This window comes from Staurois parvus, unplaced genomic scaffold (assembly GCF_062004578.1).
Source record: "Staurois parvus isolate SC_StPar_1 unplaced genomic scaffold, SC_StPar_1.0 ptg000704l, whole genome shotgun sequence".
NCBI classification, from domain to species: domain Eukaryota; kingdom Metazoa; phylum Chordata; class Amphibia; order Anura; family Ranidae; genus Staurois; species Staurois parvus.
In genome coordinates, this window is record NW_028318500.1 from 2,516,438 (window position 1) to 2,577,385 (window position 60,948).

The 60,948-nt window shown below is 42.5% G+C and overlaps 1 protein-coding gene across 1 annotated transcript; it reads left to right on the forward strand.

Annotated features, from left to right (window-relative positions):
- The first annotated feature begins 11,726 nt into the window (after positions 1-11,726).
- On the forward strand, positions 11,727-58,757 carry MMP11 (matrix metallopeptidase 11). The gene is made up of 8 exons (XM_089653194.1): positions 11,727-11,979; positions 39,047-39,249; positions 39,976-40,119; positions 43,339-43,472; positions 43,578-43,822; positions 44,350-44,554; positions 51,807-52,067; positions 52,181-58,757. Exons 1-8 carry the CDS (start codon positions 11,884-11,886, stop codon positions 52,324-52,326), a joined length of 1,434 nt encoding a protein of 477 aa, XP_089509320.1. The 5' UTR covers positions 11,727-11,883; the 3' UTR covers positions 52,327-58,757.
- The last annotated feature ends 2,191 nt before the right edge of the window (positions 58,758-60,948 follow it).

The window sequence follows — 60,948 nt, forward strand, 5'->3', positions numbered from 1 at the left end:
AACTGACCACACTAGGCACCGTGTTTAGTTCTCTAGCTGTGCTGGGAACTCAGCCTACTCTCCTCCAATGATCAAACTTGTCCTGACATGCCCCCCCCCCTCCACAAGCATTCACTGGGAAGATCAGTATTCTGTTGTTTCTTCTCCCTGAGCACCTTATGCAGATGAGAACAGAGGGTATGTGATCACTTATAAAAAAGGGGAAAAGATATTTATAATGTCTTTTATATCTATTCACAAATCTGTTGCCTCTCGGTTCTTAAACTGAATGGGTTGTTTTACAAGGTTTACCATCACTTTAAAGACAATACTTTACAAGGGTAAACAGGAGATACTGTGCATGAAAGTACACACCTACGATGATGGAACTAGTTTGTATTGGCGGCCAAGGTCACTAAGACCACATAAATGGAATAAAACTGGCCATAAAAATGGAGAAAAGGGGGCGTCCACTAAGTGGAGTGCTACACTTGGTGGGTGATCCCTTTTCTCCCTTTTTGTTCCATTACAGAGGCTGCTTTCTACACTGGGGTGGCTGTACTATGTGAGCTTGTGGATAGTACTACAGGACTATTTGCTCTAGCTTGATTCTTCAGGAATTTTGTGGGCTTTGGTGTTACTTGCCCTATTAGCACCATTTATCTCTTGTTTCTTAAAGCTGGCCATAGACAGTTCATTTTCAAACAGATTTCTCTATCCAAATGGAGGAATCCCTCTCCAGCAGAGAAGTGTATTTTGAAAGTGAGACTCTCCAAAGTCAGAATACACTGGTCAGCAACTGTAGCCACTGATCGACAAAAGTTTTCAAGCTTGTCTGCTTGACAGAAGTCAATCTCACAGGGATGGCCACACACTGATTACAATTTCAATCTTCTTCACCACTTATCCTCGAATGATAAAAAAAAAAATCATATTACATAAATAATTAATGCATGTGATAAATAAAATATATGTATGTATGTATCTTTCTATATATACACACACATAAATCATCCATACCATTCTGACCACTGATAAGTAAAGTAAACAATATTGATTATCTTGTTACAAGGGCACCTGGAAGTGGGTGGGATATGTTAGGCAGCAAGTTGATGTTTAGATAGCAGAAAAATGGGCAAGCATATTAACTAGCTGCCGAATGATGGCTGCACTGCGGCCGGCCAGTTCTGGGAAGGCATCATAAGACGTCCTCCCAGAACGTGCTCTCCTGCGCGCCCCCGGGGTGAGCACCCGGTGATCTCCATGATCGCTGTGTCCTACGGACACAGCTGATCACGTGATGTGGTAAAAGGACAATCATAGTGGCCTTTTACTATGTGATCAGCCATGTCCAATGACACGCTGATCATAGAGCATGAGAAAAGTACTGGCAAGAACCAACAGTTGTCAGAGCAGGGATCAGCACCGATCATCAGGGCACTGATGATCAGTGCCCAGCAGTGCCACCAACCAGTTTCACCCACCTGCCAGCAGTGCCGCCCACCTGTGCCCATCAGTGCCACCCACCAGTGCCACCCACCAGTGCCCATCAGTGCAGCCCAGCAGTGCTGCCAGTCAGTGCCCAGCAGTTGCGCCAGTCAGTGCCCAGCAGTTGCGCCAGTCAATACCCAGCAGTGCCACCAGTCAGTGCCCAGCAGTGCCGCCTATGAGTGCCGACTATCAGTACACATCAGTGCCGATTATCAGTACTACCTATCTGTGCCACCTCATTAGTGCTGCCTATCAGTGCCGCCTATCAGTGCAACCTATCCGTGCCACCTCATTAGTGCTACCTATCAGTGCTGCCTATCAGTGCCCATCAGTGCTGCCTATCAGTACCGCCTATCAGTGCCCATCAGTGCTGCCTATCAGTGCAGCCTCATCAATGCACATCAGTAAAGGAGAAAAATTACCTGTTTGAAAAATTTTATAATAGAAACTAAACTTTTTTTTTTTTTTTATATCGCAAAAAGTAAAACACCCAGCAGCAAATAAATACCACCAAAAGAAAGCTCTATTTGTGAGAAAATAAATTGTAAATATTTCATATGGGTACAATGTTGCATGACCGCGCAATTGTCATTCAAATTGTGACAGCTCTGAAAGCTGAAAATTGGCCTGGTAAGGACCATTTATCTTGGTCTCATCACTTCAGAATACAGAGTCCCAGTAGTCTTCTTCTTTTTTAACATGGGCCTTGGCAAATTCTAGGTGGGCTGTTTTGTGCATGGGCTTTAGGAGAGGCTTCCTTCATGGACGACACTCATGCATGTCATTCTTCTGCGGTGTATGCTATATTGTGTCACGGCAAACAATCACTCCAGTTTGACTATTTCTTTAGCTAACTGCAATTAACTTGCATGGTGATTTTCTTCAATCCTTCTCAACAGGAGACACTCCTGTTGAGGTGTTAATTTCCGTGGACGACTTGGACGTCTCTGTGAAATGGTTGCAGTTCCATCTTTGTTAAATGTTTGTATCATTTTTGCTACAGTATTCTGACTGATAAGTAAAGCTTTGCTGATCTTCTTGTAGCCTTCACCTTTCTTATGTAAAGAAATTATTTTCTTTCTCAGGCCCTGTGACATTTCTCTTCCATGTGGTGACATTGCTGACAGCAAGAAATGGGAAGGGGTTTTCTTTGTTACGTAACGTCCTTTTATAATTAACTCTCTGCTGAACACCTGTTTAATGAATAATTAGACTCACCTGTAGTTGAATTCTTGGTAGTTAGGATTTTGTTGGGGTGAATTCATTTTTGCAACATAGTATTGAATTAATTTGTTAGGAAAAACACTTCTTTGTGTGTGCAAATGAACAAATCTTGTTTGCAATCAATGGCCGCATTTGTGGGAGTATTTTGTACTATAGTGTCCCATAGAAAATGTTGATTCTGAAAGGAAAGTAAAGGTTTTCTGACAAATTTGTTGGGGTGTAGTCTTTTATGCTGAGCATTGTGTGTATATATATATATATATATATATATATATATATATATATATATACATATACAGTATCTCACAGAAATGAGTACACCCCTCACATTTTTTAAAATCTTTTCATGTGACAACACTGAAGAAATTACACTTTGCTACAATGTAAAGTATTGAGTGTACAGCTTGTATAACAGTGTACATTTGCTGTCCCCTAAAAATAATTCAACACACAGCCATTAATATCTAAACTGCTGGCAACAAAAGTGAGTACACCCCTAAGTGAAAATGTCCAAATTGGGCCCAAAGTTTCAATATTTTGTGTGGCCACCATTATTCCAGCACTGCCTTAACCCTCTTGGGCATGGAGTTCACCGGAACTTCACAGGTTGCTACTAGAGTCCTCTTCCACTCCTCTATGATGACATCATGGAGCTGGTGGATGTTAGAGACCTTGCGCTCCTCCACCTTCCGTTTGAGAATGCAACACAGATGCTCAATAGGGTTTAGTGACATGCTTGGCCAGTCCATCACCTTTACCCTCAGCTTCTTTAGCAAGGCAGTGGTCATCTTGGAGGTGTGTTTGGGGTTGTTATCATGTCGGAATACTGCCCTGCAGCCCAGTCTCTGAAGGGAGAGGATCATGCTCTGTTTCAGTATGTCACAGTACATGTTGGCATTCATGGTTCCCTCAATTAACTATATCTCCCCAGTTCCGGCAGAACTCATGCAGCCCCAGACCATGACACTCCCACCACCATGCTTGACTGTAGGCAAGACACACAGGACATGGTTCCAGTAATCCATGTTCGTAGTCTGCTTGTCTTCAGCAAACTGTTTGCAGGCTTTCTTGTGCATCATCTTTAGAAGAGGCTTCCTTCTGGGATGACAGCCATGCAGAACAATTTGATGCAGTGTGTGGCGTATGGTTGAGCACTGACATGCTGAACCCCCCACCCCTTCAATCTCTGCAGCAATGAAACGCCAGGAAAATCTACTCCTGAACGCAAATTTGCTGCGTTAAAAAAAACGACTGTAAACTCAACTGCCTGTAAACGACTGTAAACAACTCTGTGTACATGGACACATAGGAAAACATTAGGGAGATATCAGGGGCTGCTGAAAAAAATGCAGAAAAGCTTCTAAACGTGAGTTTATCAGCTGCAGTGTACATGAGCCCTTAGGATAGTGAGAATAAGAAGCCATTTATTATCACATAGTTGTTTGGCTCCTTTTTAAATCATAATGATAACAGAAATCACTCAAATGGCCACGATCAAACGTTTACATACCCTGGAATGTTTGGCCTTGGTACAGACACAAAAGGAGACACACACAGGTTAAAATGGCAATTAAAGGTTAATTTCCCACATCTGTGGCTTTTTAATCACCTCAATAATGGGCACTTTCTCCCCCTTCCTGCCCAGGCATATTATTTGGTCTGTGTGAAAGTTATATAGTCTACAAGCTGTGGTACCTTTCATTGAAAATTGATCATCACATATGTACTGACTGCCTATCTCATTTCTTGAGGGCCTAATGTGCCAGGACAGTAAAAATATCCCCAAATGACCCCTTTTTGGGAAAGCAAACATTCCAAGGTATTTAGTAAGAGGTATGGTGAGTTTTTTAAAGTTGTAATTTTTTTCCACAATTCTTTGGAATACGAAGAAAGTAAATAATTTTTTTTTTTTCACAAAAACGTCATAGTAACAAGTTATATCTCACACAAAGGCAGAGGCATACTTGCAACTACACCCAAACACATTCTGCTACACCTCCTGAGTATGGAAATACCACATGTGAGACTTTTTACAGCCTGGCCACATAGAGAAGCCCAACATTCAGGGAGCACTTTTACGCATTATCCACTTTGAAATCAGGCCTCCTGATGAAACTTTTTGTTTACAAGTAAAAATCTGTATTTTTGCTAACAAATTACTTAGAAACCCCAAACATTATATGTATATTTTTAGCAGAGGCCCTAGAGAATAAAATGGTGGGTTTTGCTATTTTTGATGTCACACGGTATTTGTGCAGCATTTTTTTCGGGGGAGGAAAAAATACACTTTAATGAATTTTAGTGCACACAAACACAATATAACCACTTCCATACCGGGCACTTTTACCCCCTTCCTGCCCAGGCCAATTTTCAGGTTTCAGCACTCTCACACTTTGAATGACAATTGCGCGGTCATACAACATTGTACCCAAACTAAAATTTTATAATTTTCTTCACACAACTAGAGCTTTCTTTTGGTGGTATTTAATCACCGCTGGGGTTTTTATGTTTTGCTAAATTAACAAAAAAAGGCCGAACATTTTGTAAAAAAAAAACACGTTTTTCTTTTTCTGTTATAAAAGTTTGCAAATAAATAATTGCTCTTCATAAATTTAGGCCAAGATGTATTCTGCTACATTTCTTTGGTGAAAATAACCCAAAGTAGTATTTATTATTTAGTCTGTAGGAAAGTTATAGAGTTCACAAACTATGGGATAAATCTGAAAATTGATCAATCCTGAAGTACTGACAGCCAATCTAATTTCTTGAGGTCCACTATTTTTTTTTTTACATACTGTCACCAGTGCAGTACAGCGTCATCAATATAACTGGCATGGCGGTGATCAGGGACACTGACTGGTGACAGTTTGAAAATAAAAAATTGATAATTTAAAAAAAAAAATTTAAATTTTTTTAATTTTTAATTTGTTTATTACATTTTTTTTCTCTTTTTTTAAGATTTTTTTTTCATATTGCACTATGACCAAAGTAGTATAATGTTACCATAGTAACATTGTACTACGTTTGGGGAATTGATCAGTATTTTTTTTTTTTTTTTTACACAATTTGCTTATAGCAAAGAATTACTTTGCTATAAGCAAGCATTTACCTGAATAAAATCAATTTATTCAGGGTTTTTTTTTTTTGTGCTTAGCTGTGATTTGGCCATGGCTAACCACATGACACTGCTGAGCTGTGATTGGCCCAGCTTGTGCACGTGATCACTGTGACCTTTCACAGCTAGACACACTTGAATACAATGGATGGCATGAAAGGAAGCAGGGTCGGCAGACCAGACCTGACCAGACCTCTGATGACATATTGGAAGTCTCTATAATATATAAAGGCGCATAAAGGTTGCGCATCTGGTGAGTGCGTGATCTGTATCCTCACTGTCTCACCGCGTGCACAGTCTATGTTGTTTGGAAGTCCATGGATCGATTGGGATCTTGTTCACATTTTTCACGTTGGACTTATCTGTGGACACAGCAGTTTTTTCCTCACATTATATTAGCCACCGCATAGTGGCATATATATGAGTGCACAGCATCACTTTATGTTTTTTGCATGATTTTATACATATATATATATGTTCATTTATTTGTACTCTAGCGCTGCACCTTTTTGTATATGACAGAAAATATTGAATCCTTCCAATTCTAATCTGTCTGATTTGATAATATATAGCAATATTTCGGAAAAAACTACAACATTTTTCAAAACTAATCAGTTGAACATAATGAATAGGATGGAACAAAATTCTTCAATTAACAAATGCATCTAAAAGTAATTGAAAATTTCCGGCATGCACATGTCTAGTGGTGGTGGTGGAAACAGTTTTCAGTTTACCATGACGCCAGTTGATATTGTCCAATTGGCTGTCACAGTCCCCCCTCTCTGCTCCCTCTCTTCCCCCCTCCTTTGGATTCCTGCACCCCCCTTCCCCATTACATGCCCGTGCGCCTGCACGTAGCCCACATAAAGTGGTGTTCGGGGCGCCAAGGAGCTGCCTCCTGCTGGGAGTCCCCACACCTCACCTCGGCCAAGCTCTGAGGAATCTTCCACCCCACTGTGTCTGCATGTGGATTCCCCACATGCGGGCACAGCTTGACCCCAATGTTCCTGCACTCTGCACCCACCGAAGACAAAGGGCGCACTCCCTGTGCACAGGCGGAGTGAGGGGCGGAGCTTGTTGCCACGACAACCTGGGTGCATCCTGCTCCGGAGATAAAAGACTGGAGCAGGACCTGGGCAGGGGTATCTTCCCCTGCTCGCAACCCAGGGTGCTGTGAGAGGTCCTGTGCTGCAGCCAGACCCTACAGCCAAGCCGGACTAACCCAAGGCCTGCCTTCTGCTGTGTGCCCCTTGGAATTAACCGTTGCCTTCCAGAGCCTGCCTTCCTCTATGCGCCCCTGGACTTAACCATTGCCTGCCAGAGCCTGCCTTTCCACTGTGTGCCCCAGACTTAACCCATTGCGTGCCAGAGCCTGCCTTCTGCTCTGTGCTCTTTGACTTAACCGTTGCCTGCCAAATTCTTCCTTCTGCTGTGTGCCCCGGACTAAACCCATTGCCTGCCAGAGCCTGCCTTTTGCTGTCTGCCCTGGGCTTAAACATTGCCTCCCAGAGCTTGCCTTCTGCTGTGTGCCCTGGCCTGCAGCCAGACCCTACAGCCAAGCCAGACCTAACGCAAAGCCTGCCTTTGGCTGTGTGCCCCTTGGAATTAACCATTGCCTACCAGAGCCTGCCTTCTGCTGTGTGCCCCTAGACTTAACCATTGCCTGCCAGAGCCTGCCTTCTGCTGTGTGCCCTGGCCTTAACCATTACCTGCCAGAGCCTGCCTTCTGCTGTGTGCCCCGGCCTTAATTATTGCCTGCCAGAGCCTGCCTTCCGCTGTGTGCCCCGGACTTAACCATTGCCTGCCAGAGCCTGCCTTCTGCTGTGTGCCCTGGATTTAACCCATTGCCTGCCAGAGTCTGCCTTCTGCTGTGTGCCCCGGACTTAACCATTACCTGCCAAAGCCTGCCTTCTGCTGTGTGCCCCTAGACTTAACCATTGCCTGCCAGAGCCTGCCTTCTGCTGTGTGCCCCTGGACTTAACCATTGCCTTCCACAGCCTGCCTTCCGCTGTGTACCCCGGCCTTAATCATTGCCTGCCAGAGCCTGCTTCTGCTGTGTGCCCTGGACTTAACCATTGCCTGCCAGAGCCTGCCTTCTGCTGTGTGCCCCTGGACTTAACCATTGCCTGCCAGAGCCTGCCTTCTGCTGTGTGCCCCTGGACTTAACTATTGCCTGCCAGAGCCTGCCTTCCGCTGTGTGCCCCGGCCATAATCATTGCCTGCCAGAGCCTGTGTGAGATGGGGAAACACTGTTTGTGTGGAAGTAAATTAATGTTTTGACTGACATTCTGCGGTTTAGCCACAAGATGTCACTGTTTTTCTAACACAGCCTCAGACTGCATAGATATTTGTATATTCATGAAGAGGTGGGGTTTTGCACACAGAGTTGGAGAGAACAGGAAGGAGAGAGAGAAGCCATGTTTTGGAGCATGGTGAATAAGGGGCCATGTGAGCTGAGAATCTGATGAGATCCTGTCAGGGACCCCAGATCTTTCCGCGGCACACAGGTCTGCGCATGCACGGTATGCCGGGCTGCACTAGCGGGCGAGCATTAAGACCTGGGCACCTGCGGCTGTCGCGCATGCGCACTCGCGATCGCGGATGCACGCCTGGCACCAATAAGGGTGCAGGGCGCCCTATTTAAACAGGTCAGGTCTATGCTCTAGTTGCTGTATGGTCTTACCTGTATCCTGTGTTTCCTGTATTAGATTGCCTTGTTGCCGACCCTGCCTGACCTTGATTTGCTGACTGTCTCCTGCTCTGATCCCTGGCTTGTCTGACCATTCTCCTGTCTAATCCTGCACGATTTGATCTCCTGTTACTGAACCCGGCTTGTGACCAGTTTATCCTTCTGTCTACTGTTTTTGTACCGTTCTGCCTCCACTGCTACCGACTGGCCTGCCCGACTCCGCTCTCTCTACCTCCTTACATCAGGCTCTCACCTGCTATACACCTCCGGTAGTACTTCTACCACAGCTGGGTGCACCCAGGGGCCACGACCTGGTTTTGGCCTGCTCCAAGTCCATCCCCACCATCAGGGGCCCTGGTAAACAAGCAGGTCGGGGCTTAGATTCCGTGCCTTGGGGAATTCCAGTCTGTGGAACGCTAGAGGCTACCACCGGCAGGTCCTTAACACATCCAGGTGTGAAAGCGTCCCTTAGTAACCAGAGCTGCAGCTGAGTGAAGCTGATGAGATTGCTGCCAGGAAACTGATGAGATTGCCGCCAGGAATGCTGATGAGATTGCCGCCAGGAATGCTGATGAGATTGCTGCCAGGAATGCTGATGAGATTGCTGCTAGGAAGGCTGATGAGAGCAGAGGAACTAAGCAACATATACGGCGAGACATTTGTTCTGTTCAGAGTCACCAGCGGATGCAAAGCAGGCCCGGGTCGGTAAGATCGTGCACACACCTCATTTCAGTGTTGGCGCCTTGAGACTGAGTCCAGGCCTATAGTTAGTTAGTTAGGGTCTCTGTGTCAGGCCACAAGTGTTGTTACTGATTATTGGAAGGACTCCACAACTTAAAGTGACTTTTCACATTGGAGAGCTGATAAAATCCTACAAACTCAAGCCAAACTGTGGGTTTTGCTCAGAAGGAATACTCAGGCACGTGCTACAGGACCAGTTATGGGAGAGGGAATACTGTAGATTTGTGTAAGATTGTAAGCTGTTGTGCTGCACCACAGGCTAGCCCATACCGTACACCCATACACTGATTCCTGCTCTTTTAGGGTAATAACAGGTAAGGTGTGGAAGCTTATTTTTGCCCGCCAGTAGGTAAATTACTTCACTTTCTACCTTCATCCATCAGGAGGCGCCGTGCTGTGCAGCACAAGGGTCTCAGCCTTTGGGCTGGGTGTATGTAAATTTATTGTATGTTCCCAGCATTTGTGGTTGTGTTTATTTGCAACATCTAAGTAAAATTCTGTTGTGGCAAAAGCTGGTGTTGGGGTTGCTTTCCTCGTTCGTGACTTCACTGTATCCTGGGGAGCCCACCCCGGTACACGGCTTACACCTGCCTTCTGTTGTGTGCCCCTGGACTTAACCATTGCCTGCCAGAGCCTGCCTTCTGCTGTGCACCCCTGGACTTAACCATTGCCTGCCAGAGCCTTTCTTCTACTGTGTGCCCCGGACTTAACCATTGTCTGCCAGTCTGCCGCCCTGTTGTGTGCTCCTTGTCATGTGTCCCGCCCTGTGGTACGGACTTAACTTTTGTTTTACCAAAACCTTGCTATACTTATTGTGCGCCCTCCAATAACTCAATAAAAGCCTTGTGTGACCCATCGCTCTCCGCGTGTGTTCTGTCCCACCTACACCTCTGTCACACAGCTCATGTCATTTTCCTTGGTGGGTTGGACTAGAGACAGAAAATATTGAATCCTTCCAATTCGAATCCTAGTATGTGTATGTGTGAATGTGAGTTAGGGACTAGATTGTATGCCTTTTGAGGGTTAGGGACTGATGTGAATGTGCAACATATTTGTAAAGCGCTGTGTAAATTGACAGCGCTATATAAGTACCTGTAATAATAAATAATAATAAATGAAACTTTCTAGCATGCACTTGTCTAGTGGTGGTGGTGGAAATGGTTTTCAGTTTACCATGGATGTAACTGATTAAATATTTCTATTGTGGTCACTACAAAGGAGAGAGAGAGAGACAGACAGATAGAGAGATAAATACAGAGAGAGAGAGAGAGAGAAATACACACATAGCATGTTTCCTCTAGATAGATAGATAGATAGATAGATAGATAGATAGATAGATAGATAGATAGATAGATAGAAAGACAGAGAGAGAGAGAGAGACAGAGAGATAGATAGATATAGAGAGAAAGACAGACAGATAGAGAGAGAGACAGACAGGCAGGCAGGCAGATAGAGAGACAGACAGGCAGATAAAGACAGACAGACAGACAGACAGAGAGCGAGAGAGAGAGAGAGAGAGAGAGAAATACACACACATAGCATGTTTCCTCTAGATAGATAGACAGAGAGATAGATAAATAGAGAGAGAGAGAGCTAGAGAGAGAGATACAGAGAGAGAGAGAGAGAGAGAGAGAGATAGGCAGAGAGAGAGAGAGATAGGTAGAGAGAGAGAGAGATAGGCAGAGAGAGAGGGAGAGAGAGATAGGCAGATAGAGAGAGAGACAGAGATAGGCGGAGCGAGAGAGACAGATAGAGATAGGCAGATAGAGAGAGAGACAGATAGAGATAGGCAGATAGAGAGAGAGACAGATAGAGATAGGCAGAGAGAGAGACAGATAGAGATAGGCAGAGAGAGAGAGAGAGGTAGAGAGAGGGGGAGACATAGGCAGAGAGAGAGAGATAGGCAGATAGAGAGAGATAGGCAGAGAGAGAGAGACAGATAGAGCTAGGCAGAGAGAGAGAGACAGACGGGCATTTAGATATAGACAGACAGAGAGCGAGAGAGAGAAAGAGAGCCAGACAGACAGATAAAGATAGAAATACACACACATAGCATGTTTCCTCTTGTACCCAATTGTATTGTCTCCCTTCATCTTGTAAAGCTCTATGCAAACTGTTGTCGCTATATAAATCCTGTATAATAATAATGATATATGTGTGTTTGCCTGCCTGCTTTGCAGTGCTTTTTGTGTTTCTTTTCAATGTGAAGTTGCCAAGATAAATGAACACAATATAAACTTTCTGTAAAAAATTATTTTTTTGTTGACAGCACAATCACCCCTCCTTTCTTCCTTTCCAACTGTACCCCTCTCCTTAGTCAACCCCTCTCTCTCTCTCTTCTCTTCTCTCTCTCTCTCTGTCTCCTTCCCAAATATTTAGCACGTGATGCTGCTGCTCAGATGTGTCACTTCAGGCCATAAAAGTGAAGGGAGAGAACAAAAGGCACAGAGGAGTATAAATCCCCAGCAGGGATTCTCTACTCACTGACAGGCACCAGGCAGCTCCTCCACACATACACACAGGAAAGAGAGAAACTCTCAGGCAAAGAAAGAGAGAGAGAGAGAGACAAAGAAAGTAGAACAAAGAGTGTGCAGCCATAGACAGTAGTCACTACTACCTCCCTCATCCAACCTGTGCTCCGACAATGAGAATGCATCTCCTCATTATCCTGCCTGCCCTGTGCCTACTAGGAGTACAAACATCACCTTTACCTCAGGGGAACTCCCAACCCAGCATGCAGGTGAGTCACATACTGTCCTCCGCTTTGCATGTCTTATTATTTCCTAATTAGAAAGTTATTAGAAAGCTCATACAATCATGGCATGCTGCAAACTTGTACCACCTCATTCATTTTATATGCCGGCTAGCAGTGAGGATAACTTTTAGTTTGCAGGGATTTGGGAACGTGATGTGATTTTGTGCCATACTTTGACTGGACTAATCAGACTTCATTCAATGTCCTCAGACTGAGAGAAAAGTTCTAGCCAGGCGACTCTGGCCAAGTTGGTGTCATCTGGGGTGAAAACATGCACGCTGGGACATTTGGACTTGTGTCACCTCATTCTTCAATTAGGCTTTGACCTTTTTGTTTTTGTTGTTTTTTAAACTGCCAGTCAAAGAAGATAAATCTCCTTCCCGTAAACCACTGTAAACCCATACACACTGCAATTTGATTGTAAAATGGATCTGTAATGCCATCACGTTAAAGCCAGTTATAAACGCAGAAACAAAATTGTAATATATTACATCTTAAGCCGGTCCATACATTATACCATTTTCTGATTCAACCTTCAACTGTGTAGTGCTGTCTGATTGAATACAAATTGAAAGTGTTTAGGTCCGACCTCATATTATATGGTTTTGGTAAATCTAAAGGAAAATTGTACAAGAATATTGTATAATGTATGGCTAGTCTTATCAATTCATAGAGGTGTTGACTGCATTTGTTTTCTTTCTTAGGCTTTTTTTCCTTTATTTTCACCTGGTGATCCTGCCAGTAAATCTGTTATGTTTTAACTACCTTTAACGGAGCAAGATATCCATTAAAATGTCAGTTAGAGGGATGAGACAAACTATTTACCACTGACAGGGGTGCTTGCTATGATCAGCTGTTATTCATTTAGAGCCAGTTCACACTGACATGCTCTAAAATGTATGGAAAATGGATGTACATTTCCATCCATTTTAGTCATGCACTGACATCCATTCATGTGTGTATGTATATATATATATATTTTGTTATAATTCTTTATTCATGGAAACCTTCTTACAAAGGATGATATGAACATAAGTTTGTACTACAGAGGCATAAAATCGATACCTACATCATATTTTCAAATTTCAACACACATAAATGAGCATAGAGATTGCATCCAGGACTGTTGTCAGAAACCACGGGGCCCCATACAGCCAACTTGACAGGCTTACCCCTCCCCCCGAAAAAGCCACTGTTTACTATGCTTCAGTTATGAATCAACACAGTGAGTGATCAGTAGCAGTCACTCATTGGGGTTGATTTGCTAAAGCTGGAGAGTGCAGAATCGGGCTAATTTCTGCATAGAAACCAATCAGCTTCCAGGTTTTATTTCCAAAGCTTAATTGACCAAGCTGAGGTTAGTAGCTGATTGGCTACCATGCACAGCTGCACCAGGTTTTAGTAAATCTACCCCATTGTGTTCATTCTGGAAAGGAAGGGGCTGGTAAATGTGACATATCTAGCAGACCCTTCCCCCACTTTCCATCCTGAAGGATCCTATTTTGTGCTCACAACTGCCGGTGGAAAGGAGAGGAGGGAAGCCGGCAGCAATGCAGGTGTGCGGGGGCCTGGGCAGTAAGGGGAAATACTAGAACCGATCCCCTGTATGGCTCTCTCTGAAGCAGCTGAAAGCTATCAGGAGGGGGAGGAGAAGAAGCCAGCTTTCAGCTGCTGCAGGGAGAGCCATACAGGGGATCGGTTCCAGTAATTGCCCCCCATTGTGCCGATCACCCTCCCTGCCCCCATCCAATTCAGCCAGCTGCCTGGGCCCCCCTGCTGGCCTGTACCCCGTACAGGAGAACTGGTGTTACCCCCTTATCCACGGCCCTGATTGCATCACATAAGGTGAAAAGACAGGGTAAATTTTGACATCTGTTGACATACATTTTGAAGTCCATTGACATGCATTTTAGCACGTATTAAAGCATACTGAATTTTCATAGGATATCCTATGAAGGATATCCGCTTACATCCGTTGCATTGCGCTAAAATGCATACATGTTGCATTTTAGCGCAATCCTATGTTGTGAATAGGACTCATTGGAAATTATTGTTTTTAAGATGTCCTTCCATTGATCTAAAATGCAGATCAACGCATTTTTATGTCAATTGGCCCTTATGTAAAATCTTTATCCCAAAAGGAAACAAATGAAACTATTGCTATACCTGTTTAAAAAAGTTAGGCTTTAATTTGTTAGTCCTTCTAAATCTGTTAGTACATCTAACTCTACCCCCACCAGACTGACAACGCTGTCTAAAGGTGTCTCTGTTGCTCCTCCATCCGGATTGGAGACACCCTAAGACAGGAAGTGTGTTATGCACCAGATCCCCAGGTGAAAATTAAGGAGAAAAAGCCTAATAAAGGAAAACTAGTGCTGTCACTACATCAAATGATTGGTAAACTGCAATATAATAGATTTTTGTGATAGGGTTTAATACCACTTTAAGTAGACAATTATTTCAAATTAATCTGCCATAGAAGCAGACTGTAACACTTGTGTTATAAATGGACATTTATAAAATACTTTTATTGGATCTGCACAGTTTAACCGCTTGCATTCCTTGATTTGCATTTCCAGGTAGGGGGTGCCCTACCCGTGCCACTATTGGTGGCTGGGGATGTCAATCACCGGGTCCTGGCTGGCGATTCCTGGCTGGGACTCGGTGATCTTCGGCAAAGCTGACAGGGGAGAGACCTGTGTCTGTTTTCTTGCCAGAAAAGACATGCTGCTTTGTATCTCTGCACAGCAGAGAGATACAAAGCAGCATGTCTCCCAAGTAAAACAGCACACAATGTAAAACACACACCTCACACAGTTAACCCTTTGATTGCCCCAGATGTTAACCACTTCCTGCCCAGTGTCATTAGCACAGTGTCAGTGCTTTTTATTAGCATTGATCACTGTATTGGTGTCATTGGGGATGTCAGTGGCAGTTAATCAGTTCCCACCCAGTGTCAGAATACAGTCCCGCTATAAGTCGCTGATCGCTGTCATTACTAGTATGAAGAAATTAAAATCCCAGTATATATACCAGTATCTATACCACTATTTGTAGACGCTATAACTTTCACGTAAACCAATTAATTTACAATTATTGGGATTTTATTTAGCAAAGACATGTCACAGAATACATTTTGTCCTAAATTTCTGAAGAAATTTGATTTCTTAAATTGTTTTATTGGATATGTTTTAAAACCGCATAAACACTGCAGAGGTGATCAAATACCACTGAAAGAAAGCTCTATTTTTGGGGAAAAAAGGACATAAATTTCATTTATGTACAGCGTTGCATGACTGCACAATTGTCAGTTAAAGTAACGCAGCGCCGTATTGCAAAAAATGGTCTGGTCAGGAAGGGGGGTGAATCCTCTGGAGGGCAAGTGGTTAATTAATTTCATTAATTTAATTCATTCTGTCATCCAATAAAACTGGTCACTTTAAATAGCAGAATAGTTATTGGACAGGATATACTTTTCTAAATCATTAAACACATCTATTAACTTGTTATTATGCTGTCAGTCTTGAAGGTGAAAGTAATAAATGAAAGTTTGCGACTACCTGCAGACTCTTCTACCTTGGAGGAATGTGCTGCAGGCCTCTAGCCGTTCAGAGGTGATAATTTTCTGATTGGATGAGTGTGACAGCCACAGGATGACTCTGACAGACCCTGTTTGTATAAGGGATGTTGTGTTTCTGTGCTGTCAGCTGCCTGGGATTTGGAATCTGCAGGCTGGCGGTTTTTTTATACATCAGTGCTAAGCACAGTGTATGTACTGACGGCTTTTCACAGGCGTACATGTACAGAAACCAGCATTTCAATTTAAAACCCCTATGCAACCGTGGGGATTTAGGTCGGAACGCACTCATGTGAGTAATATGTTTGTGACATTGTATTCAGTTCCCTGTCAAAACAATGGCAGTTTTATAACTCTTCTTCCTTAAAAAGAAATATGCCGAGACAATAAAAAGAACTTGAGGATAGCCACTAATTAAAGATAGCCATTCAACTGATTCCATTCATTTTGTATGACTGGGTTTGATTTACTAAAGACAGTACACTTTGCAAGGGAATTATCTCTGGAGCTTATTGAATGAGGTGAAGCTTTGCTGATTTCCATCATCCAATCATGTGTAAGTAAAAAGTAAATAAAAATGCAGTTTTTTAAATTTTTCTAGCACAGGTCTTCCTGAGAAAGTGAAATTTCACCGTATTTACTAAGCACTGGGGAAAACTCCCTTGCAAACTTAACAGCCAACTCCATTGTCTCAGACTTACTTAGTTGATCCCAGAAGTGTGCGCCATGTTTCTGGTTAAAAAACTCTGGCAACATTGTCTTTAAGCTGCCTATAGATGAATCGAATCTTGGCTGGTTCAGCAGGGACCTGCTAAAATTCGATCCATGTATAGGCAGGCTGATTGTACCCAAGTTGATCCATCACTTACTTGGGCACAACCAGCATGTCAGATTTTAGGCATATGATTGCAGCGACTGCAGCCAATAGAGGTAATTATTGTGCTTACCTGGCAGGGACAGACCCTGGCACCCCCACCCACCGGGAGAACACAATATCTCTGCGGGAAGGATTCCCCCATCAACACTAACTGTGTTGATGGGGGAATTGAGCAATTTTCTATCCTGCAACCCATGGTTGTAGGAAAGAAAATTGCATAATCTAAGGCCTGCCATAGTGAATAGTGCACAACAAACCGTCAATAGAAGAATTAATTTTTAGGAAACAATGATATAGGTAAATCAACAAAACAAAAACAAAAAAATAAAAACAAGTCATCAGACAAATTAAAACAGAAAAAACATCAATTAGAAGTGCACTTCTGCTTTGCAGCACTAGGTCCCTGGTTCAGATCCCAACCATGACACCTAAATGGAGTTTGCTGGTCCTCCCTGTGTTTACATGAGCTTCCTCTAGGTACTTCAGTTTCCTCTCACTCTACAAAGACATACTGGTAGTAATTTGCTCCTGTCTACAGTGGCCCTAGTATGACTATGCATGCATGTGAGTTAGGGACCTTAAAGTGGAAGAAAAGTCTAAAGCTGGGTATATACTGATAGTTTTTTTGTTTTTTCATTCAAAATCCCACATCCAGGGAAGTGATGTGGAAGTGTGAATCTCCCCCGCCACCACTTATTCTGATTCCCTGCCTTTAGAATACACTGATCAGCGCTGCAGCCATTGGCTGCATGTGCTGATCATATGTTGGTTTTCCAGCAGGACCATTTAACAGGAGCCAGTTTCACAACTGTCTTCTGTTGAACAGAGAGGACTGCACACAGATTGCCTTTCAGCATGAACAGACCAAATTTTGATGTGTGTATCCGTTGATTAAGTCAAAAGCCTTGTACACACGATGAGAATGTCAGACAAAAAATACTGCATTCAGAGCAATTGTCCAAAAATATGATCGTTAGTACACAGCTTTCGAGAGCTGATCACAACTGTTTATGTGAAATTATCCAAAGGGCAAGCATGAAAAATTTTCTCGTAAGGTAACAGAGCTAACGAGTTTTCATTTCATCAGTAAAGTATTGATCAGTAAAAAATTGAGTGAAACAAAAGAATACATTCCAATACAATACATCACTTCCGAAGTTGTCTTATGAGAATTCTCGTAACTTTAACCACTTGTCCTCCAGAGGATTTACCTCCTTCCTGACCAGGCCATTTTTTGCGTTACAGCACTGCGTTAATTTAACTGACGATTGCGCGGTCATGCAACACTGCACCCAAATTAAATGTATGTCTTTTTTTTCACAACTTGAGCTTTCTTTCGGTGGTATTTGATTGCATATGCTTTTTTTATTTTTTGCGCTATAAAAAAAGACGACAATTTTGAGAAAAGAACAATATGTTTGACTTTTTGCTATTAAACACGTCCAGTAAAAAAATTTTAAAAAATCAAATTTCATCATAAATTTACACCAAAATGTATTCTGCTACATGTCTTTGCTAAAAAAAATCCCAATACATGTAAATTAATTGGTTTACGTGAAAGTTATAGCGTTTACAAATGGAGGTATATATACTGGGATTTTTTTTTCATTTTTACTAGTAATGGCGGCAATCAGCGATTTATAGCGGGACTACGGGACTGTGGCAGACATTCTGACACTGGGGGGAACTATAACCAATACAGTGATCAGTGCTAAAAAAAAAGCACTGACACTGTACTAATGGAAGTGGGTAGGAAGGGATTAACATGAGGGGCGATCAAGGATTAACTGTGTGCAGGGAGTGTTTTACTAGGGGGCGGGATGTGTGTGCTTCACTGTACTCACACTGCTGTGGATGGCTGTGCTGTGCACAGCCAACCACAGCAATGTGCCCGAGCTGTGCACAGCCAACCACAGCAATGTGCCCGAGCTGACAGGGAGGAGGACTGTTAGTACACAAAACAGTCCTCCTCCCCGACGGAGATTCTCAGACATTATCGGGCGCTGGCGGTGCCCCCTACCAGGAAATGCGAAATCACGTATATACGTGATTTTGCACACCCGTGCTGCCCTCTAGCAGTATTTCTGCTTCAGGGCGGCTGGGAAGCGGTTAAAGTGGTTCTAAAGGCTCAAGATTTTTTACCTTCAAGCATTTTAAAGCACAAAGGTAAAAAACCTTCTGTGTGCAGTGGCCTCCCCAGCCTCCCACCAATCCTTACCTGAGCCCCCCTCCAATCCAGCGATGTTCTTGACAGCCTCTGCTGTCTGGGGACTCTTCCTCCTCATTGGCTGAGACAGCAACGGGAGCCCATTGGCTCATGCTACTGTCAGTCACAGCCAGTGAGCCAATCAGGAGAGAGCGGGGACGGGGCTGAGCCGCGGCTCTATGTGTCTTATGGATTCATAGAGCAGCAGCTCGGAGACAAGCACGTAGAGGTGACCCTAGGGTGAGCAGCTTTCCCTGGGGGCACTGCTCGAGGAGAAGGAGACAGAAACACCAGAGGGGACCCTAAAATAAGAGGATTCGGGCTGCTCTGTGTAAAATCACTACACGGAGCAGGTAAGTATAGACATGTTTTTATTTCTAAAATAACAAACAAGCTTTAGTGTCAGTTTAATAACCTCGTTTTTGATATAAGACTAGAATTCGTCTGATATTCTCATTGTGTACGAGGCTTAAGTCTGGTCCTGTGATCCTGCAATTGCGGATCAGGCAGCAGTCAACAATGGCTGTGGTTTCCAGGAGCTGTGATGTCACCCATAGGCTTCCATGTCCCAGGCATTGTCAGCACTCCCTCCTCTCCCCTGCAGCAGCTGCTCACAGTGGAGTCAGAGCTGCGGGATCATGTGACTGGACCAGAATGGATTAAAAATAGGCAAGCATACAAATCTTTTTTTATACAGGCAAGGCAGGATAAGTAGGAGGAGAGGGGAGGCAACATTTTTAAGAATAGATAGTGTTAGGCTTTTCTTCCACTTTAAGGTGGCCATATGCACTTTAATAAATGATGGATTTCATAGAAACATAGAAGAGTGACAGCAGCAAAAAGAGCAAGTGGTCCATCAAGTCCGCCCCATTTTTGTTTCCCTTTTTTGTCTAGATATAGAGTATAGATCTGTTTTATTCTGATCAATCTCTCCAGATAGGAATAACTAATCTATAGACAACAATCCATGTGATCAATATGACACAAGGGGAAGTGGATTTAGGTTGCTTGTTGGAAGACACAATCATAAGTTATCAATCACATCCTTGATTTCACCATGCAATAGTCTAATCTGAATGATCAAAATGTGATCAAATTCATATACAGAGCATCTTAGTGCTACTGATCGATCCAACTCAATTGATAATTTTTGATTCTGGCCGATTGCATCAAATCTAAATTGAGTCTGAATTGATTGAATGGGAAGGGGTGCCTCTTCAACTGTTTGGCTATTCAATTGTTTTAACAGAAATGCACATCGATTGGATAATAATATTAAAGTGTGTATGGCCATCGTTAGATTGTAAGCTCCTTGAGGGCAGGGACAGATGTGAATGAACCATATATGCAAAGCATGGTGTAGATTGTCAGCACTCTCTAAATACCTGTAATAAATAAATTAAAAAAAAAAGAGTATGGTTCCATCACCAGAACCAAAAACCAGTGAAGCTGTCACCTTAGCATGCAGTGCTGCAGACACGTGTACTCAGCCCAGGATTTCTTTGCCAACACTGTGCTTGCCTCTACTGTATATCCTCATGTTATAGATCAGGGGTCTCCAAAGTTTATGAACAAAGGGCCAGTTTACTGTCCTTCAGACTTTAACCACTAGCCTACAGGGCACTTATACCCCCTTCCTGCCCAGGCCAATTTCCAGCTTTCAGCACTGTCACACTTTGACAATTGCGCGGTCATGAAACACTGTACCCATAAGAAATTTTTATCATTTTTTTGAGACAGATAGAGCTTTCTTTTGGTGGTATTTAATGACCTCTGGGATTTTTATTTTTTCTTAAACAAACCAAAAACCACTGAAAGTTTTGAAAAAAAAAGTTTTTTCTTAGTTTTTGTTATACAATTTTGTAAATAAATGATTTTTCTCCTTCACTGATGTGCGCTAATGAGACTGCAGTGATGGGCACTGATAGGCTGCACTGATGGACACTGATAGGTGGCACTGATGGGCACTGATGAGGAGGCACTGGTAGGTTGAACTGATGGGCATTGACAGGCATCACTGATGGGCACTGAAAGGCAGCACTGATACATGAGACTGATACATGACACTGATATATGGCACTGATAGGCGGCACTGATAGGCGGCACTGACTGGCACTGATAGGCAGCACTGACTGGCACTGATAAGCGGCACTGACTGGCACTGTTAGGTGGCACTGACTGGCACTGTTAGGCGGCACTGACTGGCACTGATAGGTGGCACTGATTGGCAGCACTGATAGGTGGCACTGATTGGCAGCACTGATAGGTGGCACTGATTGGCATTGATAGGTGGCACTGACTGGCACTGATGGGTGACATTGAAAGGCAGCTCAGATGGGCACTGATATATGGCATTGATGTGCACTGGTATGCACTGATATGTGGCATTGATGTGGCACTGATGGGCACTGGCACGTGGCACTGATGAGCACTGACAGGTGGCACTTCTGGGGCCACACTGATCATCAGGGCACACTGATCATCAGTCCCCTGATGATCAGTGTACATGTCCCCTCCGCGGAAAGCTGATTACCGGCTCTCCTCTCCTCTCGAGCTGTCAGCGTGACAGCTCGAGAGGAGAGAAATGCCGATAACCGGCATTTCCGTGTTTACATGTGATCAGCTGTGATTGGACACAGCTGATCACATGACCGAGCCGACATCTTCGGCTCTTTCCGTGATCCGCTGTGTCCAAGGGACACAGCGCACCGGCGATCGCCGCGCTGTGCGCTCCCTGAGCCGCGCATGCGCAGTGAGAATGACGTCCTCTCAGAACGAGAGAACCACCTTGCGTCCATCATTGTACTATAGGGCGGTTAAGGGGGCCGGACTGTGGCCATTGGGAGTAAAAAAGGTCCAACATCAGTGGGAAAAACAATGACACCATTCTTGGTGTCAGTGGGAGGAATTGTGCCCCATTGTTGGGGTCATTGGACCCCATTGTTGGTGTCTTTAAGAGAAACTGTGTCACACGTTGATGTCGTTGGGAGAAATTGTGCCTTATTGTTGGTGTCATTGGACCCCATAGTTGGTTTCATTGGTAGGAAATGAGCCCCATTGTTGGTGTTATTGGTCCCCATTGATGGTGTCAGTGAGGGGAATTATGGGCTATTGTTGGTATTAGAGGATGAAATAATGCCCCAAGGATAAAAGCAAGTAAAGGGCCCCCAGGCTGTAATTTGGAGAACACTGATATGGATCACCAATAGGTCTTTCTTTCCATTCCAGCAACAATCAACATGAAAGACAGCATAACCTATAGGAACCAATTAGAATTCATCTCTCATATATCTTTAGACAACTGAAATCTGATTGGTTGCTTTAGGTCACTGCCCTTTGCAGATCACTGTTATTAAATGAGTCTGCAAATGACAGTTGGTAGCAGCTACTGCAGCCACTGCGAGCCCTACCCAGATGGATTCTGTGTTTTTGTTCCAAGTTATTTCCGATCTTTTGAAATGTTTATCCTCTATATAAACAGTATCTGAAAACATCTCACAGACTGGATGTTAACTGCGGATGAAAACAGGGAGAGAATGTTGAAGGGAGGAAGGAAAATATGTTGAGAAGTAAATGTACTTATTAATAAATATTATGTTTTGTAAAATGTTATTACTTGTTATCATCTGTGGAACTCCGCTATACCTTTTGCCTTGACATGGTGGAGGAAGTGATACTTCAAGTTGAAATAATTCACAAAAAAACAACAATTCACTTTGTGCCTGATATCCTGTCATGATTTTTCAGTGAACTAATATGCTACATTTTGTACATTGTGTACATTTTACTAAAACTGGTGCACACAAAATCTGGTGCAGCTGTGCATAGTAACCAATCAGCTTCCAGGTTTCATTTTCAAAGGTTAATAGAACAAGCTGAAGTTAGAAGCTGATTGCTTACTATGCACAGCTGCATCAGTTCTTGTGAGCACCAGTTTTAGTAAATCTCCCCCTATGTCTCATTCATGCAGTGGCATCCTGAGGCAGGTGCGGGGGGGGGGGGGGGCGACACACCGGGTGACAGCTACCGCATGGGGTGACACCGGACCCGCGCCACGAAAAGGTAAGTTGTAATGTAAGCCAACGATCCGTGCAGGATGGATCCGATCCAACATCAGCTTTCTTTACAACTTACCTTTTTGTGGAGCTGGTCCAGTGTCAACCCGTTGCATGGCGACGATCCCCGCAGGATGGATTGGATCTGCGGATTGGGAACATAATGGATCGGAGTCCGATCCATTATGCTCAATCCACAGATCCGATCCATTCTGCGGGAATCGTCGGAGGGGTGTCACCAAGTGTTATCGCACCGGGTGACACAAACCCTAGGGATGCCTCTGCATTCATGTCAGTAGTTGCTAATGGCTAAGCCCCAGTTCACACTATGAATAGCCTATGAATTGCACAAAAACTACATGCATTCCTGTGCGATTCACAGCGGTGCAATTTGGGCTCAAATTGCACCGCATTGCACCAAAGTAATGCATGCGCCAATTTTAGAAACTCACTGTAACTGGATCACATGGTCGTTATGTACAACGCAATCCAGTGCAGGCAAACATACTGCATTTGGGCTGTCATTAACATTGCACTGACACTGGCTGCAGATTGCAAGGGCAGTGCGATTTGAATGCAGTGTGGGACACATGCATGGATCACAGGTTTCCAGCACCATGTTCTAGTGCAAACCTGAACAGGGGCGGACTGACAACTCATGGGGCCCACTGGGCAATAGGGGATCATGGGGCCCCTGTGTCCTTGCCCAATCTCAAAAAATCCTATGAAAAAGATACCAGGGGCATCTCATGGGGCCCCCTACTGACCCCGGGCCCTTGGGCAGTGCCCGAGTTTCCAAATGGTTAGTCCGCCCCTGAACCTGAGCTTACTGATTCACAGGACTGGTACAGGGCCTACTGACAATCTTCTATTGTAGACAATATATAATGGTGGTGATTAGACATGTGTGATTCATTTTGTTTTAATTAGTTTTTTGGATTCATTTTGTTTTAACTACAGAGACGAATGGCAACGAATCCAAACAAAGTTATAATGAATACAAATACTTTTGTTTCATTTGTTTTGTTTGGATGACGTCACCTAATGCGATAGTAGTTCGAGGCCATGGAGAAATTACTATTATTATACAGGATTTTTATAACAGTAAATTAATTACATTTTCAAATTAATTCGATGATTCGGATAACGAATCCGAATTTCATTACATTCATTAATTCTGATGCACATGACACCAGTTGATATTGTCTATTCAGCTCATGTCATTTGCCTCGGTGGGTTGGATTAGCGACAGAAAAGATTGAATCCATCCAAATCGAACCAGTCCGATTCGATAATATATTAAATATATAGCAATCCTGCGGAAAAACTGCAAAATTGTTCTAATCCACCCAGACTAACAAATATGCAAAATTAATGCCGAAAACATATCAGCTCAACATAATGAATACAATGAAACAAAATTCCTCAATTCACAAATGCTTCTAAAACTAAATGAAAATTTCCGACATGCAGATGTCTAGTGGTGGTGGTGGAAATGGTTTTCAGTTTACCATGGATTTAACTGATGAAATATTTCTACTAAGGCCACTACAAAGATAGATAGATAGATAGATAGACTCTGAACAATATCTTTTTTCTCCAAAAATAAATACACATCCACTGCCTGAAGTGTTACTAAACCCAGGACCCTGCATTCACTATATCTGGTCTCTCACAGTACACACAAAATTGAAATGTGGCTCTAGCCGCTGTCTCCCTCTTCATTGGGCAGATTGTTAACAGCTCCCACTGTTGTCAATCAAATATTGTGACACGGTAGTGGGGGGCGGGGCTGAGCCGCTCGCTTTGTGTCAATGGATGCAGACAGGGTGGCTCGGGAGCGATGCTGCACGGGTGCCCCCATTGAAAGTGGCTTTCTGTGGTAGCATCCACCAAAGAGGAGGGGCCAGGACAGGGTTTCCACCTCATCCCTTTAAAACCAAACACATATTAATTACACAGGTTCAGAGGCCAATTTAATGCAGATAAAGTACTAGGTGAGTTTTATGCACCACCTTAATCAGCCACAGAACCTGTATAATCAATATATGTTTGGGTTTAAAGGGATGAGGTGGCAACCCTAGGCCAGGAGCGCCGGTGGGGGACCGCAAGAGGAGAAGCATCAGGGCTGCTTTTAACAAAGGCATGGCACAGAGCAGGTAAGTATAGACATGTTTGTTATTTTAATTTAAAAAAAAACAAAGGTTTAATCTCACTTTAAGATTACAGACTTAAATACGCTCCCTTGCAGTGGGGATGTGCCTGCACCGCAAGTGTTAAGGGATAAGATCACCTTTAGAAAAAAATAATACATTTATTATTTTTGTCTGCAGGAGCTTGGAAACCATTGCACCAGCGAGGTGCCATGCAGGTCTCCTGCAGATCTGTCAGTATATCTGGGGATGTAGAAGCAAGCAGATATACTGACAGGAAGAATGAATGAACTGCCACAGCACTTTACAGTGCCGTCGTAGTGAATGAGTGACGCAGCCATGTGAGCGGAGCCCCCGCACGGCCTCAGTTTTTTTAAATTTGACAGCTAGCCCGGGGGGAGAAGATCCCCTGCTAGCTGTCAAAGCAGGGATTGGGGGGCTGGTCTGATTGTAACATGTTACGTGTTACACCTTGTATATGGGTGTAACATGTAACATGTTATGAAAGGTGAACTTATCCTTTCACTGTTCATTTCTATAAACGGAGCTTGGTTAAGCCCTTTTACACACCTGATCCTCCACTTCCACAGGCTCCTCCATGCTGTTAGACAAGCCCTGCAGCCTCTCCTTACTCATACTTTGGCATTCTAAGGTCATCTGGCGTCATCAAGACTGATGCAAGGACCATAGCCCTGCACTCGATGTGAGAACACATAGCATGGGGGTGTGCTGTCTGCTGGGGCCACAGAGGATCAGGTAAGCAAATATGCTTTTCCATCCTCTTGACATAAATATGCAGTTACTCTTGCAGTACAGGCTCATCTTCACTGCAAAGGAGAGTTTTCGGGTTTCCTGGAGTTGGGCTATAATGTTGCAAAAGGTAGTGTACACAGTATTGATATTTGCTTACCATTTGTCAAATCTGAGTTTTTTTGTTATACCATGCCATCGTAGGACAGGATAGGCCACAAGACAGGGGTGGCAAAAGGGAAGGCTGCTCAGTGAGCAGGTCATGAGGTCATGTCGGATGGATTAAAGCTAGGTTTACCTATGCAGAACAAACACATATCATCTCCTATACTTAAAGACAAATACATGTAGGCACCAGTTCTAAACAGACCTGATAAGCCATTTAGTTTGTAGTCCTGGGTCAGCAGGGTAAGGATTTTTGATTTAACATCTTCATTGACCCATACGCATTTTTGGTGTAGTACTAGAGAACCAACACACTTACTACAGGCCACTAGGGAATAGGATGTATAATTTACACTTTTTAGACTGTTTGATACTGAATAAATACTGATTATAAAATATGCTGGTATTTCAAAGAAGTACTGACTGCTAGGCAGTAAGTTTTTATGGTTTGTGTACATTGGTGTTATTTTCCTGCACTTGTCATACACTCATCGGCCACTCTATTAGGTTCTTCGTGGCATAAATTCAACAAGGTGTTGGAAACAGTCCTCAGAGATATTGGTCTATATTGACATGAGTTACTGTTGCCTTTCTGTTATCTCGAACCAGTCTGCCCATTCTCCTCTGACCTTTGACATCAACAAGGCATTTTCGTCCACACAACTGCCACTCACTGGATATTTTCTCTTTTTCGGACCATTCTCTGTAAAACCCAGAGATGGTTGTGCATGAAAATCCCAGTAGATCAGCAGTTTTTGAAATACTCAGACTAGCCTGTCTGGGTCAACAACCATGCCATGTTCAAAGTCACTAAAATCTCCTAGTTCCCCATTCTGATGCTCGGTTTGAACTTCAGCAAGTTGTTTTCTCCACATCTAGATGCCTAAATGCATTGAGTTGCTGCCATGTGATTGGCTGATTAGCAGTTTGTGTTACCAAGCAATTGAACAGGTGTACCTAATAAAGTGGCCAGAGAGTGTATGTCAAATGCAGGTCAGAAGATACCCATTGACTTTAACAGAGTAATTTAAATGGCAGTTCAGAGTCTGTTTTACGTGCTTTGCTTTGTGTTGCTTTTCTTTGGACGCAGCAGGTTCCATTGAGGTGTGTTTGAATTTCAAGCAAACCAGATCAAATATTTTTTCATTTCTTTCTGCCAGCAAGTGGCTTCCCTCAAGACACTATGGCAGTCTCCCTGGGCAGGAGAATGATCTGGTGTGCAGGCATAGGATTTGGTAATAATGTGGACTATGGCTAGTTGAATCAAACAGCAAGAGGTGAGCAGTAAAAGCAAACTTATATACATAAGTGCATTAAACATTTGCAAGTAGTAATGCTGATTTTTTAGTACAATAGTTTTTATCTGGGCTACAGATTAAAGCAGACCCATGTGTAGGTTAAAGTGAATCAGGCAACCATTTAAAACATTTATGTGTAAAAGTCCTGCCTTGCACCACAAGATGTATTCTATTACCCTAGGTTCACATATGTGCGGGTGGTGCCACTGTGGATCCGCATGGAAATCCGTGCAGCCGCATCACCCGAACAGAGAAATGTAGACCCGCGGGCGGGTGCCATTAGTTCTAATGGCATGCAGCCTGCACTAGAAAACGCAACCGTACTGGGAGCCGAGGTTCCCGTGCGGGCTGCGTTTTCAGAAGAAGTGCAGGGACTTCTTCCCTGCGTGTCATGGGGCACGGGAGTCCATTCAAATGAATGGGCTCTCGTGCCCATGTAAAACGCGGCCGCATATATGTGAACCGGGGGTTATTGAACCCTGCTTAAGACTATTAGAATTTCTTTATATGGTCCCCAGCTGTTGTAAAAAATTACAAAAACAGTTCTGACTGCAATACTCACCTTAAGCCTGGGTTCACACTTGTGCGGTGCAGCATATTGCATGTGATTCGCACAGGAACCACACCGCATTCTTGTGCAAACCACATGCAAATTCTGTGCGGAGTGATTTGAGCCATACATTTTGTTTGGCTCAAATCGCACTGCATACGCACCAAAAAGGTGCAGGACCCTTTTTTGGTCCGCACTAGAATTGGATCACATGGGTATTCACACCTATTTGATCCAATTCTGCACATCGCACCGTGTTTTGTGGACCGATTTTGGGGTGTTGTTAACTTAACTTACACACCTGAAGCAGTTCGCATGAACAGGGTGCGATTGTGATGTGGTGCGGAATTCACACAAAATCCGCTTCGAATTCTGCACCACATCAGTGTGAACTCAGGCTCAATCTGGAGCTGTCCTCTGCAGTATGTTTCCATCATAAGATATCCTCAGTTTTCTGGGATGAAAGATGTCCAGCGTCATTCAACCTAGAACTGTTTTTTTTCAACCGGGGTCCCCCACTCTTTCCGAAAAAAAAATTAAAAAGTTGGGGCTATACAAACATTTATACAAATACAGCTATACACAGTTTTTGGCCATAGGCATCATGAAGTAACCTTCATGATACCTATGGTAAATGAATAAAATAGCATGGGCTTGTTTGCTTTAATAATTTCATGTACTGTTTTGTAAATCTACCATAGCAAACGACCTACCTTCTATTCTATTAAAGGGTTAGCTTACCTTTCACAAAAAAATGAAAATGTGAATTAAAGTGTTTACTAAACCCAGGACCTTGCATTCACTATATCTGGTATCCCACAGTACATAGAACATACACAAAAATGACCCACATGTAATGTACAATAAAGTGTATGACTAAAAAGAGTTCCTTATGAGTACATGTGTGATGATATATTTGCTGCATTAAAGTCCCATAGGGGGTCATTTTTGTATATATTCATGCTGGAGATGTGCAGCTAGATACTCAATTTTTCCTTATGAACATGGAAATGCTAAATACCTTTTCTCATCAGCAGTTAGAGCAGTCTTGTGACTTCTATCAGTGTCCTGCAGAGCCCTGGTTAAAGCTTGTAGGAGGAGTTTTCATTCTTCCCTGATTGTCCTATGAGGCTGCAGGACCCCTGACCCAATGTCTAGACAGCACTGATTGGCTCTGTGCTGATCACATGTACTCTCCCAAGATAAAATTCCTAGCAATACACACCAAAGTGAGCATGTGCAGCTTGCCCCCAAGGCTCTGTGCTATCAGCAAATGGATTGGGGACTGTGGAAGAAGGGGAGAATCAGAGAAGACAGGATTAAACATCCTTTTTACACAATGTGGAGGATTAACCCCTTAGGTTCCACAGTGAGTATAACAAGCACACTTTACTACATATACAGACTTATTTTACTGTGGTGGGTTTAGTAACACTTTAACTCAGGACATCCTCTTTATTCCCTGATCTAACCTGAACTTAGCTCCTTCTGTAACATTGTTAATCTTCTGCTGCCCATGCAAGTTGATACAGCAGTTCGGCCATTTGGAAACCACAGTCTTCTGCAGAGGGCTCAGAGAGATTCTCATTGGTAGGCAATGTCACCCTGCCTGGCTCTGACCAATGACTATTCGCCATTATGAGCCTTATGATGCATTTTCCAAATGCTTGGTACACTGCCTGCTGGAGTCAACGGAAGATAATAGTTGAAGTAGCTGCAGGAGTAAAGGAGGAGGGGGACATGTTAGTTCACCTTTTCCTTTTTTGTGACAAAGTGAACAAATCCTTTTAATTAAAATCCTCTATTGTTAGTGTATCTGTTGCAGTTTTATGTATAGTATCACAGGGACAAAGAGAAAGGAAGTCTTCTCACTGATCACCTTTAAAATTTTATATGCCCTCCGCTCCTCACAGGACCTCCTACTCTCTAGCTCCCTGGTCTCCTCCTCCCACGCCCGATTGCAGGACTTCTCCTTGACTTCCCCCATCCTCTGGAACTCCCTACCCCAATCCATCAGACTGTCACCTACCCTCCTCACCTTCAGGCGCACCCTGAAAACCCTCCTCATCAGGGAAGCCTACCCCAACCTCACCTAACAACTAACCTCCTCCACTCCTCCCACCACTCTATCCCCCACAGCTGTCTCCTCCTGTACCACCTTCCCCTCCCTCCTAGATTGTAAGCTCGAAAGAGCAGGGCCCTCGAACCCCTCGTGTATTGTATTGTTACTGTCTTGTCTCATGTTCTGTCCCCCTTGCTACTGTACAGCGCTGAGCATACCCTTTGGCACTATATAAATACTGTATAATAATAATAATAATATGCACTGCAGACAATAGTTTCAATCAGAGTTTCTCAACCAGGGTTCCTCCAGAAGTTGGTTGGGGTTCCTTGAGCAATCAGCAATTTTTGCCTCTCAGGTAAGTCCCCACTGACACCATTGATGTTTTTAGCAATCTGTAAGGGGTAATTCTTCCCAGTGACCACAAGTGTAAGGAGTATTCTTACCTCTGACTATCACACTAATGTATCATGAATTGTAGATATAGTCATTTTTAGCAGGGGTTCCCTGAGACCTGAAAGTTATGTCAAGGGTTCCTCTGCGTTGAAAAGGTTGAGAGAGGCTGTTTAAATCATACAATACATTTACAAATATAGAAGCAAAAGTTGCTGTGGAATAGCCCCTGGTATTTATCCTGTCTCAGCTTTATATGGGAAAGGTTAACCAGCCCATGCTTGTCTCCAGGTGACTTTGAATTTGAGTCATTGGTGTCTTCAGAGACTGATAAGTGGTGATGTCACAGACAGAAGGTGAAATTAGTTTGGGCTTAGCATTTAATGGACTGGATCCTTAGGCAAGATTGATGTCTCCAGGTCACACAGTGCAAACACAGACTGTTTACCACAGACACACTGTAAACTGAAAAGAAAAGCAGAGAGTCGGGCATGACAAAACTGTTTACTCAGAAATGTGAGCCTTTTCTTAGTAACACTTTGCCTTTCAGGGAATCTGACTGCTGTTGATACAACTCATATTGAGTATGCCTACTAGCTGGCATATAGTGAAAAATACCAAACGGTGCTAGCTACAGGCGTGAGATGGTAGAGTACCAGGAAAACGTGCATGTTTATGGACTGAGCATGAATCGCCAGTGCCAGTGCTATGTCAGGGGGCAATATTATTATAAATAATAACAATGATTATCATAATCATCTCCTATCAATCTCTATGTTTCAGTAACAAATTATTTGCAGTTGTATATAAACAACTGTCCAGAAAAATAAAAGTTGGGCCTACATGTTTGAACGCCAGTCCATTCCTGCTGAATGAGAAGAAAAGGAAGCCATGGGTGGCCCTGTCGTCAAATTGAAAGAGCCTGGTAGAAAATTGTTGGCCGAACAGGGACTGCATACAACCAAATGCAATCACCATTCAAGTATTCACACAGCTGCAGGTGCTGTGTCTGTCTGATTACAGCCAGCAGGTGAGATTCCTCCATCCACACTGTTTAGCATTTCACCCCAAGGAGCATCCTGATGTTGCCTCAGGAAAGTACCAACAGCCATTGCACTGGTGTGTTTACACATGAAGATGTGGCTGCCTGTAGTCACTTCACCAGGATGCATACCTGCTACGATTTGTGCTAACCTGAACTCATCTCAGCAGTTTACTTTGGCTTACTTTTTTTTTAAATCCAAACTCTTTTTATTAGTATAAAAAAGCAAAAATAACAGTACAACGTACAGCAAATATAGCAAAAGTCAGGATAAAATGTCATCTCTTTGCATAGATTCAAGTACTATTGCGCAAATACAAGTGCAAACCAAGCAGAAGGCGAACTTTCATATACATATCAGCACCCTATCGGTGTCGGTATAAGTCCATTCCCTCAGCATACATAAGATGATCGCAAAATAGTATAAATAAAATAAAACAAAAAAAACAGTGTCTATTATAATTGTAAAAGCCTGTCCATAACTTGCTGTGGTGGAGCCAAACCTGAGATATCCAACCAGCCCTGCCAAACCAGATTAAATTTTGGATGGACGTTTTGATGGTGATAGGTAAATTGTTACCGCAACAGTAAGGAATTAAAATAATCTACCTATTGCTTCCTAGTCGGAGAAGTAGGTGACATCCAGTTTCTGGCAATCAATTTTCTAGCAAGATATAAAAGCCATGGAATCTTAATGCAAACTCGAGGTGGGTATAGTTCAGCATCCAATGCACCCAGTTGACACACCAGTGGATCTAGGAGTATAATAAATTTGGCAGCTAATGAATGAGTGTGCAAAACCTCAGTCCAGTATCTGGAAAGCTTCGGGCAGCTCCATAACATGTGAATAAAGTTCCCCCCCTGTATTTATTTATTTCAGGTACTTATATAGCACCATCAATTTACGCAGCACTTTACATATATATATATGTATTGTACATTCACATCAGTCCCTAACCCTCAAGGGGTGTACAATCTAAGGTCTCTAACTCCCATTCATACACATACTAGGGCCAATTTAGAAAGGAACCAGTTAACCTACCAGCATGTCTTTGGAGTGTGGGAGGAAACTGGAGTACCCGGAGGAAGCCCACGCAGGCACAGGGAGAATATGCAAACTCCAGGCAGGTGTTGCCGTGGCTGGGATTTGAACCAACGACCCTAGTGCTGCCAGACGAAAGGGCTAACCATTTAGCCACTGTGCTGCCCTAATATGGCCCATTTAGGGCATATAGGCGTATCTCTCTTGCCCCACCAAAACAGTTTATCAGAGGTCCTATAGACCCGGTAAAGTATGAACAATTGGGTAAGCTTACGTACTTTGGCTTGCTTACCTTTTGCTAACTCCAACTTGTTCTGACCTCTGCTTTACCTAATGTTCAGGAACAACTATGCCCACCAGCTGTCACTGACCATCCTGCTCCATGCCAAATGTGCTACTTCATGTCCACTTTCAGGTGTCCTTTGTCTTCCTATTCTTACCCTGCATCCTCTATCCAGAGGAAATGTCTGGGGTCACCTGACAACATCATGCATTATCTCTCTTTTAAGAGGCCATGGTGCTCTTCAATTCTGTTTCTAAGAACCCAAACTACCACATCCTGAACAAAACTTTTTATCTTATACAGTCATGGCCGAAATTGTTGGCACCCTTGATATTTTTCCTGAAAATCAAGTATTTCACACAAAAAAGGTATTGCATTAACACATGTTTTGCTATACACATGTTTATTCCCTTTGTATGTATTGGAACAAATATAAAACAGAGGCAGAAAAGCAAATATGACATAATGTCACACAAAACCCCAAAAATGGGCTGGACAAAAGTATTGGCACCCTTAACTTAATATTTGGTTGCACACCCTTTGGAAAACATAACTGAAATCAGTCGCTTCCTATAACCATCAATAAGCTTCTGACACCTCTCACCCGGAATTTTGGACCACTCTTCCTTTGCAAACAGCTCCAGGTCTCTCTTATTGGAAGGACACCTTTTCCCAACAGCAATTTTAAGATCTCTCCACAGGTGTTCAATGGGATTTAGATCTGGGCTCATTGCTGGCCACTTCAGAACTCTCCAGCGCTTCTTTGCCATCCATTTCTGAGTGCTTTTTGACGTATGTTTGGGGTCATTGTCCTGCTGGAAGACCCAGGATCTTGGACGCAAACCCAGCTTTCTGACACTGGGCCCTACAGTGCGACCCAAAATCCTTTGGTAATCCTCAGATTTCATGATGCCTTGCACACAGTCAAGGCACCCAGTGCCAGAGGCAGCAAAACAACCCCAAAACATCATTGAACCTCCACCATATTTTACCGTAGGTACTGTGTTTTGTTCTTTGTAGGCCTCATTCCGTTTTCGGTAAACAGTAGAATGATGTGCTTTACCGAAAAGCTCTATCTTGGTCTCATCTGTCCACAAGACGTTTTCCCAGAAGGCTTTTGGCTTACTCAAGTACATTTTGGCAAACTGTAGTCTTGCTTTTTTATGTCTCTGTGTCAGCAGTGGGGTCCTCCTGGGTCTCCTGCCATAGCGTTTCATTTCATTTAAATGTCGACGGATAGTTCGCGCTGACACTGATGCTCCCTGAGCCTGCAGGACAGCTTGAATGTCTTTGGAACATGTTTGGGGCTGCTTATCCACCATCCGGACTATTCTGCGTTGCAATCTTTCATCAATTTTCCTCATCCGTCCACGACCAGGGAGATTAGCTACAGTGCCATGGGTTGCAAACTTCTTGATAATGTTGCGCACTGTGGACAAAGGCAAATCTAGTTCTCTGGAGATGGACTTGTAACCTTGAGATTGTTGATATTTTGCCACAATTTTGGTTCTCAGGTCCTCAGACAGTTCTCGTCTCCTCTTTCTGTTGTCCATGCTTAGTGTGGCACAGACAGACACACAATGCAAAGGTTAAGTGAACGTCTCTCCTTTTTATCTGCTTTCAGGTGTGATTTCTATATTGCCCACACCTGTTACTTGCCCCAGGTGAGTTTACAGGAGCATCACATGCTTGTAACATTCTTATTTATCCGCAGTTGTGAAAGGGTGCCAATACTTTTGTCCAGCCCATTTTTGGAGGTTTGTGTGACATTATGTCGAATTTGCTTTCTTTCCTCCCTTTTTTTGTTTTGTCCCAATACACACAAAGGGAATAAACATGTGTATAGCAAAACATGTGTTAATGCAATACGTTTCGTGAGAAATACATGATTTCCTGGAGAAATATCAAGGGTGCCAACAATTTCGGCCATGACTGTATATACTATTCTGCGATGTTACCAGGCCAACAATTTGTAATCTTAGTTACTTCTCATCAGGTCCATTGCAGTGTGAATGTGTGCACAATAAAGACAGTTCAGTTCAGTTCAATAAGTGCATTCTTTAAATAATGACTACACAAAAAAGGTTGATTTACTAAAGGAATATAGGCTGTTCACATAGCAAAGCAAATTTTTACATTGCAAGATTATCACTTAGCTTAGTGAATGAGGTGAAGCTCTGACTTCAACCATCCAATTCTGTGCAAGCAAAACCATTCTATTTATATTTATAAGAAGAAAATAAGTGCAGACCTCACATCTAAGAATTGATAAGCTTTCAGTTTTAGCTTTGGACAGAGTTGAGAGCACCTACTAGGTTTGTATTGCTACCTCTGCCCATGTTAGGGGGATTCTCCCTCTCTATTTGTCCTGTTTACTGTTATCATCAAAAGTGAAAATAAAAGAAAATCCCACATTTTGTGTTTTCTGTAGAGCAGTAATAGAGGGGAGACATGGAGACACTAGTTCTGGTGAACTGAGGGGCCCCAATGGATTCCCTTAATTTTCAGGGTTTTCCTCTTATTTCCTCTTTTGGCTATGGGACAGGAAGTGAACATAAATCTCCCTAATGGGACACAGAAGGCAAAAAACAACTGTCAGTGGTTACAACTATCCCTTACCCTATCCGAAATGAAAAAAAGTTTTGCTTTTAAATGTCTGTTTTTGGGTTTATTACTACTGTAAGTAAAAGCACATGGGTCCTGCAAGTTGCGTATTTTTTCCTATTCGCCTCACATGCATAGTGTGCTAAACTCTGGAGGGATCATCATCAGTATATAAGGTAGAGCAGTGTGCGGGGTTATGTGGAATCCTGCTAAACAGGTGGCTCTTATATTTACATACAGTATAACATGATCCCCAGCAGCATGTTATACTTCAGCTGTGCTACTCTGTAGCTACAGTATCTTCTTATAAATGTGTATATATATATATAGTTCATGATTGTTTTTTTTTCTAGAGTTCAACACATGTTACAAGGTTTTCTAGCCTTTTTATTTTGTTTGTTGCCTGAAATTGCTTTATAAAGTGAGCCTCTACTTTGGCCATCCATAATACCTATATTTCCAGAGGCCAATAATTCCCCACACTCATTGACATAAAATGAAGGAGTGGAAGATGTACACACACCAGAGGTGTAACTAGAACCTTCAGGGCCCCAGTGCAGGAAACTAGGAAGGGCCCAGTAACTCCCGTCATGATAGGCTATTTCCATTGGTCCCGGGCCCTTCCCACTGATCCCAGGGCCCTTTACTCCCATTGCAGGGCCTTTTATAATGGTTCTGCAATGGGTCCCCTTCCTGCTGACATGAGCCCCCCATGGTGGTGGAACACCAGGGCCCGGTCGCAAGTGCAAACTTTGAGACTTTAGCAGCTCTGCCACTGCTGGGGCCTTTCTCTCACAGCTCACTCCCCTGTGTCACTTCCCCCTATCTACAGCAGCAGTGAGATCTGTACTCCTGTAAATCTATCTCACTATCAAGGATCTGTGCCACCAATGAAATGCTTTATCTCACCTTATAAGACCACATGGGTGACTGTGGGGGACAGTAAAAACAGGTGGTTGAGCCATGGTTTTAACACCAACTGAGCACCTGTACTCTACAATACAACCAGAGGGGGCTCTTCACATGTTGTGACCATAATGCTTTGCATCACAGCCACAGCATATTTATTGTGGCTCGCCCATTAAGGCAAATGGACTGCATTTCAAGAAAAAAAACAGGCATTCAGTAGGCAGCAATGTTACCTCCTGAACATCTGACAGCACCTGCTTACCCGTACTCTGAAAAGCAATCCACTGAAAATAATTTTTCAGAGAATGGGCTAGTATGGATTTAGCATTACATAGAGTGCCTATTGCATGCCATGCCTTCTGCAAATCTATCAAAGCAGTATGGGTGGAATCCACAGAATGGCTGGAATACAGTTCTGACCCTTAAGAATGAATGGGGCTACGGTGTGCTAAGAATAACTGGCGAGGACATTTTCAGGAGAAAGGTTGTGTGGTGGGGCTCCACAGCTGAGATCAAGGGAACCAGGCACTCTGCTATCAGGAGGTGGAGGGGACCATTTAAGGATAAATCACTAATCGTCCTTTGAGCATATGTAAAGTTGACGGCATGATATCATTAGTTCTAAAATGCTGTTTAGATTCACAAACCACTGCAAGGGTTTAACTGACTAGATATAATTGAATTGACTGTGTATGTAAGCCCTTGCACTAGATGTTAGAAAATCTAAAAATAAAATACATATAAATTGTACAATCTGACCATAATGAGTGTGACCATCCTAACACTAGACAGTCTTATCTAACCATTTCTCTGCCAAAATCATTTTTGCGTTTATTGCACAGGTTTAAAAATAATTTTAGGCCTGAAGGTTAGTTAAAACCCCAAAACGTTATATATTTTCTAAAAGCAAAAAGTACACTAGTTAATTTTAGAGCACACCAATGCAAAATATTACCCAATTTTAACTAAATATAAAAGATTAGGTTGCACAGAGTAAATGGGTACCCAACATTGCAAGCTTTAAAATTGTGCATGCCCAAGAAACAACAAAAATTTTGGTATTCTAAATTCTCCATAGGCGAGACTTTAAAAACCTCTACAGGTCATCTGTTAACCATGAATTATTGTCCTAAAATTATTGCTCTCACTCTGGCATACATAGCAATATGTAACACATGTAGCGTAATCAATATTTTTGTTCCTAGGGCCCCTTGACATGTGTGTTTGCACTCATATGCACATATACACGGGGGGTACTCAATTTTTTTTTTCAATGAACCGTAATGGACGGGTATTGTCATACCGTTTAACCATCTGTCCTGCTCTAGGACTTTAAATATGACCTGATCCCAAGTTGAACTTACATACCTCAACAAAAACAAGGGGACTCTTCCTGCCCCCTTCAGGAGGAGGTTAAAAAATATAAACAGGGAGGACAAAAAGGGGTAAAAGAAAAAAAAACCAGGAGTTGGGATGTGACATTAGAATCAAAGGGGGAAGAGGGATAGGAGGGATGGGAAGACTCCGCTCCATCTACTCCCATCCCCCCTGGGTGAGGGGAACTGAGGATCATTGCACACTATCATGCCTTGGGCTCTACTGTTCTAATCAAAGAAAACAGCAGTATACTAAAATGTGTAAGTATAAGCCATCCATGGCGACCAGGTATCTCTTAATTTATCCTCTCTTACAGCGCCAGCAAAGCTTAAAGACTTGAGAGTAGAATTTTTTAAGTAACACCGGGACCCTATACCCCTATACCATCTAAATAAGAACTTGTAGCCCTGAAAACAGTTGTCAATGGAAAGTTTATAAGCAAGTGAGATGATCCTAATCATTTGCTGTTTCGAAAAGGAGAAAAATCTGACTCCCACTTATAAGTTTAAGGGGGATAAAATCTTCCAGAGGCGCGTTCAACTGTTTATAGTTTTGGGATTTTTTGGGTGCTTGGGTGTAACTTTGATTTTTTAAAACTTTTTTTCCATTAAGCTTATTTTTTGAGAAAGGGGAGCAAAAGTCCCCTATGTGATATAATTTTGCTATGACAGGCTCTCTTTAATGAGACATTAAGGGGTTTATTTACTAAAGCTGTAGAATCCAAAATCAGACTCCCTTCTGCATAGAAACCAATCAGCTTCCAGGTTTCATTGCCAAAGCTTCATTGAACAAGCTGAGGTTAGAAGCTGATTGGTTTCTATGCAGAAGGGAGTCTGATTATGGACTCTCCAGCTTTAGTAAATAAACCCCTAAGGGTCTATTGGACCCCTAATGTCTCACCTGCTTTCGATAGAAGCTAAAGGAGCATAGTTCGCATTTCATTAGCATCTTCTCAGCACATATTTTTCTCAGCACAGGTTTCCTTGAAGTGTATCTAAACCTAAGAACAAAAAACATCATGTATATTGCAGTTTACCACTCCTCAGGTGTGTAGGACTGCAATAATGGAGGAGAAGTGTTGTCACCCTAGACAGCTTGTCTTGATTTGAATTACTAATCCTTCCCTCCATAAAATAGGTAGGAGGTGTTCTGTAGGCCACAGAGTTGACCTGGGTAGGGCTAATAATATTGCTTGAGGTCTCTGTTCAGCAGAGGCACTGAGTTAACAGTTCAAGACCTTAGGAGCTCTCAGGATTTATGACAGATCAACAGGTATTTTTTTTCTCAATCTTCTAACAGATATAACAAAATGCTTTTAATGGTATATTTAATGGACCAAAAGTAAGCAAATAAGAGAAGTTCATTGTTTACATATATTTTACGTAACTTCTCAGTCATTGACCTAAGACAAGTATGCAAACTCTGACTTCACTCTGATTTCTATATTTATTCTAGGTCAGTGTCTGAGAAAATACTGAAGTCAGAGACAGCCAGGTCACTAGCATTTTCAGAAGAAGTCTTAAAATTCTTTCAGTACAGGTTTCCTTTGACAAAATGAACACATACATTTATTTAACATTTCAGAATACTGATTCACTCAACTTTGATATGTATGGGAGGCTGCCCATGCATGTCGGTCCTAATTAAGGGAAACAAAGATGGATCTTTACACATCTCTGAAGGAATAACTTAATCTATTTTATATTTAGGACCAGAAGCGCTTCTCAGTAAAACCATGGCCATGGACACAAAACACTCATACAAAGGGATTTCTCCGACCTCACAATTCATGGAATCCCCCTCGCTGTGGAGTTCCTGATATTCCTGCCCCCCCAGATTCCTCTGGACGTAACAGACAAAAACGCTTTGTGCTCTCTGGTGGACGCTGGGAAAAGACCAACCTAACCTACAGGTAAAGCTATTTATTTTGTACCTTACCTGAATGGTTTATATCCAGTTAACATGGCAGAAATGAACAATGTCTCAGTTATTTTCGATGGTTAGCAAGGCCTCATGTACTCAAAAATAACTGTCCAGTTTAGTTCAAGTTGACCAAGTAACCCTGCTGAACAACAACATCTTTAGATAAAGATTGGTCAAACAACCAACATATAATATAAATTGTATACAAAGCCAATATATATATATATGTATATATATATATATATATATACACACACACAATATATATAGGCTATATATATATATATATATATATATATATATATATATATAATTTTTTTTTTTTTCTACTAAAACTGGAGAGTGGAATATCTGGTACAGCTGTGTATGGTAGCCAATCAGCTTCTAAGTTTAGCTTGTTCAATTAAGCTTTGACAATAATACCTGGAAGCTGATTGGTTTCTGTGCAGAGATACACAGGATCTTGCACTCGCCATCTTTAGTAAATCAACCCCAATGTGAAATATTTAGAACCTTTTGCTGTCCCTGGCCCTGCTGGGGAAATGCAAGTATTGGTACTGGTGACAATTGTCTAAGAGGGAAAATCCCTCACTTTTGGAATGATCTTTTTTTAATTACTGCTGTCTCCCTGGGACAGAAAGTGAAGAGAAATCTCTCTGACAGTACATAGATTGGTCATCACCCATGCATGATAACACTGCTTCCAATGTTTCAGGATTATCCGCTTCCCATGGCAGCTCAGTAAAGTGAAGGTGCGAAGGACTCTGGCGGAAGCACTGAGAGTGTGGAGTGAGGTGACTCCCCTGACATTCACTGAGGTGTATGAAGGACGGGCTGACATTGTTATTGATTTTACACGGTGAGTCCAAATATTATCTACCATCACATACATGGGTGTATATGCATATGAATGTATATCATGTAAGAATATGTATACTAGATGATTAACTAATGTAGATTTATAGATTATTAGGATTACTAAAAGAACCACAAATATTGAATGATCAATAATTGGGTGATATTTGGGAAAGTATTAAAGACTATATAAGCCTTCCTACCTGCACCTTGTGTTTTTCACCTGCATACGATGTCCATTGATGTGTATTGTTGGCACTGCACAAAGTAACACTTCTGTCTGTAGTGTGAGAGCTGACATTTCCGGTGAAGAAACGACATATCCCACAATCTCTGGGTTTATCAATCTAGTGTTCTGCAGGTGAGAGCTAAACAGTAATTAGACATAGACACAAGCATGTAGAACAATTAAGACCGGATTCACACTGTTGCACTGCGGTCTGGCCACATCCTGGATGTATCTGCAGTATTCATGCTTTTTGCCTGTGGTTTTAGCCGTGGTCCCTTAGCATTCTATTAGGTTGCAGATGCAGCATGCAGGACTTTTGTGCGCTTTTAGAACATGCATGAAAAATGCGCAACCCTTATAGTAGCCTGTGGCTAAAACCACAAGTAAAATACATGAAAACGGCGGATATACCTGTGCTGCGGACAAATTGCTGCTCACCAGTGCCTCATAGAGAGCTCATTCATGCAGTGTTTCATCACATTAGCACTTCCACATTTGTAATCCAACAGAGGGGAAGTGGCAACTCCACTCTAAGTGGTTGTAAGGGCTAAGAGTTTTTTTACCTTAATGTATTCTCTGCATTAAGGTAAAAACCAAACCTTACAATAGCAGTGCCCCCCAGCCCCCCTCCCTAACACATACCTGAGTCCTGCATCGATCCAGCACTGTGACCAGATTCAGTTCTTTTCCCCCATCTCTGTGCTCTCACAAGCTTGGCTGAGAGCAGCAGTAGTCATTGGCTCCTGCTGCTGTCAGTCAAATCATGGGAGGAGGGAGTGGGAAGTGGGCTGAGCCGTGCTGTGTGTGTCTTTAGACGCAAACGGCCTGGCTCAGGATCAAGCCTGCATGTGCTCTGCTGCTTGCGATGGAGGCACACAGTGAAGAGGAGGAGCCAAGAGCGCCAGCGGGGGACCCCAGCAGAGGAGGTTCGGGCCACTCCAATACACAAAGTGGGTAAGCATGAAATGTTTGGTATTTACAAAAAAACACAAAAATACATATTTGTCACACATACCTAGAAGATGTGTTATTTGTCAAAAGATTTGTAAAATAATGCATATACTCCTGTGATCCAGCCACCTTACTGTACATCACAATATCATAGGGCAGGTGATATACTTTTCAGAGTCTTCGCAGGATGATTTCCTCTCTTTTCATAATGGGACGGAAAGCGATGGGATATTTCTTCAGTGAGGAAACAGATTGCAAGTTATTGAAGTTTTTTTAGGTTGTTATTACTGTCTTTGCCTTCCTGTTCCAGTAATTCACAGGCATGGGAATTTGTGTGTACTCTCCCTATGAGGGTCACTGACAGCCAGGGGCGGACTGACAACTCATGGGGCCCCCGGGCAATAGGGGATAATGGGGCCCCTGTGTCCTTGCCCAAACTCAAAAAAGCCTATGAAAAAGGTACCAGGGGCATCTCATGGGGCCCCCTACTGACCCCGGGCCCTTGGGCAGTGCCCGAGTTTCCAAATGGTCAGTACGCCCCTGCTGACAGCAATATAACTTGATAACTCAGATCTACCCAAAGCTTAGAAAAAGGATTTCGCTGGAGTTGGGCATTTATTTCTGTCATTCTGTTTATTTCTGTCTCATTCATTCCTTCATTCCTCCTGATATATTTCTATGGCTCTTTGTTAAAGCAGATCTAAAGTTTATCTGAGCACTACAAACCGAAAATAATTATTCATTTTTAATATACATAGCAAACTCATCTATCCATCCATGTCTCAATGCTTTATTTTGTGTTGAGAAACCACATTGAAAAACACCCCCTAGCATTTCTGGCCTTAGCTGTCTTGAGCAAGGGCAGATGATTTACGTAGCATTTACTTCCTGGAATCCATCCATCCTTAGCCCAGGCATGCAGACAGGAGGGTGAGCTTAGCTGAGAAAGCCCCTCCTCTCCTCTTGATGAAAGAAAACAAAATGCCCATGAGGAAACCTGGGATGTATGACATCATTTCAACCTAGGCCAGAAACCAAAAAGCAACTGAATAAATGTAAAAAAATTTAAACCAAGGAAATATGTTATATATTCCTATCTATTTTCTAATGCTAGCAGCACAAAGATTAAAAATAGTAAATGTTGATTGGTTTAGTTTAGTGTAGTCTCACCTTTAGATGCCCAATCCTCATATTTATTTAGAATTTTATCTTAGCACAATTTATATGTGATCACTTGGTATTTCCCATAATTCATTGGTATAATTTATTGGTTTTACAAGTGCTGCATGTCAATATTTTATATGTGTTTTGGAGATTATTTGGTGGCCTTTTAGTGCATTAGCAGCTGTTTTAAGTGCTCGCTAATTTCTATACGTTTATAGTCTGCATAAGGGACTTCACATTTGATTTGGTGTCTGTGTTACATTTTGTGTCTGTGTTGTGTTACATTTTGAGTCAAAATAAATTTAGGCTTTAGACTTTATTAATTTCTAGTTTGTATATTTAGTGCTGACATAGTGTGCAGTGCTCTGCGGAGGACATGGATCCATGCACATCACACCCTTTCCCCCAAAGGAGCTCAAATGAAATGTCCCATCACACTATTAAGCTGGCCATACATTATACAATTTTCCTTTAGATTTACCAAAACCATCTCAGATGAGGTCAAACCTAAACACTTTCAATTTGTATCCAATCAAGCAGGCCCTTGTACTACATAGTTAAATGTAAATCTAAAGGAAATTGAATAATAAAATTGTATAATGTATGGCCAGCCTTTGACTCACTAGTGGCAGTTTTGAAGGACAAATAATAATGATAAAATACGGTGTTTTGGTTCCTGTGCTTGTTGTACTTGTCAATTATGGGTTACTAATTATTACTAAGTGCTACTGATACTAGTGTAAATACAAGAGAACGTACATCCAGAGACAAGTGGAAACAGATCCTGAGATCAGAGCAGAGATATACTCTGAGCCAGCAGCGGCACCAGGAGGATCATAACAGTAATATTGACATAATCTGCCATACAATACTTTACAGGTACTGGCATGGAGACAACCTGCCTTTCGATGGTCCCGGGGGCATCCTTGCACATGCTTTCTTTCCAAAGACACACAGAGAGGGGGATGTACATTTTGACTATGATGAAGCTTGGACCATTGGAAACAGTATAGGTGGGTTATAGCTCTAAATTAGACAAGAATGGCGGCCATAATTCTTGCTGCATACTGAAATCTTGTACTTGAACTAGCAAATGTCTCTCTCCATATGTATTGCAGGCACAGATCTTCTGCAAGTAGCTGCTCATGAGTTTGGACATGTGCTGGGCTTGCAACATTCCTCAGTCTCCAAGTCACTGATGTCTCCATTTTACTCTTTCCGTTACCCACTCAGTCTTAGTGCAGACGATAAGCAAGGCATTCAGTACTTGTATGGAGCACCACATCCCCCAACCACAGCTCCAACTCCAAAGCCAGAAGACAATCAGCCAGAACCTGAGAGCAATGAGATCCCTTATTCAGAGGTTAGAAGATTCTTACTATCTACATCTATGCATTTACCACACTGTTCTCTTTGGATTAGCAATACTAGAAAAACTGTGAGGTATAAAGCATACATATTAACAATCAAAATATCTTTTTGATAAAGGTGCAAGCTCACAGATTTGCCTTTTAACACTTATAATCAGAAAATGCAATGAGATAATCATTGGCGATTTGTGAAATAATGTATATAATTATCATGGTATAACAAAGGCTGTAGGGGAACCCAAAAACAAGGAATAGGTGCTTACAGTCCCACAAAATTTATACAATCATTTGTGTATTTATCAGACTAGCAGACTGCATCAATGCAACACAAAAAGAAAAAACATTTTTAAAATAATAATAAATAATACAAATATATATATATATTTTTTTTAATAATAAATATAAAATAAGTCATTCTGGAATCACAAACATGATTTTTTTTTTTTAGATGTGATTGTAGTAAATAACAGCTTCATTTCTGTGTATTACTGACAGCAATGTTGAATTATGTTGCTTGCAGCCTGATGCCTGTTCCACAGATTTTGATGCTGTATCCACAATCCGAGGGGAGCTGTTTTTCTTCAAATCTGGCTATGTATGGCGCCTGAGAGGCGGTAAACTACAAAGTGGATATCCAGCATTGGCTTCCCGACACTGGAAAGGAATCCCGGACTCAGTGGATTCTGCTTTGGAAGACTCAGCTGGGAACATCTGGTTCTTTTATGGTAAGCAGAATACACTGGGACTGTAAAGTCTAGTACACACTTTGAGAAAATCAGATGAATGATCATCTGATTTTCCTTGAAAGTCTGTGTATCATGATGTAACCAACAATAGTATTAACTTGTATGAAAATTCTCAACAAAGGCAAATGTAGGCAAACAAAGCTGCATGCTAGTGTAGAAGAATAGGAAGGAAGCATTCTTTGCTTCTGACCAATGTGTTTTTTTTCTATTTGACTATATCCATATGATTACTGTACACAATACATGAAAATTGGAAGTTGTGTTCAAATAAGATAAACATTTTCTAGCCTGCACCCTCAGTTTTGTCATTCGAAAAGTTGGAATTGACTGTTGAAAACACTATACTGATAATCGACTGATTGTTCCTCATATGGAAATTATACCAATTATATCATCTTGGTAATAATAACAAAATAATTCCAATGACCATGTGGAACCTCTGAACATTATTATTATGTTAGGGTTATTCAGGTAACCCTCAATTTATAACAGGGATCAATGAAAAACTACTACAAGTACAGAAATAATGTACTGATTTTCTCAAAATAACCATATTGTCAGGTAATTAGGTAAATAATGTCCTGTTTGGCTCTGGGTCTTGCTTCACGAAGAACAGCTGAAGGCTCCAAAACCCTGTTCCAGTGCACTAAGGAGCTACTTCAGAGAAGCACTTGTAGCATGTGTCTTTTGCAGCAGTCCATTTAAAGTGATTTTAAACCCTCACCTTGTAAAACAAACCATTCAGTTTAAAATATAAATAAAAGGCAAATCATTTGTGTATAGATATTAAAAAGCATTATAACCACCTTTTTTACATTTTTTTTTATAGGTGATCACATACTCTCTGTTCTCAGCTGCATTAGAGCTGTGCTGTGGGAGGAGAAACAGCAGACCACTGATCTTCCAGTGAAAGGCTGTGCAGGGGGAAGAAGGGTGTCAGGGCAAGTCTGAACATTGGGAGAGAGCAGGCTGAGTTCCCAGCATAGCTTGAGACCTGACCACGCTGTACCCTTATGCCTAGTGTGGTCAGCTGTTATAGGAAAGCCAAAGGACTGGCAGGATCACCAGGTATTTCACACAAAGAAAGAAATACACAGAGAACAGGATACTTTTTCATGCAAGTAAATGGTACAGTAGGAACATATCAGGAATATTAAATGTTGGGCTACTTGTTAACACTACCAAGGCAAAGATGTTGGCGTTGGTGCAGTCAGCTTCAAGCTCCATGGATTTCCAGCTAACCAAAGAGATAATAAGCAGCCAGAGGTCCGTTACTTCAGCACTCACATAATTACATAACTTTCATTGAAGAAAGCACAATTGGCTGTAGAACAATATATCATTTAACTGAAAATATTACAATCCGAATGTGTACAGTTCGAGGCATGTTATGTTTATGAGAATGAGGAGGCTAATATTACACAGCCATAAATAGAGATGTATTCTGCCTTTTGTTCCTGCGTTCAGCAAATTGGATATTGGTGGGATGATACAAGTTAGGACGGGTCTTGGGATCTGTGCACATTCTTAGCCCATGGTTGTGGCTGCACACAGAAGCCTCAGCGTGTCATATAAACCCTAAGGCACAGCAGATTTTCTAGCTTCTGCCAGCTCCTGACATATCGAACTCTCCCTACTTCACTGCCCAATGACACAACAAACCCTAGGGCACAATATTTCACCAGGTGAAAATAAAGATCAGGGCACAAGCAGAATGCAGACGCAGGGTGTACAAGGCGCAAAAGGGAAATACACTTTGAAAATAGTTTGAAACTGGATTGTGTGTACTGTTTATAATATGTGCATTAGAAACCTTCACATGAACTGCAGCCTGTTTAAAATAATAAGGCCTCATGCATTTTAAAAACGTCAGAAGCGTTGGTTGTATAAACTCGCGTTAAAAACGCGCTTTTTCACATTAGCGTTTAGCTGCGGTAGCTTTTTTTTAGCATTTTCTACACACACACACAAAAAATGGGCTCAAAAAACGCTCATAAATGCCGGTTTGCCACGTTTTACCATGTTTACCAACATTAGAGCATTTTTACAGCTAAAAAACTCTTTTTTTTCAAGCCAGAAAACCCCCCCCTGCTAAAAAAAACTGTGATTTAGGCTAGGTTCACATTTGTGTGGGTGCTGCGGATTCGCCCAAATATATGTGCAGCCGCAGCACCAGCACAGAGGAATGCGGACCCGCGGGCGGGTGCCATTAATTCTAATGGCACGCCGTCCGCACTGGAAATCGCAACTGTACTGGGAACCGAGGTTCCCGTGCGGGCTGCGTTTTCAAAAGAAGTGCAGGGACTTCTTCCCTGCATGTCCCGGGGCACGGGAGTCCATACAAATGAATGGGCTGTCGTGCCCACGCAAAACATGTCCAGCAGGAACGTGAAGATGTAAACCTAGCCTAAAGCCTATGTTTGCATGGATCCATAGGATAACATGCTGGGGGGTTTACTGACTGTAGAAAAAAATGCCAGAAACCAAAAACAGCAGCTGGAAAATTCCAAAGTGTCCATGAGGCCTAAAAGATACTACATAGAAAACTACTAGGTCCTATGTAGAAGGTACAGAGAATTAGTAATTTACAGTAAGGACAGTCTGTTTAGTATCATTACTCCAATGGGGCCTGTCATGTATTATGTTACTGCAGGTATCATGTTACGAGGGAATCCATGTTGGTTAATATTACTTATATGTTTAAGTACAATATTAACACCCACGCCAAATGGGAAACCCAAAAGAAATTTGACTCTAATTGTTACCCTGTAATCCTAAATACAAAAATGAGCAGCGTGCCACCTATTACTGACAGACTGCTAAACGTACAATATTTATTTATTATAGGTTCCTCTAAAGTGCCGTCAATTTACGCAGCGCTTTACATTTATATATTGTACATTCACATCAGTGCCTAACCCTCAAAGAGCTTACAGTCTAAGGTCCCTAACTCACATTCATACATACATATACTAGGGCCAATTTACCTACCAGCATGTCTTTGGGACGTGGGAGGAAACCCACACAGGCACAGGGAGAACATGAAAACTCAAGGCAGGTGGTGCCATGGTTGGGATTCAAACCAATGACCCTCATGCTGCCAGGTGGAAGTGCTAACCAGGGGCGGACTGACCATTTGAAAACTCGGGCACTGCCCGAGGGCCCGGGGTCAGTAGGGGGCCCCATGAAATGCCCCTGGTACCTTTTTCATAGGCTTTTTTGAGTTTGGGCAAGGACACAGGGGCCCCATGATCCCCTATTGCCCGGGGGCCCCATGAGGTTTCAGTCCTCCACTGATGCTAACCATTTAGCCGCTGTGCTGCCCACAATATATCACAAAGTGCAAATAATCAATACGTATGTGCAAATACAACAAAGTGCATGAACTGCACTTGTGGTTCACCAATGCCAGAAGTCTGCCAATCAAATTGGTATTGCTGAATCTTGGCTTCATTCTTCACATGACTGGGCCATTAATATCCCTGGCTATGTTCTCTTTCAGAGAGACAGGGTAAAAAGGTAAGGTGGTGAAGTGATCTCAGAGCGAGTGTGAAAGAGGACCTAGTTGATGGAGAGTGTGATGGGGCTGGAGCATTATGGGTGGAACTGGAACTGCACATGGGGGTGCGTACTACAAAGGTAAACATTGGAGTTGGTTATAGGAGGTGGAGACTCAGATCCTTGCACAGATCAAAAGGGCTGCAAGGGCTGGGACAGTGATAATAATGGGGGATTTTAACTACCTGGAAATTGACTGGAGTAATGCTACTGCAGGAACAGGTAAAGATCAAAAATGTATTGCATCATCAATGCCAATATTCCCTCCCAGTCTAAGTCTTGGAGAGCAGCTCTTAGCCTTGGAAAATTAGCTCTCTTAAAGTTGAGCGTTTTTATTTTTCCCGTATGTGCTTGATGTTTACAACTAACAATAAATTAAATCATGTTATGGTCACTGCTACCCAGATGTTATTTTATGTAGACATTCGTAATAAGCTCTACATGGTTTGAGATTACCAGGTCCAGAAGAGCATCATTCCTAGTTGGGGCCTCTATGAACTACACCATAAAATTGTTTAGTTTCCCATGTTGATGGGGACAAGGGCTTCTGGGCTGTGGTTGTGGGGGTCTGCGAGCAGGGGGGCTTATCAGAATCTGGAAGCACAGTTTAACAAGGGGACCCCCAAAATCCCCCCCCGTGTGAGTGAGTATGGGTTACATAGTACCCCTATTGGTTCACCCAAAAAGTGTAAAAAAGCAACTAAAAACACAACAGCTTTTGACAAGCTCTTTATTAAAAAACAAAACATAAGTGTGCACCGAAGTAGATCCATCGTCAATCATGATGAATGCCAGCTGCCGACTTGACCAGGGGCATGCTGAGAGGATGATGTCACAAGGGGGAGGAGTCACCCCCTTGGTTATTTAACCACTAGCCTACAGGGCACTAATACCCCCCTCCTGCCCAGGCCAATTTCCATCTTTCAGCACTGCTGCACTTTGAATGACAATTGCGCGGTCATGCAACACTGTACCCATATGAAATTTTTATCATTTTTTTGTGACAGAGCTTTATTTTGGTGGTATTTAATCACCTCTGGGTTTTTTATTTTTTCTTAAACAAACCAAAAACCACTGACAATTTTGAAAAAAAATGTTTTTTCTTAGTTTTTGTTATAATTTTGTAAATAAGTGATTTTTCTCCTTCACTGATGTGCGCTAATGAGGCTGCAGTGATGGGCACTGATAGGCTGCACTGATGGACACTAATAGGTGGCACTGATGAGGAGGCACTGGTAGGTGGCACTGATGGGCATTGACAGGCATCACTGATGGGCACTGAAAGGCAGCACTCATATATGGCACTGATAGGTGGCACTGATAAGCGGCTCTGACTGGCACTGATAGGCGGCACTGATGCACACTGATAGGCGGCACTGACTGGCACTGATTGGCACTGATTGGCACTGAGTGGCAGCACTGATAGGTGGCCCTGACTGGCATTGATGGGTGACACTGAAAGGCAGCTCAGATGGGCACTGATATGTGGCATTGATGTGCACTGGTAGGCACTGAAATGTGTCATTGCATGGATGAGCACTGACAGCTGGCACTGATGGACACTGACAGGTGGCACTGCTGGGGCTACACTGATCCTCAGGGCACACTGATCATCAGTGTCCTGATGATCAGTGTACATGTCCCCTCTGAGGAATGCCGATTTCCAGCTCTCCTCTCGAGCTGTCAGAGTGACAGCTCATGAGGAGAGAAATGCCGATAACTGGCATTTCCCTATTTACATGCGATCAGCTGTGATTGGACACAGCTGATCACATGACCAATCCGACATCTTCGGTTCTTTCTGTTGATCGGTGATCCGCTGTGTCCGAGGGACACGGCGCACTGCCGATCACCGCGCTGCGTGCTCCTGGAGCTGCACATGCGCGGTTAGAATGGGAGGACGTCATATGATGTCCTCCCAGAACGAGAGAACCGCCTTGCGCCCGTCATTGAACTATATGGTGGGCGGGAGGCGGTTAAGAGCTGGCACATGGCAGGAGCCTTCATCGAGTGCAGAGCTCTTATTTTTCAGGGTTGGTGGCCAGCGTTCATGATTGATGTTGGATCCACTTCGGGGGACATTTATTTTTTGTGGTTTTTGTTCATATGACTTTTTAAAGGGGGCTTCCAGATTTCGATAAGCCCCTTGCCCATAGACCCCCACAGCCCAGGGTTGTGGGGAAGAGACCCTTGTGCCCACCAACATGGGGTCAAGGTGCTTTGGGGGGGAAGCCCCCCCTGCTCTAATGCACCCTCCCCCATGTTGATCATGTTGAGGGCATGTGGCCTGGTATGGTTCAGGGGGGGTTGCTTATCCCCCCCCCCCCCTTTCCTGGCCTGTTGGGCTGCATTTTGAGATTTTGTGGGGAGATTCCGTGCCATTTTTTTTTTATTTGGGCGTGAGATTCCCCTTAATATGCATACCAGACCTGATGGATGACTCATCAGTTGCTAAGGACGTGGCGGCCACCTTCCTGACCCTCTCCTTAACAACCAGCTATTCTTCACACAAAATTCGTATAAGTCGATAAATTTATGACCAATTCAAATTCGAATCGTTCTGAAAATTTGGAATTTGTTAGAAAATAAATAAACTAAACAAAGCAAATTTCTACTAAATGCGTTGCTATTGTTAATCGGAAATTCGGATACATCCAAATCTTTGAATAACCGAAAATTCCTCTGAATTTAGATTCAGAACAAAACGAATTGCACATATCTATTAATAAATGATCTTCATTTGCTGGTGAGTGAGTCACTTTATGCACTATTTTAGCACTTGTTTATGACACTGTCCAGCCCTTTATGCACTTTGTTGCATTTGCACATATTTATTGATTATTTGCACTCTATGGATTATTTGCACTTTGTGATACATTGTATGTATTTTCATTTTGTTTATTTGCACATTGGCATTTTTCCATAATGTGTTTAGCAGTGTGTTGGCAATAGGTGGGCTGCTGCTCTTTTCTGTATTTATGGTTTACTTACTATTAATTATACATATCTGCATATTTTAATGTATAGGAGGAATATTCAGATCACTGTCACTTCTAGCAGGGATCATCAGAAAACCTCCAAATGTGTGAAGGTCCCCGTATTCCCTTTAGTGGTGCAGATGGTTTTGCGATCTAAGGCTCCATGCACACTGGGCGTTTTAATAACGCTGGTAACGTTAGCTGTGTAAAGTCACGTTAAAAACGTGAGTTATTTAGCGTTTTTGTATTAGCGTTTTTTTTCGCTTTTGAGTTTTTTAGTGTTTTTTAGAGTTTTTTTTTATTAAAAAAAAATTTTTCTTTAGCCAAAAAAAGGAAAACGCTGGTTTATCGTGTTTTGACCTGTTAGAGCATTTACACAGCTAAAAAACTCTAGAAACCCACTAGTCCTGGGTTTTTTTCCAGCCATAAAAATGTCCCTGCCAGAAAACGTTGATTACAGTCTGTGTGCATGGACACATAGGATAACATGCTGAGGAGTTTACTGGCTATAGAAAAAAATGTCAAAAGCCAATAACATCTGTAGAAATGTCCAGTGTGCATGAGGACTGTATGCTGTATGCTATCCTTGCATTCCTTGTGACCATAGTATTCTCACCAATTTAGATACCACATCTGTGGAAATTTTATTTTCTATGACCTTTGTGTTTTTGTTTTTTTTTTAATCATTATTATAGGACCACGATTTTGGATTTTTGATACAAAGCTTCAGGTCACAGGCCCCTTCCAGATATCAGATCTTGGATTATCTGTAAGCAGCATTCAAGCTGCCTTTTTATGGGGCACTGACAAGAACAAGAAAACATACCTATTCAGAGGAACAGGGTACTGGCGTTTAAATACTGACACCCGGCATGTGGAGAGTTGGCATTCACGCAGTATGAGTGATTGGAGAGGAGTACCTCCAGGAATAAATGGTGCTTTCCAGGATGAACATGGTAAGATTGCTAAAAAGCTTTTAGGTATAAAATGTTTGAATTACATTACAACATGATTAGTAGTCAGGATAAAATTGTTTCTCCTAAAAATTGATGACTTTTTGGTGTTCCAGGTTTTGCCTACTTTTTACGCGGCAGATACTACTGGAAGTTTGACCCAGTACAGGTGAGAGTCATGGAGGGTTATCCACGTTTGGTCAGCCAGGATTTCTTCAGCTGTCCTTCTTCAATGTCTTCTTCAGTCAATTCTTTACGATGAAGCTCAATACTAATAACATTTGAGTAACTTCAATGGAACACTAACTTTCCTCTAGGTTCACCTATTCTGGCAGGGCTCTGAGGGCCCTCATGGCCCAGATTTTACTGACAAGAGGAGACCAGACTTTTCTTTAATGTATTGTTACCTAACAATCGTCTTACACAGCAGAAAGGTTTTCACACTTCAGGTACTCTATAAAGTTTACTAAAGGGACATTACTACGCTATGTCATGTCATTTTATATATTGGCATGGCAGACGAAAAACTGACATAGTATGTCAATGAATGAAGTAGCTTGCAGTTGTTTGTGGTATTACACAGTCAACTTTTTTCTACGGTGTTCAGATGTACACAAGGTCACAGAAATGGCATCTAGATCTACATAAAGGGTCACTGCCCTTACAAAATGTTTTTACAGCGTTACGGCTCCCTTCAATGGACAAATCAAACAAAGCTTGCAACTGAAAAATCATGAACTGACCATTCAGTCATTCATTGCAGTGGAATGCGTATATTCCTGGAACCAATGAAGATGTTAAACCAACTTAACGCAGTGCCAAAAAAAGACTTTTAATTTAATATTAGTGTATGTATAAAGCCATTATCTCTATCAGTGCTGGCCACTGACCTGACGAGGTTTATGGTTCAGTATTGCTAATACATGTTACTGTCTGGAAACAGCAAATTCTGCCCTTACTAATTACAATTTTGTACCACTGTAAAACTAGATTTGACAAATGACTTCTTAAATATGTTGAACTATGGCTGGATACCTTCACATGGTGCTTACAAGTTAATGTCTGTGCAATCTATATAATTATTCTTCTGCAAATCAAACCCAACTTAGTGGAAGAAAAGGACGGAAGCTGCGTGGAAAACATGCCAACCAAAATGTGTGAAGAAATGTGTGTTGCCAGTACACTAGCTAGCAGAGATGACCAAACTGACCTGCCAAGTTTAAGATTTGACCTGGACCAGTTTGCATGAAACATTAAGAAGATCTAATCTTCAACTGGATGGCATTTAAAGCAGTGTGTCTGATTTAGTGATCTTTATTGTAGCCTGAATGGCTTTAGTTTTGTAGCCTGGATGGCTTTAGTTTTCATAAAATTCTTTTGCCTTTTTATATCTTTTTTGCCACTCAGCACTGCTGATCTCCTTCAGCTAATTTATGTGTACATGTACTCGCCTTATCATCATATGATTGCTCTGGACCGGTTTCCTGATAGTGACATGGGAAGACCAAGTTTGCACAATGTGTGTTGGTGTGGCACTGCAGGGGTGACAATGCAGTTGCAGTTGTCACACTATAAAAGGAAGTGCCTGAATAATGACCTTTTTTGGCAGGATCACAAGTATTATTTTAATGAAAGCTTCATATTTAAAACAGATTGAAAACAACCTTTGCATAGCAAATTTTTATGACATTTTAGAGATTAATTTTATCAGCCTAAAATCCACATTTTTCAACACCTGTAATTAACATTTCTTTAAAGTGGTTGTAAAGGTAAAGTTTTTTTTAAGTTAATGCATTCTATGCATTAAAGTGGTTGTAAAGGTAAAGGGTTTTTTTACATTAATGCATTCTGTGCATTAAAGTGGTTGTAAAGGTAAAAGGTTTTTTATACCTTAATGCATTCTGTGCATTAAAGTGGTTGTAAAGGCAAAAGTTATTTTTTACCTTAATGCATTCTATGAATTAAAGTGGTTATAAACCCTTACCTATATCCAATTAAGTGACTAGCCGCAAGTGATATAAATGAAACAAATCCACCTACATAAGTTGTATCTGTTTATTTGCTGCCATTTGCCCTGTACATCCTTGTAAAAAGGCTTTTTCACAGACTTACAAAGCAGGGAGCAGGAGCTGCAGGTACACACTGTACAAAAGCTGTGAGAGGTGATTGGAGGGAAAGGATAAACTCCCCTTCACACAGTACACAGGAACAAAGCTACGGCTGTCAATCACAGTCAGTGCCCTGTTCCTGCCACCTTTTTAGCTCTCAGTGTCAGGAAAACTTGGCAGAAGCGACTCATGCTGATAACAGGGGAACTAGACAGCAGATAGAAATGACACTAATACTCTGGAGAGAGGCAAGTAAAAACTATAGAAATGTGTGCTTTGTTACAATTTCATGTCTGAGGTTTACAACTACTTTAAGATAAAAAAACCTTTCAAGTGCAGTTCCCCCACAACCTTCCCTAAATACTCACCAGAGCCTGGTCTTGGTCCAGTTTGCAGCAGCTCTTCTCCCTTCTCCTCATTCTCATAGGCTTGGCTGAAAGCAGCAGGAGCCATTAGTTCCTGCTGCTGTCAGTCAAAACCTGTGCACAGAGAGCGGGGGGCGGGGCTGAGCCAGGCTGTGTGTCTGCCTGCATGAGTGCCCCCATAGGAAGCAGCTTGTAATGGGGGCACTCGGCATGGGGGAGGAGCCAAGGGACCAAAAAAAGAGGAGGATTGGGGCTGCTCTGTACAAAACCATTACACAGAGAAAGTAAGCATAAAATACTTCTTATTTTAATTTAAAAAAATGTATCTTTTATATCTCTTTAGGAAATTAGCATAAAATTCTGCCTCTAAATAACCTCTTGGCACATCAGATTTGGGCTCCCCTCAGGTTCTTGCTCAGCACGTATTCCTCAGAAAGTGGCATGGAAATTATGCCCCTTTCACACGAGCGGACTGATGGGGTCTGCCTGTCCGTTTTTCAGGCGGACCCGATCGGTCTATCCATAGACTTCTATGGACTGGCGGGTGTCAGCAAACAATAGTCTGCTGACGGCCGCCGGCATCCGATCTGATCCTGTAAGCCAAAAGCAGACGGATCCGTTCCCCATCCATCTAGCAGATCAGATGATAATCGGGTGGAAACGGACAGGCAGTCCGTTTCCATCCGACTGTCCCATTCGAAATCAGTAGGCGGTGTCTGTGTCTGCTCTGCAGCAGCAGTGTGGACAGAGACCCGTCATTCACCTGCTCAGGGGGGATCAGTAGAGAAACCCCCCACTGAGCAGGTGGATCACGCTGACGGATCTACCTGGCCTGAAAGGGGACTTAGGAACCTATTTCTAACATACCTGCATTAAAATGGGAGCAGACAAGTTACTACTCTCAACCAACAAACTAGTAAAGGTCTTCATTTGCTCTCCAATTTGATCATGACAAGCTATATTAAAGGTTAAAACGAGACTTATGGCAGTGCAAACAAAAAAAATCATTGTGTGTTTGAAAAAGCATAGAAAAAAATTCTGGGTCTTCTATGGTTTTCTTACGTCATCCAAATATTTGGGGGAAATATATCTCAAAAATGTGAACTGAAAAGATCAACCAATAAAATAGGATAGAAGGGAAACTGAATTATATGTAGGAAGCACATGTAATCCCCTTGGTCCAGCTACCAGACTGTCTCCCCCAAATAGGTGGATTAGTGGATATTTTTTTAATACAATATGAGGCTGGTACAGAACTGACAGAGCCAGAGACCACATAAGACTAATGTTTTGGGATATTTTTAAATATATTGATGAAAAAGGAGATTGGATTTGTATTTGTTTTACAACATAGTTCAGTTATGATTCTGGATAGTAATAAATCTATTTTACCATGAACTGCTGAAATATCCTTTAGCCCCCGGTCACATCAAAACCGAATCTGAAATCGTGCGACTTACAGTGAAGTCGCACAATTTCAAAATCAGGTGACCTGCCGATTTCAGTTGCCTATGCAAATCGCAACAAAAGTAGTGCTTGTACTACATTAAAAATCGGTGCGGCTCTGACCAAGTCGGACCAGCACCGATATGACCGCTCCAATAGCGGACAATAGGGTGCGACTTGGCATACAATTTGCAAGGTGCATGGCATGCAAATTGCATGTGACCGGGGTGTTAGTGCCCAGTCATACAGGTGCGATTTCAGGTGCAATTTGCAAATTGAAATCGCACCTGATATTGCATCTAATGAATGTGAATGTCAGCATCTTAACATGTGCGATTTGCTGCAGCGTGATTTCTAAAGTAGTTCTTGTAATACTTTTTCTGCAGTTTTGTTACGATTTCAAATACATAAAATATAATGGAAATCGCACTACAAATTGCAAGAAATTGTTGAAAATCTTCACAAGCAGCAATAAAGTCTTCAGAAATTGCACCTGAAATTGCACACAAATCACGCGATTTTAAATTGCAGCGGTGTGACCAGTAACTAAAAGTGATTGTAAACCCTCACATATATCCAATGAAGTGACTGACCAGATGATACACAGAGATGAAACAAATCCTTCTACATAAGTTGTACCCGTCTATTTACAGCCGTCTGTCCCCTATATCCATTCAAAGTGCAGAATTTACACATGATCTCTCAAAAAAGGGGGGTGGGGAGCTGAAGTTACATTCACAGGAACAGAGCTGAGGCTGTACCCTCCCCTGTCACAATTTTTCTCTTGGTGTCAGGAAAAGTTATCAGAAGTGACACATGCTGATAACAGAGGGACAAGGCAGCAGACAGAAATGGCACCTAGTGCATTGGATTGAGACAAGCACAAACTATAGAGGCAGGGGCGGGCTGACAACTCATGTGGCCCCCGGGCAATAGGGGATCATGGGGCACCTGTGTCCTTTCCCAAACTCAAAAAAGCCTATGAAAAAGGTACCAGGGGAATCTCATGGGACCCCCTACCGACCCCGGGCCCTCGGGCGGTGCCCGAGTTTCCAAATGGTCAGTCCGCCCCTGTATAGAGGGATATACTTTGTTCATATATTATGTCAGATGTTTACAACCACTTTAAGTTATCCTAAAAGAGGAGGGATTGTGAGGTTTCGTAGCACATATTTCTATGATGGCAAGGCACATTTCACATTTGAACTGAGAATAACAGTTGACATACTGTGTGAATATATATATGTATGTGCGTATGTATACACACACTGTATATATACACACACACATATGAAGTGCGTAGCTGCATAAACAAAGCAGTTTGCAATAACCTTACTACCTCCTGTGTCATAAATAATATGATAGAGCTGGACTTCTGTCAGCACAGGGCTGCTGTTTGAGAAGTAAAGGGGTAATTATTTTATGGCCCCAGTTGAAGCACAAGTATATCAGCATGGAAAATGTCCTCCTGCTATGGAGAAAGTAGACTTTATGCATGGTGTGCTGGGCTAGGATCTTGGTGAGGGGAGACCACAGTATAAAAACCTTCTGTACAGAGGATTCAAACCCAACATATCAGTTTGTTGGGCATTTTGAGGATATTTCTGTTAAAGTGAACTTTTCATATTTGCACATCTCTGTTAGTTTTGTGTCATTTAATACATTCAAAACGTAATACAGTGGCAATTTTTCCTTGTAATTTCAAGTGCCTGGAAGGCTTCTGTGCCTGTTATTGGTTGAATACAGACTATATGTTGGATGAAACTTATCATAAAATATTAAAAAAATGTGCTCATTGCAAGGTATTAATGTCCAACTGAACTTGCAGTTCAAACAAGCTAAATGCATTCCAGGAGCATCAAAACAAAGGTGTGTGATATCTAACATTTAGCTTCCTTGCAAAAGCAGATACAACCCGAGTAGAAAACCTGTGCCCTGGCAGTTTGCTGCAGAAAAGGACCCTTTTTCTCTTTGTGGAAGCAGTGGTCTCTCTGCATCTAACACATCACTGACTGAATCAGACCAATAGCAATTAGCCGAGCTCATGCTCCCTACTAAGTGAAAGCTCTAGCACTGACTTAGCAGGGTGTGTGTTGGACCTTTACATCTTCTACACAAGGAGCAGAGATCCTTTTCCACAGAGGCTTTTCTATTCAGTATGTGGCTGTTTTCTACATAAATAAAGCTGAGATTTTGCACACCTTGGGGGGAATTTACTAAAACTGGAGCACTCAGAATCTGATGAAGCTGTGCAGGGGCGGACTGACAACTCATGGGGCCCCCGGGCAATAGGGGATCATGGGGCCCCTGTGTCCTTGCCCAAACTCAAAAAAGCCTATGAAAAAGGTACCAGGGGCATCTCATGGGGCCCCCTACTGACCCTGGGCCCTCGGGCAATAGTTTCCAAATGGTCAGTCCGCCCCTGAGGCTGTGCTTGGTGGCCAATCAGCTTCTAACTTCCACTTGTTCAATTAAGCTTTGGCAATAAAACCTGGAAGCTGATTGGTTTCTATGCAGAGCTGCACCAGATTTTGCCCTCTCCAGTTTTAGTTCCCCCTCCCTTGTGTTTTCATGCACATGGAAGGTATTTAGCTAAATAAACAGCAAGTTCAATAAGACTTTAACTGAAAAAGGTATCCCTTCTTAAATACAGCCATTATGCAGTGTTATTGTTATAATTAATTGCTAATTTTTAAATAACCAATGTGATCTTGCTTCACTTTATTGTTGTATATACATTTTTTTATGATATGCAATAAAAAGACTGTTTTTTTAAACAGTTTTGTGCACTTGTTAGCAGTATTTAACAGGAAACGCTGGAGCGCTCCAGCTGGCTACAGGTAAAAGGTATTCAAGCAGTATAATCTATTATATACATCTGCCAGACATGTTTGGGTTGTCATATTTGCTGAGTACGTTTGCTGTAATAAAAGTATGACAAATTGAGTAAGCAATGGTGAAAGTTCAGCTGTCAAACATGCTATAAAACCTTTACTGATGAATATTTTCTAAATATGCTTTTAAGTGTCAACATTTGTTACAACAGAGGAAATTCAGGAAAGAGGCAATACTTTTTCAAATTGCTATGTGACATTTCAAATAAAGTTAAATATAAAAACAATGCAAAACACTAAAACTACCCATCATATTGCCCCCTACTGCATTTTGCATGTGTACGAAGTCCTAAAGCAGGCATTTCAAGCTCAAATGAAACTGTGGTCTGAATTGAGTGGAAAAAGATTCACAAGGGGTTGCATTACATGTAGAACACACCTGCATGATTACAGAAAAACATAATTCACTAACTCCCAGTTTAAGGCAGGCCAGAGATTTTGAAATTTCTTTCCTTCCACCATGGGTGCTTGATTCCCCCCGTAAACACAGCACTATTGTGTTCTGCTGGCAGGAGTCTTCCTTGCTGGCAGAACACAATGATTAGTGTTGCTGGCTATGGTGAGCGGCATTCAGGAAAAGCCAATCAACAGATGGACTTGTGTACAACCAAGGATTTTTTTATCTCAGAAAATAGGTGCAGACACTCAACCACGACCCCCCAAACAAACCCTCCCTCTTTTTCTGGGGGCTGTGGGCAACGCCTGCTGGTTACATTGTGCAGTAAATATACCCGATGACTGAGAGGTTAATTGCCTTGTGCGAATGTTCAGCTCCCACTCAGCCTCTTTCCTGACAGGGGTGCCAACCCCCCACAACCCTTTTTTTTCCTGACAGACCATGGAAAATGTGACAGTGCATTTTTTACTGAAATATGACAGAAACTCCTGTTAGAAACTAAGAGGGTAGGAGGGGGTAGTGAGATAGAGACAGAAGAGGGGAGGGATAGAGAGATGGAAAAGTAGGAGAGAAATGTAGGAAGGGGAGAGAAGGTGGGGGATAGGAAGGTGAGAGAGAGAGGGAGTGTCAGGCATCCGGGTATGACCAGAAATGTGTGGGAACACAGGCGTGGTCAGGGCTGGAGAGGTGGAATGGTCAGGCAGGCCGTATGGGTCTGTAATGCACCATCTGGCGGTACCTCTAGCAACCCCCTGGAATAGGATTCCCCAGAGTGCGGAGCCTAAGTCCCAGTCTGCTTGTTCACCAGGGCCCCTGATGGTGGGGATGGACTTGGAGCAGACAGAGACCAGGTCGCGGCCCCTGAGTACACCCACCCATGGTAGAGGGATCCGCCAGAGGTATATTCTGGAGGAGAGCCTGACGTGAAGAGGCGGATGGGTCCATGCAGGACGGATGGATGAATGGCTGAGCAGAAGCGTAGTCAGACAGGCCAGGTTGGTAACGGTGGGGACAGCGCGGTACAAGGCAGCAGGCACAGAATAGTCGGGTCACTCGCCGGGTCAGTAACAGATCAGATCCAATGAGGGTATCCAAAAGAAGTCAGACAGGCCAGGGATCAGGGCAGGAGAAGTCAGCAGAGGTCAGGATCAAAGCAGGGTCAGCAACAAATCAGATAGGCAGATATGCAGGAACACAGGATACCAGGTACAGGGGCTCATGGGGTTTTGTAACCCTCGAAACATGGGCAGACTCTGCTGCGAGGGTGAGTTTTTTCCATTTTCCTAGAGTTGGGCTTTATTGATGTGTTAATGAACACAAAGCTTCATTAAATTATCTATTTTATATATACATGGAGTTCAGCTTTAAACTGGCCACAAGAAAGAAGTAAGAGGGCTGAACTTTAAATAGGAGTTCAAGTCTTCCCTCAAAAAATTAAAAGTCAGCATCTACAAATACCTTAGCTGTTAACTTTTAATATAAGGACACTTACCTGTCCAGGGTTCCAGTACTGTTCTCACCCAAGCCGATTCTTCAATCTTCAATCGGCTTTGGGTCCAGGCGCTGGCATCTTAACTAAGGGAAACCAGCAGTGAAGCCTTGCGGTTCCCATTGTGCATGTGTGAGCTGCGCTGTGCTTTGTGAGTGGTCCCGCAGTCTTCTGGGACCTGTGAT

Coding starts and splice junctions, on each gene's coding strand:
- MMP11 (XM_089653194.1), top strand. CDS start 11,884: ATGAGAATGCATCTCCTCATTATCCTGCCTGCCCTGTGCCTACTAGGA. Junction 39,250..39,975: donor AAGACCAACCTAACCTACAG/GTAAAGCTATTT, acceptor CCAATGTTTCAG/GATTATCCGCTTCCCATGGC. Junction 44,555..51,806: donor GAACATCTGGTTCTTTTATG/GTAAGCAGAATA, acceptor TCATTATTATAG/GACCACGATTTTGGATTTTT.